The sequence below is a fragment of the Melanostigma gelatinosum genome (genome assembly GCF_949748355.1).
Source record: "Melanostigma gelatinosum genome assembly, chromosome: 12".
Classification (NCBI taxonomy): domain Eukaryota; kingdom Metazoa; phylum Chordata; class Actinopteri; order Perciformes; family Zoarcidae; genus Melanostigma; species Melanostigma gelatinosum.
This window is the reverse complement of record NC_136645.1, coordinates 2,772,593-2,844,289: the sequence shown is the minus strand read 5'-3', so window position 1 is coordinate 2,844,289 and position 71,697 is coordinate 2,772,593. Positions and strand designations below refer to the sequence as shown.

At 41.4% G+C, this 71,697-nt stretch overlaps 4 protein-coding genes across 13 annotated transcripts; 3 read left to right on the top strand and 1 right to left on the bottom strand.

Annotated features, from left to right (window-relative positions):
* Positions 1-24,093: 24,093 nt before the first annotated feature.
* Positions 24,094-32,607, top strand: chrna1 (cholinergic receptor, nicotinic, alpha 1 (muscle)). The gene is made up of 10 exons (XM_079280904.1): positions 24,094-24,189; positions 25,660-25,802; positions 28,666-28,710; positions 29,287-29,396; positions 29,502-29,697; positions 29,915-30,152; positions 30,476-30,699; positions 30,773-30,887; positions 31,045-31,169; positions 32,341-32,607. Exons 1-10 carry the CDS (start codon positions 24,135-24,137, stop codon positions 32,467-32,469), a joined length of 1,380 nt encoding a protein of 459 aa, XP_079137030.1. The 5' UTR covers positions 24,094-24,134; the 3' UTR covers positions 32,470-32,607.
* Positions 32,608-33,845: 1,238 nt separating this feature from the next.
* On the bottom strand, positions 33,846-44,356 carry lnpk (lunapark, ER junction formation factor). 4 transcript variants are annotated; one of them, XR_013772403.1, is made up of 16 exons: positions 44,295-44,356; positions 42,263-42,323; positions 41,429-41,470; positions 41,006-41,056; positions 40,788-40,924; positions 40,574-40,632; positions 40,359-40,399; positions 39,935-40,018; positions 39,785-39,836; positions 39,492-39,608; positions 39,316-39,408; positions 39,010-39,115; positions 38,612-38,682; positions 38,327-38,497; positions 36,137-36,353; positions 33,846-35,049 (listed from the first exon to the last, which is right to left on the bottom strand). XR_013772403.1 is itself a non-coding variant. In XM_079279720.1 (15 exons), exons 2-15 carry the CDS (start codon positions 42,287-42,289, stop codon positions 36,193-36,195), a joined length of 1,212 nt encoding a protein of 403 aa, XP_079135846.1. In that variant the 5' UTR covers positions 42,290-42,323; positions 44,295-44,356; the 3' UTR covers positions 33,846-36,192. The 4 variants fall into 4 exon arrangements, 3 of the variants coding, with proteins under 3 accessions (XP_079135846.1, XP_079135847.1, XP_079135848.1); XM_079279720.1 differs by having other exon boundaries at positions 33,846-36,353; XM_079279721.1 differs by having other exon boundaries at positions 33,846-36,353; positions 44,224-44,315.
* A 6,019-nt stretch (positions 44,357-50,375) lies between these two features.
* On the top strand, positions 50,376-54,583 carry LOC306785945 (homeobox protein Hox-D11b-like). 5 transcript variants are annotated; one of them, XM_079280531.1, is made up of 4 exons: positions 50,376-51,367; positions 52,384-52,525; positions 52,848-52,954; positions 54,319-54,583. In XM_079280531.1, the coding sequence occupies exons 1-3, from the start codon at positions 50,674-50,676 to the stop codon at positions 52,933-52,935; spliced, it is 924 nt and encodes a 307-aa protein (XP_079136657.1). In that variant the 5' UTR covers positions 50,376-50,673; the 3' UTR covers positions 52,936-52,954; positions 54,319-54,583. The 5 variants fall into 5 exon arrangements, with proteins under 5 accessions (XP_079136657.1, XP_079136658.1, XP_079136660.1 ...); XM_079280532.1 differs by lacking the exon at positions 54,319-54,583 and having other exon boundaries at positions 52,387-52,525; positions 52,848-53,723; XM_079280534.1 differs by lacking the exon at positions 54,319-54,583 and having other exon boundaries at positions 52,852-53,723.
* Positions 54,584-57,702: 3,119 nt separating this feature from the next.
* LOC306785365 (homeobox protein Hox-D9b-like) lies at positions 57,703-62,313 on the top strand. Of its 3 annotated transcripts, none has more exons than XM_079279718.1 (3): positions 57,703-58,444; positions 60,184-60,462; positions 62,157-62,313. In XM_079279718.1, exons 1-2 carry the CDS (start codon positions 57,721-57,723, stop codon positions 60,426-60,428), a joined length of 969 nt encoding a protein of 322 aa, XP_079135844.1. In that variant the 5' UTR covers positions 57,703-57,720; the 3' UTR covers positions 60,429-60,462; positions 62,157-62,313. The 3 variants fall into 3 exon arrangements, with proteins under 3 accessions (XP_079135844.1, XP_079135845.1, XP_079135843.1); XM_079279719.1 differs by lacking the exon at positions 62,157-62,313 and having other exon boundaries at positions 60,184-60,350; positions 60,456-60,551; XM_079279717.1 differs by lacking the exon at positions 62,157-62,313 and having other exon boundaries at positions 60,184-60,586.
* Positions 62,314-71,697: the final 9,384 nt, after the last annotated feature.

Genomic DNA, 71,697 nt, shown 5'->3' with positions numbered 1-71,697 from the left:
ATCCATCGATCACAGCCGGCATATGCAAGATTAACGTCAGAAATGTGTGTGTGAACGAGTGTGTGTGTGTGTGAACGAGTGTGTGTGTGTGTTAATGAATGTCCTCAGGATTTGTGCTTAGGGAAGTGTAAGTGACTGAGAAAGAAGAAACATTTATCCATTACCAGCATCCCCCACATTTTCTAATCAATCACTTTGTTTGGCCATTAGTTGTTGTGCTGCCTTTACACTGCTGGTTGTGTTTTTATATTATATATATATTGGTTAGATTAATGTTTTTTACTGGGGCCTATCACAGCCAGCACAAAGTTTAAAAAAAAGCTGGTTTGTGAACTGGCAAGGCTGAATTGTTATCTTTTTACCTCCGGTTCTGATCTGCACTCTCTCTACTGACCAGCGACTCCTTTGGTTGTATAGAAGTCTATGAGAAAATGACTACTTCTCACTTGATTTATTCCCTCAGTAAACATTGTAAACATGAGTTTATGGTCTCAATCTCTAGTTTCAAGTCTTCTTCAATACAGCATGATGTTCATTTAGTACATTATGGTCCATTTAGAGTCACACAGACCATAAAGCAGGGGATGCTTTAGGGCGGGGCTACACAGTGATTGACAGGTCGCTACCAGAGACGTATACGGCGTCTTTACATCACTCCTCCTCATCTGATGCTAAAAGCCAAGAGGGTGACGGCCGTATTCCAAGATGGCGAAGACGAAAATCGAGGCTTTAAAACATCAGTCCTCGATGACTACGTCCACTTCTATATACAGTCGATGGTTTGGACACATATCACTTCAAGGAGGCTGTACAACTGATGATTGACAGCTCTGTCCTTCACTCAGACATCCTCACACTGTAAATCCTGCCTGTAGGATGAAAACACCACATTCTTTGCTCCTCACTCTCAAAATGGAAAAGCGTGGCTGCTGTTAAATTTCCCATCAACAGTCCACCCAAAAATCGGTTTCGGAGTAAATTTCAAATAAAGTTAAGGTCATGCAGTAGCAGAGCAAACCCTCAGTTTACATCTGTCGAAGTTCTGGTCTTTTCATATCCCTGGGCAAATTTCAAACACTTCTACAACACCAGACTTATTTAATGTCAAGAGCCTGGAGCCAGGACGACCTGCAGTGTGAGTCTGTCTGCTTCGGGTGGAAGCGGAAATGAACAAACAGACCGTTTTCACTCTAATGCTCTAAGTCAGGGGTCTTCAACGTTTTTCAGGCCAAGGACCCCCAAACTGATAGAGCGATGGAGCAGGGACCCCCAACTATATATATATTGTATAAAATTGTGTTTTATATTAAATGGGCCTAGTACCGTGTATACCTCTTTACTGTGCATTCAATACTAAGCTATTCAAATAATACACAGGATGAAAACATGAAAATATGAACCATATTTTCATGTTTTCATTTTAAACATGTGCAAGGTACAGTGAGTAGGGTGGCCGTGCCACTGCCATTTATAAACACACCTTGTCAGCTGATAACAATACCAATGTCAACATTGTCTGTCAATTGCATGATAATCATGCAAACAAGCGATTCAAACTGACGTTTTTATTTTAAACATAAATGTGGAAACCAGTGGTGTATAGTAACGAAGTAGAAATACTTCATTACTGTACTTAAGTAGTTTTTTTGGGTATCTGTACTTTACTTTACTACTTATATTTCTGTTGACTTTTACTTCACTACATTTTGCAAAGAAAACTGATACTTTTACTCCGATACATTTCCCCTGAAACCTTCGTTACTCGCTACAAAACCAAATCTATCTTTAGAAACAAAATGAATGATGAGAGCAGCGTCGGGGACTGTGGTGGAACAGACTGCAAGCAAGCAGGTTTGGTGAATCAGTCGTCCTAGCTTGCAAGTTAAATCATTGGTTGATCACGTTAATACGCAATTGCAAACAAGTGCTCTCAAAGCCGCGGTGTTTTGATTCCCAGTGATGCCCAGGATGCTACATGCTATAGCTAGCGAGCGACAACATGAGTAGAATTCCACAGGACGGGTGGGATGAGGAGAGGTGGATGGGTCAAACTAACACTGTGTTTCCTCCAGGAGGCCTCAGTTTGTGCCGTGTGTGAAACGAGAAGCCAATGTTGATTTATTTGTGACGTGACTTCCGTACTTAAACAACGCCACTTCTGTCGATATTTTAACGCAAACCACGATCTTTTCCTAAACCTAACTAAGTAGTTTCATCGCCTAAACCTTAGTTGTTTCCTGTGAAGATGGAAGTTTATTTTGAAAAGACAGTATGCATGTAACAAGCCAAAACAGACTCATGTTGCTGGACTTTTGCAGTAAAAACACACGAAAAATGAGAAGTAACTTTTCGTAAGATATCAATAACACGGGGATGAATTTATATCATTGTATAAAGAGAGTGACATGAGAAGATCAATCTCATGTCTGTAAGTTAAATCAGCTGTAATCACTCTTTTAAAGTGATTAGTGACTCGTCTAAAACATTTAAAAAAGGAATAACTTCAATAGAATCATTCTTTACATTCTAATGCATGTAAAGAAGTTACATTCTAATACAATGTAACTTCTTTACATTCTAATACAATGTAGCTTCTTTACATTCTAATAGAATTGTCTTCTGAAGATGAACAGGACATTTTTCAGTTTCAAGTAATGACTGGGTTGTTACTTTCGGTGTTGCTTTAGTATTGATCATGTTTTGATATTTGAGTCATGTTGTGGATGATCAGATGGAGTTATGATGGTAGCAGTCGCCCAATTGCAGATTCAGCTTGAGCAAAACCTTTGTCTATTGTGTTCAAATCAGGCCCATAGGAGTTTACAAAACATTTTAATTGTCTAATCAACCAAAATATTTTGCGGACCCCCTTTTGAAGACCTCTGCTCTAAGTACAAACAGGCAGCATGTCAGTAGAAACAATAATCCCCCTTCAGTCACAATTGTTCTGAAACCAAAAAGTAATTTGAGTTGCAGTTTCTTCGTATTGTTACAGAACTTTCCATCACGTTGTTGCATTGAGATTCCGACTGCTTGTCGTGTTGATTTGTTTCTGTTTGCTTCATTTATTCATATTTACATATTATATTTAATGTATTAATTATTATTATTAACTTTTTATCTTGGGTAGAGAATAATGAGAGTAAATATAAAATGATAGCCTCTACGAAAAATAAATCTGGTTTGAATTGAAATCAAACACTATCACTAAGCTTGTTTACAAGATATTCGCTCAACGCTGATCTAAAAGCCTCTTAAATATTCATGTGGTGTTGTTTTTGCATCTGTTGGGACTTCAATACTTGAATTTACCTGTTTTGATCACAACATATAAAAAACAATTGTGGGTAGTGTCTGGTTAAGTTTATTTGTTCACGTTCCCAAATTAACACCAAATTAATTGTCTTTTTAATGAACAATCCGTTGGAATGAAAAGCTTTTAAATTGCAACTGAAACCGATAACTGCTTGAATTAGTATCGAGTGTATTGACAGTATATTGACCAAACTTGGCATTTTCATCTCCTGTCTCTCACACCAACATCCTCTCCTCTCCCATGCGCCATTTCTTTCCCTCGATAAACCTTCCGACCAATCGTTGAACAGCCGCAGACAAACTCCCCCCATCACAGCAGAGATTACCTCGCTAAGAGAAAACAAAAAGCTCAAAGTCTTCTCCGTCAGCCGTACAATCCGACCATGGATCGAGGGATTACTCACTGAGGGACGGACCGTGTGGCAGATAGACACGTGGAGAGAAAATAAGATGTCGGGACAAAGAGAGAGTGCAAATGGTACACAGAAAAGTTTAAAAAAGGAAGCCATAGAGAGTAAAGGACACATGGAGGGAGAGAGATAGAGTAAGAGAACAGAGGAAATCTATAGAGGTAATCCCTAAGATTCAAAGCTTTGTACACTCCATCATGGATGCATGGACGGGAGTCCGGACACAGGTCAAAGGCTGAAAGGAGGATAAAGTAATGGATGAGTAGAGGGAGAGAAGGACTCATAAAGGAAGGTAGGGGTGTAAAGGCAGGCAGAGAGGCAGGGGAATAAAGTGAAAAATGGATGGATAGATATAGGTGGACAGAGGGGGTATTAAACAGTGCTTTAGAGAAGTGGATTGGGGCCAAAGGACCACTAACAGCCTTTGGTTCTCTTAGAGGATCACTCTGATGGCTCACAGTCCGCTAATTCGGCTTTTCTAGAAGCTTTTCAAGCAACTGGGAAAGCATGAGTGACCGTTCTGCAATGCTGGATTCCTGCCAGAACTCTCAGCATCCAAATAAACAGCAAACCAACATACTAACAAAGCTCATGCAGGTATAATCCCTCGGCCCCACAGACCACGCAGAATGACATTCTTTACAGTTTAGACATAAGATCAACATTTGCAACTTGTGTTTCTAGAAGCCTGAATATTGGGATATTTCATGTATTTTTCATATAAAAGGTAGTAGGTGGTAGCATTAGCCACAGGTGGGCCCTGATTCGTCCAATGTCAGTGTTATATCAGAGCCGCTGGCCTCCGGAGCTTCCGTAGAAATCCAAAAGGAGTCAACCTTAAAATAAAGTTTCCGTAGTTTAAAATTGAGACATTTAGCTCCTGTATAATAAGCTACATTACGCTAGTGGTGCATGTAACCCTGAACCGTTTCCAAAAGTGTTCAGCTCATGAACACAGGCAGCTTTTCCCGACCATTGTTTACTAAGAGAGACAACCTCCAACATGGCCACACACGGCTGAGTTCTACTGCCCCGAAAATCATCCGTTTGATTTCTTGAAATCGAATCTGGGTCCTGATGAATTGTGGCAGCAACAAAAACAGCACAACTCTTCCCTGCCGCCCCCCCCCCCCCCCCTTTAACCTGTATGGACAGCCATGAAAAGACCCGATTTGAGCCACAAAGAGAGAAAAAAAACAAAAACATTGCTTTTCTCTCCCAAATGCAAATCCGGCAAAGTGCTTTATTCTCTATTGGACGCCGTTGCCTGTGATTGTGATGAGCGATACTCGACGTCCTCTTTCTTGTCGGCGGGTTAAAATGATTTGTCCGCTGGCAGATTTTTTCGCTCATTTACTTTCATTGGAAGTCGTCCATCTGTGGCTAATTAGACGGCCTCTCGGTTTGGCTGCTGCTGGAATTCCCATCAGAAGGAAAATCCCCACATAATAGGAGAGGGGGGACGCCAAAGGGGGGGGGGGGGGGATTGCCGGAGGAGGAGAGGTTGTGTACGCTGTGTGTGAACACAGAGGTACTCTAGTTTTGCGAAGACAACAGCAGCATGAGAGAGGACTGAGGGACAGACTGATAGGGAGACACATCTTTGCTCCTTGTTGCCATTTAAATGCAATAATATAACAATACATGCATTACCTTAATCCCTAAAGAGTAAAGTGTGTGTGTAGCAGGTGGAGGAGAAGGTTGGTGTAACACTCGAGTTAAAAAGTGGATAATTGGAACAAGGTTCCTGCAGAAAAGCGGCAAACATCCCCCAAGAAGACATTTATTTAGCTGTTGACCTTGGGGATACAGCGACGGCTTGAAGAGGCGGAAACAACATGAGAGCTTTTTATTCAGATAAGCCTCCCTCTTGCTCCCTGTCTTTTTTTCCTACTCTGCATAATGTTGTAAAGTGCTACTAGGTGATTTTTCAGCACTCCAAATGGAATAATAATGCCGCCTGCCTTTTTTGGGTGAAAAACACCCCTAATTACCGCCAACCTTGCAGCGCGAGAAAAAGGGCAGACTACTTACTCTGCCTACTCTCGCATTGAACAGCTCTCGAGACGTACAGACTCATGCATGAATCTGCATCCTTATTTGCTTGTAATGTATTGATTTGTCAGTTTATTGTTAAAAAAGGAGGCGCAGCTTCTCCTTTCATTTTTAATCTGTAACATTCTGCAAAACAGTATTTTGCAAGTCAAAGACCTCGGATTTGAACCATTATGTCAAATTGTGAAGTTTCCTTTTTTACTAAACACAGTATGTTGATTGAATGATTCATTTCTCTATTAATGTCACATAGCAGTCCTTTTATCAACAAGATCACGCTGTTTTTATTTGTTACACAAAGATCACAGAATAGAGGTTTTGTTCCATTTGGTGACACTTAGCTGACTGATCCTACAAAAGACGTGACGAGACTAAACGTCGCTGTAGTCATGGACACACTTGGCATCTTTGCACCCTGGTGTCCAAGTGAAGTTCCCGTCGGACCGCAGGACTTTTGTGAAGCCACAACTCACGTCAGAAAACGTTCTGGTGTTGGATTTCTTTTTTCTTTAAATTAAGAGTAATTTCTCATTAATGCTGATCCTCCACCGCTGCATGACCGCTGAAGAAACTCTGTTCTTTTGGAGTGCAGAGCTATTCATCACTTCAGAGACCGTTGTTGCAGACCCGGTCTTTCCCTCCCTCCGTTTCTCTCTCTCTCTCCTACTTATCTTCTCAATGCTGACTGGGATCATCACGCTCCACTGGTGCTAAATGGCTCTCAGGCCTACCCTGTGTTTTCCTTTGTCTGAACCACAGTAAAGTTTACATTGTTGTTCACACTGACCAACACAAAGCAAGCTCGTAAACAAAGTAAACATTCAGTTAGTTTCTGGTTCTGGATTTGCCGTTATTCTGTTCTTTGGTCTTCCATCAGACAAGAACACACATAAATCATTAAACTAACATTAGCAGCACTTTCTATCTAGTATCTTTCTTCACTGTGTAACTTGGTTGAAACAGAAGCCGCTTTGATGCAATTTTTCTGTGATGATTACACGTTAAAACTGCATTTCGCTCATTCGCTAAAGTGAGTCGAACTAACTGCTTCCGATAATCTGCTCCAAACATGCCACCCACTGGCTTGCTTCCACTTCCTCCTCCTCTCTCTCTCTCTCGCAGCGTGTCTCAACATCCATCTTCTCTCTCCGCTCGCTGTCTCTCTGGATAATAATAACCTAGCACACTGGGCTCATTACGGCATCAAAGAGGGTCTCTGTGAAAACTGATCACTGCGTTGGGGAGCGGAGCACTCGGCTTTGATTCCCTCTAACACCCCGCATGAAAAGAAACAGCTGAGGAAAAACAAGAAAGAAAGCTGTTCTTTAGCGGGAAATTTGCGCCGTCTTTGAACGTGATAAACACGCGACAAAGACGCCCGACCAATTTGCCAATCTGAATGGAAGCAGCTGTTTCTCAGGGTTGTTTATGATCTTTCCCCTCCGTCCTTCAGAAACATTTTGCTACATTCTCCATGCGCCGTCATTACCGTCTCTGCTATTCCAAGAGGTCAACAGTATTTGAATAATAAGACATCGTTCAAGTGTCCGATAGCTGTTCTTTGAAAATGCTTTTTTTCTTGGCAAGGACACATTCTAGAGGATGACTACGTGAAGCGCATTGAGAGAATACTGATAGAAGTCTTCTTTTCTTTAAGCTACAGCAAAACATCTTGCATTGTGACCATTTCCAAATCTCTATGTTGCATGCACATAGTGACATCTGTGACTCACCGCAGTCAGATGTTTAGAGCAGCCTCGAGAAAAGAGTGTGGTAGAGAAACAGAAACACTGAACCACAAAGGGTCCGAGTGCTGACGTCTGCTGGAGGGCAAAAACGGAGACAATAAAAGCCAGAAGGAAGGACAGGAAACTGAGGGAGAAAGAGCCGGATTAGTTAGAGGCCTAAAAGACTTGGGAGACTGGGAGAGCGGACATACTGATTAAGGAGCAGAGTGGCCGACTTATGAGGAGACGAGTATTTCAACTGAGTGGAAGATCTCTGGAAGGACCCGGATAAACTCAGAGCCGGGGGATGGAATCAGCACCTGCCGCCTGCCAAATACAGGCAGGTAAATAATGACAGGGCACCTACCACCATCGCAGACATTCAGTACATTAAGAAATATTACTTTAAAGAAATAGTATAATAGTTATAATAACTTTGAGTATTTCATTTTTTGCTCTCTCTTCAGGACATTACTTGACTGATATAATCTATGATTAGATATCTGCATATGAATGCAGAGGCACCATATGTTGGCGCTGGAAGCCTTCTGGTTTCCGTTCGTGGTGTATTGACCCATCATGTTTGAGACACATTTGGTTGCATGCAGGTGAAGAGTCTGTGGAGAGCAAGAAGAGCCGGAACGAAGCGACCAGAAAGCAATCTCAGAACCCATCGGTTATGGTCGGACAACAATTTTGCGAGCTCAAAATTTGCTTGTAAACTGGCTACTCTGGAAACAATCGGGTCGTATAGACGTCGTCTCTCAACTACAACTACAATCTTGGACATGAACTCCTCATGATTGCAAGATTCGTCCAAGGAGAACTTTTATTCACCTTTTATTTTCTTTGAAGAATGATTGACCTAACCTTCTCCCTCAAAACAACGAGCTTTGATAAATCCCCACAGCAGTGGACTCTGACAAGAGAGGGAGACTGAAAGAGGACAGACGATGATCGTCTCTCCTCTTTGTGCCCTTCTCTCTCAGCTCGTCATATGGAAGACCTTGATGTTAAAGAGCAGCTATATTGAAATTCAGGGCAGACAAGTGGAAATCAGTCGGAGTCTGAGGGTCGCAATTATCACACTGAAATGGCTCTCAGGGAAAGCGCTCACACACACACACACAGGCAGACGCTCATACACAAAGAAAAACTGATTGGCATCAGAACATAAAATCATAACACCCAGACGAACACACAGGAATGCGTCTGCTCTGATAAACAGACTCGCATATCTGCTCACATCTAATAGAAGCTCAAAGACAACCCATATACACTCATTTTAACCCGCACACAAAGACGACAGCTATACAGAGACGAGGAGAATCAAGTTGAAGGAGCTCTTCCTCCACATGTCTGGCCTCCAGTTACATAAAGCACAGAGTTCACGGCCACCGGTAATGGCTTCCCAACCATCAGAGAGGCTGACCTGTGAGCTCATGGCTTGTTTCTTCTTAGCCCCTGTGCTGTACGTCCCTGTGGGGCCAGCCGTCAGTCAAATACAGAGCGGAGGAAGGCCGTCAACGTTCTCATACATGTATTTTAATCATAGACTGCATACAAGAAGTGGACATAGTCGTCGTGACCTCACCCACTGCTTTGTGGACAGACGTTATGAAGCCTCGCAACTGATGAACAGAAGTGACCATATTTGAAATGCGTCGGTATGCATTGTGTGTGCGTTGTGTCGGTAACTCCTCTTGCTACTCCACCAATGAGCTGTTGCTTGTCCACTGCAGGCTTTCAAAGCGAGCGACAGGAACAAATAGACACATGGCGTCTGACAAAAGTTCAGCTCAAAGTGAAACGCTACAAGCCCGTTAGGACACGGTGTCAAGGACGTAATTCGCAAATAATATTCCGATGTGCAATAGCGGAGAAATCTGCTTTTGTTTCTGGTTTGCTCTTAAAGATAATTTGATTCCTTTCAGCATTTCTTCCACACAGCTGTGAAGTGACATCCTGAGCTATCACTTCTTACGAAACACCCACAGCTGACTGTGGGGAAAGTGAAGCATGAAGGAGTTACTGATCAACTTTGGAGGTGCAGAGTTTAAAAAGGCCAGTTTGTTTCCGACTCTTTTCAGCCCGTGTCCTTACTGTAAGCAGCTCCGGATAACGGAATCAGTTAAAGAGCTGAAACGTCAAATGGAAATGTCTGCAGCAAATAACCGATTGCCCGGGCGACTTGCTATCTCCGTGTCTGCGTTATTATTACACCGCAGCACCATTCTATTATGCATGAGAGTGATTATGCGTTTGTAGATTACAAGCTGACCCCATTGCCTTTGCGTTACCTGAAGTGTAATTTGGAGCCGGGAGAGACAATCAATCTCTCTGATGTCGGGGGATTGAATGCAGCAGAAGAGAATAGAATGGGTAAGGCCCTTAATGACGTCCTGATATCACTTTAAAACAGAATGGGACAACATGATGAAAATGCTTATTCCCCTCGCTGACAACAAAACCAGTACAAATGGTTGCACACACACAATGTTTCCAGTGGAAATGGAGTCAGCATGTGTGCACACGCTGCAGTATGATGTATGTCGAAGCTGATGTTAATGGAATGGATTCCGACTGAGAGAGTGCCAATTGGATAAGGCTGGGTGACAATGACCTAGCTCTCTCGAAGCAGTCTAATATTTCTGGGCCTCGGTTCTCTCAGTGCCTCTGAAACAGAAAAATAGACTTCCCCTCACTGAAGAAGGAACGCTTTCGGCACAAGGTTGCTGGTTTGAATCTCTTTTCATGGGTGTTTTTGCCAAAATTGTTCATCTGTATTTTTGGCTTGTACAGAATTGAATAGTCTGTAGTTGGCCGACTAGCTGGAATACACAAATCTCACTTAAATACGGTACTTTGTGGTGTTCTGTATTTCTCAGATTACCTTTCCTCTCCCTGGTTCCATATTGCCTCGATTCCTTTTTATTTCTATTTCTAAAAGCATGGTCCACCGTGGGTTTTTTTTCTCCCTAATTTGCACTTTTGCCACTTAAAAATATTTGAAGCACCAGTTTCAATCATCTGCTCACACGGTAGCCTACGCACACGACTCCCTCTTCAGCCAAGGTGAGGATCAAAAGGCCAGTTTCTACCTGTCCCTTTCCTCTCTCAAGTGTGTCTCTTTAATGTAGAGGAGCCACAGCACAAACACACACACACACACACACACACACACACACACACACACACACACACACACACGGGAGAGCAGATCAAAGGTCTGATGTCCAGCCTGCTCTCTTTGTCTGATCCAGCTTCAAACGGTCACATGATGACAGAACCAGGCTGGGTTAGAATGTTAAATCAGATACTAAAGGACGGCAACGCTTAAAACAACTTATTGAACAATTAAATGCAAACATGTGCTTCTACTTCGAAAAACTTGTGTATTATGCATCTGAAAGTGCGATTGTATACGGAAGGTTGTTTGTCATATCCATTGTTGTGTTAAAGAAACGGGAAAGATGGCCGTAGTCCTCGTGATGCGATTGGTTTGTGGACTGTCGTTTTGAAGCCTTAAATTCGCCGTCGCCATCTTGGATTACGGCCATCGGCGTGTTTTTTTTTTGCAGCCAAGGAATGGAAGATAAAGTCATGTTTACTGATAATAAATCAAGTGAGAAGTAGTCATTTTCTCATAGACGTCTATACAACCAGAGGAGTCGACCCCAGGTTAGGGGTGAATGCAAGAGAGAAGAGCAAGTTTTAAGAAAATTCCGCATCGGCAGAACCGGAGGTTGCCGCCTGGTTTTGTTCAGACTGTAGAACGCCACACAGACCTTTATCGGCTTAATGAATGAACTAATTAATGAATTATCTTCAGCTTCTTGCAGCAGAGCCTTCTTTGAGACGCATTGCAAACACACTAAAACAGGCAATGTGTTCAAAGGAACACGTCATAGGAAGATGTAGGCTGTGCTAAATGTTATTAAACACTTTTGTTTTTTGTTGTTGACCAATTGTGAAAACTAGTGTCAGACGTCCCAGATGTTAAAATAAACCATGATGTAATGTAATGATCATGACAGGTATGTTGCTGGGGGGTGGCTGCTACTCCATATCCTTGTGGAAAGCGCTGCTTACTTCCTATTACCAGTAAACTCATCTTCATGAGTAAAATCAGAGTGCCTTTTTAAAATGGAGGCCAAGCTGCTTAAGATGAAGCACAGCATGTTACCGACATGCTGGAAATGATCCATCCTTTAAAGTAGTTTCATTAGGTTTGGTTTCAGTACCAGTACTTTAAAGAGAAATTCAAATTAATCCTCAAAGGTAAACTCAAAGATAGATGCATGGAAGCAAAATGATTCTAGTGAAAATGGAAAAAGAATCAATAAAAACATAATGCGGAAAATCGAAACACAAAATGAGAACTCATTTGTGCGGGTGACATAAAAGAAAAGCTGAAAGGCGAATAAAAACATCTCATATCAGAGCTGTGTGCTGATTACTTGTTTTCTCTCAGAGAATTGATGATAAAAGGTTACGAGCAGCGCTGGCAGAACAAGACTGGGACGGAATGGAAATCAAAAGTGGGGAAGCAACAGATGTAACGGGATTACAAGAATCCAAAACCACATCAAATGACAACAGTGCTTTGGAATGATTGGTTTTAGAGATGTTACGAACCCTTAAAAAAAGACAGACAGAGTTTTCTATAATACACATTAATTTAGGAAAACCCTGCGGAGTGTTATGACATACATTCAAAAATACACGTGTGCATTTTATGCAAACACAAAGACATTTGTGTCAAATTGTCAAAATTAGCGTTTTCAACTCTTGAGTTGTGACCTTTGACCGGTCGAATTTAAACAATTCATTGTTGACTCAGAGTGAATGTTTCTGCAAAATTTTAAGAACTTCCTGAAAGGCGTTCCTGAGATATGACGTTCTCAAGAACAGAAAAATACATTGTATATTTATATTATTATTTTTAGAGAACTGAGGAAGAAACTGCAATCATGTTTAACCAATAAAGGTTTATTTGCAAAATTCCCTGCTGTGGGACTAATTAAGGATTATCTGATCTTATAATGTGTGCAATGTGTGCAGCTCAACCAAAACGACAGACAAACGGACCGATTTACAACCGTCCAGCTGACATTGCTATCTGTGTGTGTGTGTGCTTTCACGGGCTGTGGTAAAATATTTCCTGATATGCTACTTCAACGTAGCCGTTAACACGCCAAACTGTCCTTATAATTGTCTTTCCTGGGGGTCAGCGCAACAGAGGAGACATATGGACGTTTGTGGAAAGGCCCCGTCCCTCTAGGTCCTCTGTGTGAGTGTCTGGCCCGGCGCCAGTCGTCAGGATGGCCAACGCTGTCCCCCAGCTAATTGTCAGGGACAGCCTGGTAATTCGGCAGGTAATAGCGGAGCAGCCCTCTGCTAATGTGCCCAGGAAATGAGACACACACACAGAGAGAGAGCGAGAGGCAAACAGAATGTGAGAGGAAAAGAAAACAAAAAAACATGAGCACAAGATGAGATGAGATGAGAGAAGAGAGGCCTGGCGCTAAAGTTCAGATCTAAAAGTGTGATTCCCAAGAGAGGAACTGCTCAGAAAACATTAACACAATAAAATTAAACAAACTGTTTTCAGCTAAGATTAAGACATTTGATCAGGAGATAATGCAAAAAAAAAAATAAGTGAATAATAAAGTCTGAAGGGATGCCAGTCTCAATAATACAGAGGACTTTGACGGGAGAGGTGGAGCAGAGGGTTGTAAGAAGAAAACAAAGTTTTGTAATGGCTGACATCTTTAAATGTGGATAATATATCGCTCAATGTGTTCACTCACCACTGAAAAATATATGGACAAAAATGTTTACTTACTAACGCCCATGCCACTTCAATTATACATGTTATTCTAATAAATAACACTTCATCTTTAGACAGCCTTAGTTGTTGATGCTTTAAATCAGCCTGATTTCTGGTGCCGGCTTGTTCTACCTTTAAAAAGACGTTGCTCTGCAGCTCATACTCTCTCTCCCGCTAATGAGGCACTTGTTTGGAACCGGTAGTCATTCCACTTTCATAAGAGGCTTTGAGCAAACATGTTTATTCCTTCTTAATCTCTGCACTGACAGTCCCCGAGAAGCTAAATGCCATTCAGAGAGTTTTACTCCAGCCTACAAAGGTGAAGGCTATTAATGCTCCGCCATCATTTGACAGCATGGAGAAATCATCTCAGAGGAACAACCCCGAGTTTAAAGAATCAACACATTGTTCTTACGTCCTCAGTACGTTCAGACTATGTAGTTTAATGTGAGACAGACATTATAGTGACATCACAACAGCAAAAGTATCTCAGAATTTTACTTTAGTTCCGTTTTATGCAACTTTATACGTCGACTCCACGCAAACATTAATGCATCACTGATTAGAATCCAGTAACAGGAAGTAAAAATATACATATCATTCTCAAAAGAGCCATTCTGCAAAATAAGCACATTGCTTTAAGTACTTTGAGTACATTTTGATGCTTTGAGTAAGATTTTGAGTGCAGCACTGTTGCCGATGTTTGCACCGTTAGCACCGTCACCTGCTCAGCAGTCTCCATGTTGAGAGCTGTGTAGAGACAACGTATGCTTTGAATTCTGTGATTAGCATCTCTACCTAAAGGATCTGAATACTTCTTACGACACTGCACGCAACTTTATCCATGCCAAAACAAAAGCAGTGTTTTCTTGATTGTGGTAGAGTGACAGTACCAGTCACTCCAAAGTGGAGGTGAAGTCTGGGATTAAAAAACAAGTTTGAAGGATCGTTTAAAAAGCCTCAATTCATGTTGCCGTCTTCAGATTTAGTGGCAGGGAATGACACCGTTGACTACTTTTCCCCTTTCTATACCGTCGTAGGATAATCATGTTGGAAGTGTTTTTTCCACCTGTCCTACTGTGTTGTGTAAGAAGAACATCACTGTTTCCCACTAAAAGCCCAGCACACAGCGTAACGACGTCACAGAGGATGAACAGAAACATGTCCCATATTTTTACATCAGTCCTCCTTGCTTTTCATAATCCTACAAACACCTCAATAATAATAACACGGTAATGTTTCACTGATGTCAACAGGCCTTTGAAGATGATTGCATTTGATGTCAGTTCGAATGATGAAGCAGGAGTCCCTCTTTGCTACTGGGAGGTATTTTCCACCGGGGCATGAAGAAAAATAAGGGGGGATTTTCTGGGGATTGCTTCGGTGATCTTTTCAGAGGGCGAACACCATTACTGCCGGGACATCATCATTACAGCAACACGACAAGGGTCGACTTGGGTGAGTCCGTTGTAACCGTGATTGGGGCCTGATTGCTTTCTTCACTGCAGCAAAAGAAAATGACAGCGAGAAGCAGCTGTGCATCTTACAGAGAAGGTTAGAAATAGATGCTTCCAGATGAAATCCTCCTTCCACAAAAGGTTGGTTTAGGGGAATTTCAAATACAAACATGATCACGCTCAGATTGACCATCATCTCCTGGGTAAGCTGGATTTGTTTTGCCAATTTAACAGCCTTCACAAACCCAGAAAATAATCATTTTCTTTTTTTAATCAAGCATTTGGAACGTGCATCTGAACGGTCCGCTCTGGGCTCATAATGTTCCCTCTCTTTACTCCTTTCCTGCACCTCTTACTTTCCCTCCTTTTCCCCGGCTTTGTCAGCAGTCTTTCCTACTCGCTCCTTCTTTTTGCAGAATACAGAGAAGTGAATCACAGATGAGACGTCAACTTTGACAGAAAACCAGAGGCTGAACAAAACAGAAAACAGTGAAACAACACTCCTCTCGTTTCTCTTTCCACCTTTGAAGCTCAGATGAATTTGAGTTCTCTTCACTGTCGTGGTTTCTGTTGCTGTCCGACTGGTTGTTTTTATCCCTCACTCCGTTTTGTCAGTACTCATCCGTCTCCCTTATTTCTCTCTCTTCCCTCCTTCATGCATTCGCCTTTTCCCTTGTTCCACCGAGATGACAGGATGTGTTGTTTGTTTCCCTGCTCGTCAGATGGTTGTCTTTCTCCTCTTTTTCCTTCATGTGCTTTCCACTCGTTTTTTTGTTGTTTTTTTTTGCTCTCCCTCGCTCTTTTAGTTTTTCCGTGCCGAGATGAAAAGATCACTCTGGTCTGCCGTTTGTTGTCTTTGCTCAGAGTTTTTTCCCGCCGGTTTGCCACATGCTGCTAGTCTGACGGCTCGGGTCAAACGAACTGACCCGCCGCGCATTGCTAATGGTTGCGCAGCATTTAGCCCTACAGCTTCCAGCTGTTTACAGAAGATGAGGCATGTTTGCCAAGTTGACATGCACATGTCATGCGGTTTTGCCTGCGTTGGCCATGAGACCGACTGGGGGTCAACATTACAGTCGACGGGCTGCATGAGACTGCAGCGGTCTCAGGGAAGATACGAGACGACGGTTTGTACTGCTGCACTGCCACGGACATCTAAAGGGGGTTTATTTTTAACACAACACATGATGTCAGTGTTATGTCTCTGGTCTAGGTCTGACACAGCTCAGCATGTCTGCATTTCTACAGCCTGGTTTTGCTGCAAATTATGCATTTCCTATTTTACTACTCCTTCCTTTTATTATGCACCCTAGAGGACCAAGACTAAAGAGATATATATATAGAAATGTGCATAAATAATACGACCATGTATGAAACTGTATACTTCATCCTAATTCCGCGTTATTAAATCAATGACGTGTCAACAAAGCTTCATGGCAGAAAATGCCAATGCTTTGATGAGGTCATCGATCAATGCCCATGAATCAGGCAACTCTTGGGCCACTTGCTGAGATTTCTGACTGTGTAAACCTCACCTTCCAGAAACACAGACGACAAGAAGACAGAACAGAAATAGATCAACAGACCGACAGAGGAGAGCAGACATGCGAAGCCCGAGGGAGATGTTGGGTCTCGGTGAGGTTTTACAATGTGGAACATCACAACACATCCATATCAAACATCAAGAGGAAGGATTCTACAACTCTCTTGTCCCCCCCCCTCTCTCTCTAAAATCTTTCTGCAGCCAGTCCTTGCCTGCCACCTTTTGTTTTGCCGTCACTCCTGCTCTCTTTTACCCGAGGTGGAGGGAGACAGATGACTGCTTTTCTATACATACTGACGTAGAGGTGCAGTTACAAACACTGACCTAAAAATCGCCAAGTAAAAGTCACACGATTTTGTGAAAAGCCCGCCACGCACCATACCATTTTCCCAGACTCTCCTCATACCTATAATAAAGCTCAACTTAGCGGAGCCCTGCGACCAGATGGCAGAGAGGACCTTTCCCACTCCTCACTTCCTGGCACTAAAGGGCTTTTTAAATTGTAAAGAATGAATGCTGCTTAAGTAACTGCAGAGTACAGTTTATGGCACGAGTACAGCATGTCTCTCTTCTTGTCCTCTATGCCTCCCATCTCTCCTTTGACAGCATGTTAATGCCTCCGCCAAGGTAAGGCCAAGGACGAAACAAAAACACACACAAGACCGGGAGGGGTAAATAGACAGATCCAGAGATAAAGATGTGTATGTATGGTCCAGAAAAGAAGACAAAGATAGACCGGGTCAGCGGAAAGGCATCAAAGAGAAATATGGAAATCTTATGGGGGAGAAAGTGATATCACACTGTGGAAGAACTTTTCTATCCAGGCTCTGAGTGCCATATTAACGAAAGAGAAAGATATCGCATCATTTGACTTGCAGATTTTTTTTGTTTGCCTGTGTGTGTTTTCATGCTGAGGAGTCCGACTCTTCGCTTTAGAAGTCACCTCCACCACAGGCGGACAGACGAGGATGAGTGAAACGCAAGGATGTTTCAGCAGAATGCACGATGTAGCCTGGAGTCTGACTGTCCCCTCCGATAAGGACAGACAAACTTTAAAGAGTTCAGGTGGGGAATTATCTGTCACCTTCTTTTCTGTAAAACTTTGGCTGTTTCAGGCTGTATGGTCCTCTCTTACAGACGGCAACGATTGATTTGCCCTTCTCTCTCTCAAATCGCATCAGGCAGCACTGATAAACAGTCTCTCACACACACACACACACACACACACACACACACACACACACACACACACACACACACACACACACACACACACACACACACACACACACACACACACACACACACACACACACACACACACACACACACACACACACACACACACACACACACACACACACACACACACGGTGTTTCTCATCCCCAGAAGACTGCTGGTCTGTGAACTATACCCTGTGTATGATAGCCTATATGTGTTCTTCCATACGTTTGTTATTTGTTGTCGTGTGCTAAAGGGTGAAGCTGTCAGGTGTACTTAGCTCAGAGCCCAGTGATGAGTTCTCCACAGTGGCTGGAGGGGTCACGACCCCATTATACACAGGTTACACACATCGACCTTTTAGTGTGGGGGTTTATGGGAGTGAAAGCCCTGGTGTGGTCAGATTGTGCACTTTATGGATAATATATTGTGTGTGTGTGTGTGTGTGTGTGTGTGTGTGTGTAAAGAAAAAGAAAGGGAGACAGATAAATTAGTTTCATATAAAACGCACATAGAAAGTATTGCTTTTTTCTCTTAGAATTTACAACACAGGTAAAAGAGCAAATAAACAATAGTGGCTGAACAGCTTCTGATTAACTCATGAACTGTTTTCACGAGTGTATTCCTTCCAAACGGAGTAAATGTCGTCTCTTTGACTCGGTCCCAGACACATTAAAACTCTTAATGGACTTGCCATGTAGAGAATCGAACAGAATATTTAGTTTTACACCACAGTCAAGACACTTATACACCTGGTAAATATCTTCTTTTTTTCTGACCAGGAATGAGGTACATGATCTAAAACAAATGCAGACTGTAATAGTTTTGTAATGAGGTCTTAAGGCGGTATTAATTGATTTTTTTTGGGGGGCTTATGGAGGACACAACAAGGCAAAAACTACACACATCAGGTGTATTTATTTAACTAACTCCTGAGAAAAAAAAACATCTGGCTCCAACAGCTGCTAGATGTTGGACTTTCTTCACCAGCTAGTTGCTAACTTTGTCAACATTGAAGGCACTGAGAAGTAATCGGTTGGTTTATTTGGTGTCACTATAAAAAAATATGAATTAGTACAGCTTTAAATAGAGGTAAGTCAATTCAATTTTTTCATTTTGTCACCTCCTGTGCTTTATAAATTAAACAGAAATCCCATTCATAAGAATGAACGGTCTCTTGTTGCAGGTCATTAGACCCTCGTCATCGAGGTCGCTCTCTCCACTCGTGTTGCTGCACTTGTGACGACTGAACTTTTAGCTTCTGAAATGATGAATGAAGTTACGCTGCGGTCCTTCCTGCGTAAATGCGCACGGCGTCTCTCTCAGCTGTCTGCTCCCTGCTAGGTTCACATTTTAGAAAATGTCATTGATATTTCCCTCATTAACAAGATCTTATTTCACCCACCAGCAACCCATCTGTTGTTAATAAAGAGTAAGATGTGATGCATTTCTGCCCTCCCAATGCACAAACACTAATCCATAACAAACAACACAACCATCAGGCAAATGTTGCAGTGTTTCCTCAGTCATACTACCTCTTTAGGGTTGTCACAATACACGTATTGAACCGCTCGGTACGAGGCTCACGGTTCGGTACACATTACGAACCGAACAATACGTTTGAATAATACTATTTCATTTGGAACATGCAATGTTCTCTCGGTGGAGGCACTGCGCTCAACATGGCAACCCACCCGACGTGTCACGTGGTGGTGTGGCGGACCCAGACGCAGACACCAACAAGGTTAAATAAAGCGAAAAGGTTTATTTTACACGGGATAATGGGTGGTGATCCTGGGCAGAGCGAGGCAGGGAGACCGGGGCGTAAGCGTGCCAGGGAATGGATGGCGTTGTCGAGGCATGCAGGCTGGGGAACCGGAGAGGATGCTCCACTGTGGGCACAGTAAGACAGGGTAAGTTCAGGAAAACAATAAGACGAGGAAATAAACTCAAAATGAACAATACCGAGTGGCCAAGAACGACAAACTAACACTGTGAATGAAACTATGATCTGGCGATGAGTGGATGTGGAACCGGGGTAGAAATACTGCTGGGTGATGAGTAGATGCACACACACACACACACACACACACACACACACACAGGAAACACAGAGACACAGGATACACAGCCTAACAGTGACACTACTTATTCACGAGCACATTTCTCCAGACCATAATTCCTGCTTTGTAAAAGAAAACAAAAGCCCAAACAGAGAATCAAATGTCCGACGCTCCCGCTGTTCCTCTGACAACAGACGGCCGGACGTCACGGATTACACAACGCTACCCGACACCTGACTCACGACACAAATGGGCCCATGTCATTAATCGAGCGTCTCAGAAAGCAACGGCACTCTCGCCTCCTCCAAAGATCAGAGAGTTGCTGCAGCTTCCTGTACACAAATTAATCCACGATTGTTCAAAGTAAACTAAATAAATAAAAAATCTGCTTTTTTGGTGTGTTGAACCGGGCCGTACCGAGCCGAGGCACCACTGTATCCTATTGAACCGTTACACCCCTATACCTCTTGTCCATCAGGGACAGAAACTTAGTAAATGTAGGTAAATTAAAAACACATCAGTGCTCTCCTCTTACGAGGACTTAATGTGAGTAAATATAGCATAGAGAATCCAGGCTAATTAAAAAAATACTAGGACTCTCATCATTTGGGGACTTGTCCTCAGTAATCATGTCTCACCTGGGGGCCTGTTCAAGGGGACGTTTGTGTTTTCAATTCCCGTCTTTTAGACTTCAGACTTTTTGCTACTTCAGTGAATCATCGCCACTGAGCTCAAAGAAGGAGGATGGGTGGGGGGGTGCCCTCAAACAACAAATTAAATTAAATCACTGAGTGAACGACTGAGGAGGTCAATCGCCCACTCACTCAGTCGTCACTCGGTCAGCCGGTCACTCAGTCAGTCACATATCAGACCGAAGGCCTTGAAATAGATTAGATTCTGAAAGTCTCTGGCTGTACAATCGCCCTGAAGGCTTATTGTGGTTTAGGATATACAACACGTCTGACCTCTCTCTTTACTTTGTTATTAACGTTCCATATGCATGCGATGACCTTCCTTCACATGGAGCGATACGGCCAACAACTTCACATCAAGTGCCTGAAACGGTTTGAACATGAAACATCGTTCAGCCAGCTGGAGAACTCTGCTCCTCTTTGAAGTGAAATGATTTCAGAGCTCATCTCCAAGCATCCAGTGTTACAACTAAGCCACCCATCGTGTAAAACAATAAATATGTTTCAAAAGACGTCTTCATAACGGCTTTGCTTTGACCCGATAAACTGTACATTCTGCCTCTCACATCAAAAGTAAGATAATCCATTGTGATACACGAACACCAACTTTGAAACTTAAAATCTTTACAGCGATAGCGCCGCGTCCGCCTCTAAGCACATCTTAAACTGCTCTGTTCATTTGTAAGTAGAGGTTTAGGATAAACACCGAATAGATTAAGTGTAACCTCTGAACGGTCTCTACAGTGAATGAGAAAACGCTTCCTTCTTCAACGGAATAACCTTTTCATCAACAAGGAAAGTAGGTTTCATTCTAAAATCAGATATCTGCCATTTCAAAGAGGAGACACTTCCTGTGAAGAAATTGACTAATCGAAGAAATGGAGATTTTAAAAGGGTATTTGGGAATGCAAGAGTGTGATTGACAGCACCCTGATGCACTAAATTACTTTCAATAAATCATAGATATACAGATGAACTTTGAGTCATGATTTTCTGAATGTCATTAAATGAGGTATGACATGTCGATAAGACACTGACAGGAAGCTTACATTACTCATCTCAAAGTGCTCTTTCATATCACCTCTCTAAATTCAGTCTCAATTTTCCCCTCCATGTATGAGGGAGGACGGAGGAAAAACAGAGGTGAGAGTGCCTCACAAACAGAACCGAGACAGGGAGACGGAGAGAAAGAGAAACCAATTGTACAGACGGCCAGAGAGTGCCAGACAGACGGAAACACACCGATGCAGACTAAGCACACAAGTATATTTGTAGTCCATAGCATCATCAAGCCGAGTGCCGTGTGCTGTAGTTTCTCAGTCTTGTACTGCCATCTAGTGGCGAGTACAAAATAACCATGTCAAATATCAGTGTCCTAGGTTCTCGGACACATTTGTTCTTTATCAGGAGAACTATAATAAAGAACGAGACACCCATTGAGCTAACATTCATGTAAGATAACGAGGAAACATTGCCGTCGCCCTATGGTGGTTTGTGATAGCAGCTGAGGGAGCGGACACCGAAGTCACAACTAGAGTTTGTTGGTGCGTTTACTCGCGTGTCTGTTTCAGAGACAATGGTGAAGCAAATGAAGTCGCTCGACTGTGGGGTGAGAAGTTCGACGAACCCGTTAACATCATCGACAAATGTGCGAATTAATTCAACTGACAAAGAACTAAATGAGTATTGGGAGGTGCAGTATCCCTGCATGAGCTGGACGGGAACATTATACCATAAATAGCAACCATTCTTGTTTCAGCAAATAAAAGCTGCTAACTGCCAGTGTTGAGCCCTGACTCCATGGCTCGTCGGCACTCTTGGAATCTCTTGCCGGGCAAGGCCTGGCACAGAGACAGAGACACGGAATCGAGACGGAAAGACAGAGACAGACGGACGGAAAGACAGAAACGAGACGGAAAGACAGACTGACGGAAAGACAGAAACATGGAATCGAGACGGACAGACAGGAGAGAGAGAAATAGAGGAGAGAGAGAAGGGGGGAGGAGAGAGAGGGGGGGAGGAGAGAGGGAGGGGGGAGGAGAGAAAAGGAGGTGAGAGAAAAGGAGAGCGAGATGAGAGAGGGGGAGGAGAGAGAGAGGTTGAGGGGGGAGGAGAGAGGAGAGAAGGGGGATGAGAGAGAGAGAGAGAGATGAGAGAGGGGATGATAGAGAGAGAGGGGATGAGAGAGAGGGGAGAGATGAGAGAGAGGGGGGGAGGAAAGAGAGAGATGAGAGAGGCGAGAGAGAGAAGGAGAGGGGGAGGATAGAGAGAGGGGAGGGGTGAGAGGGAGGGAGGGGGGGATGAGAGAGAGAGAGGAGAGGGGCGGGAGAGAGAGAAGGGGGATGAGAGAGAGAGAGAGGGAGGAGAGAGAGTGAGCGAGGGGGAGGAGAGAGGGGGGATGAGAGCGAGAGAGCGAGAGAAACAGACGGAGAGAGACAGAGAGAGAAACAGAGACGGAATGAGACCGAGACAGAGAGAGAGAGACACACACCTCAGTAGTGTGTGAGAGTGTGTGTGTATCGTGCGGTAGCAGCATGTGTGGACATGCTTGTCATTCCATCAGTGACAGCTCTCAGCCGTCCTCCTGTCTGCCTCCATATCCCTGTCTCCGTCCCCCTACACCGTCCATCTGTCCGTCTTTCCGCCGCGGTACACGTCTGTCGTCAACCCTCTCGCTGCCCTCTGCTTCTCCATCACGCTGATATAAGAAGCTATACTGGAGTCATGACCAAGGCAAGGCAAGTTTATTTGTATAGCACATTTCAACAACAAGGTAATTCAAAGTGCTTCACATAAAACCATTAAAAGCATCAAAACATAGGGCAAAAGAAAAGGAGATTTCAAAAACAATTAAAAAACAGTGTAAGAAATAAAATGCAGTAGTAAAATGCAGAAATGCAGGAAATTGATTAATATATGAATTGAATGTGGTTCAATTAAAGGCAGTAGCAAACAGAAAAGTCTTCAATCTTGATTGAAATGAGCTGAGGGTCTCAGCAGACCTGCAGCTTTCTGGGACTTTGTTCCAGATATGTGGAGCAGAGAAACTGAACGCTGCTTCTCCATGTTTAGTTCTGACTCTGGGAACAGAAAGTAGACCGGTCCCAGACGGCCTGAGGGGTCGGGATGGTTCATAAGGTAGCAGCAGATCAGAGATGTATTTTGGCCCTAAACCATTCAGTGCTTTGGAAACCAACAGCAGGATTTTAAAGTCAATTCTTTGTTGGACAGGAAGCCAGTGCAAAGACCTCAGAACTGGAGTGATGTGATCCACCCTCCTGGTCTTAGTGAGGACTCGAGCTGCTTTCCGACACTCTTGTTTCTCTATTATATGATGAGACACCTCAGCCTTGACAGAGCTGACTGTGTTCAACAGATCAATAAAGTCTCGCTTCAGAACTTCAGACTGTTTCACGATATCACAGCTTCCTGTATGCACCATGATGTTATTCGCTGTGGGATAGTCCAAGAAAAACTTCCACATGTGAGAAATGATGATGGTGTTGATTTGTGAATGTTCAACACACACACACACACACACACACACACAGCTGTCTCCCGTGCCTTGAAGTGTGCCGAGAGGTTGGGCTGTTGTTGGGTGGGGGAGGAGGAGAAACCAGAGCACACTTACTGGGCGATCCACCTTCCCACCACCACTCACTTTAACTGCAAAGAGACTCTGCTCCAGCTTCAGTGCACATGTCTGCTTCTGTGTAGAGTCAGTTAGCTTGAGGTTAGCTTGTAACCTGCTAACAACGCGGTATTCAACGGCTGCTGGAGATTTCAGGGCTATTTGACTTAAACGTCTGGTGGAAGTATGAATCTCTCCAAGGTCCAGTTCTTGCTGGCATGGATTCTTGGTGTACTTGCTGGTAAGTTTTCCTGTGTGTGTGCGTGTGTGCGTGCGTGCATGTACACGTGCACGTGCTCAAAGCTCTTTGAACAATACTGCTAACTATAATCAAAAATGTTTTTCAGCTCAAAGAGGGATGAGCCTGTCGTTGCCACAAGTCAAAATTAAATCTCACCAACTTCAATTTAGAGAACAACCTCCCAGCTGTCTTCTTATAAAATCCATTACCTGTTCAGTTATAATCTCCACACTTCTGTCACTTTCCAGCTAGAACGTGTCAGCAAACACAAAAGAGTCTTAGCACCTTGTATTGTGCACTGGTGGTTCGGTATCCTGCGTAAATTGGGAGTTTAAAGTGGGCAATGATTGACAGCTCCAAGTGGCTCCTCCGTCCCGCCTTCCCTCCCATCTATTTCTGTCTGTGGCCGGATCAAAGCGCGCTCGCAGGACAACAGACAGGCAGCAGCCATCGCAATGAAACAAGATCCTACAGCTCAGTTCCCTATAAACATGCAAAGGATGTAACTTTAGCATTACGTTAATTTGCCGAGTCATATTATAACAAACCTACGAGGCGCGTTTACGGCGATTACATGAACAAAGGTGATGCGATACTGTACTGTGTGCTACAAGTGGACAAACTAAAAATCAAGAGAAACTAGAAAGTAAATACTTTTCATCATAATAGATCGTTTGACATGAATGTACTCAAGTCTGAGAGAGTCTCGTTTAACAGCAGACAGGATGGTATACGTTTATGTTGCGTATCTCATTGGCATATCATAATTTATAGGCTCATAAAGGCATGGTTAATAAAAAGGAACTGTAAGTCTGTTAGCTGGAAACACCTTTTGTATGAAGGTGTTAAATGCAGGTTAAATGTTCTGAACTCTAACTGATCATGACTTGATGTCAAGAGGATCGGCCAGGGATGGTTTTCCCCACACCGCCTCTTAGCACTCAGATTAGGTTCTGCTCCGAGGATTTACACAGACACACACACTTGATCGCAGTGCTTAGACAGCTCCAGAGGCACTCAGCGCCGAGGCTCTCTCTCTCATCGGACATATTTCCCGTAACTTCCCGTCTGCCTCTTTTCCAATGCATTCTCTCGCCCACTGGAGGGTTTCGGGTTGCTAGTTGTAAGCCTGGGAAATGTTTGCAGTGTGAATCACAGTTAAAAGCAATCTGCTGGCCTGCCTCTCGCTTCAGCTGTGATTTTGGTTCCAGCGTGAAAACATTTGTGGGGACACGGGCGTCAGCTGGACATGTCGACATGTCATCCTGTGTATCTCAGTCAAAGTGAGCACAAAAGGAACTGGATAAACCAGTTGGCCTCCAGCATAAAGCTCACATTACTTTCAAGTAAAGTTGAATTCCTCTGCCCTCCCTGTGCAATATGTTCAGAAGATGCCACTCGTCAGTCGGCGGTGTGTACCAGAACAACGCGTGACTGAAGTGTTTGCGTACATGTCTGTGTGTCCTATAGGTTCAGTGTTCTGCTCGGAGGTCGAGACGCGTCTGGTGAAAACGCTGTTCACTGGTTACAACAAGGTGGTTCGCCCCGTCGACCACTTCAGTGAAGCCGTAGTGGTCACCGTGGGACTACAGCTGATACAGCTCATCAGTGTGGTAAGACAGCGGGACGGAGGTGGCAACACCAGGAGCAAAATGTACAAAACATAACTACTCAATTTCAGTGGCATGACACTACGCTCACATCATTTACACTTGAGGCTTTCGGGTTTACTCAAAACACTAATGAGAGTGAAGAGCGTCCGGTTTCTGCATTTTACTTAAAATAAATCATTATGCAACTAAACAGCTCTTTGCACCTTCTGAGAAAACACGATTGACATCAGTCATTTCTTTCCATCGTGCCATTTCATGGAGTCTTTCACAGATTTTTCAATTATCATCGGGAGTTATTAACATGCAGATAATTTAAGCAAAAAGTGCACCATATTCTGGAGCCTCCATGTAAAACGGTGAAGTACAACCCAACGCGACGTCGGCCACTATTGGAACCCAGTTCCACCGATAGTTTGTAAAATGTCCTATAAGCACCATTTAATGGCCGACCTCTACTCCCATACCCGAGTTAAGAGCAGACGTCATGACAGTTTCACTTCACGATTGATGTTAACTTAATGTTATGCTACTTGAAGTTAAATGTAGGATGGATAATATTCATTTATAGCAAATTACATCAAGAAACAGGCAAACAGGCCCATTCATCTGAGAAGAAGTCACAGCAATCTTATCCATGGTACCAGAACAACGAGGCAGGTCTGAAAAACTTCTCAGTCAATATTTAATTTTACGCAACGGCCAAACTATGTGAAATAAAAAAAACCAGACAATATTCCGCAATGCATTTAAATAGCTTCTCTTTTGCGATTGCCATACCAACACGCTCGCATGCAGACAGCAAGTCACAAGCATTTACAACATGTGATGGCACAGCAGCCAACATAGTGCAAACATCACGCAAAACAAACAAGAATTTGGGCCAAAGACCAAAACTATACTCGCATGAATCCAGCCAGAATGTTTATGAGAAAAAGATGCAACAAGATGAAAGAGCGCTAATGACCAGAGGCTACCTTTACACTGTAGCACCAGGGTCATAACCAACATGTCTGCTCTGTGATGGCACGGCGGCCACTAAACACAAGCACAATGCATGTTAAAAATAAACAGCTCTTACTGTTCGTAGCTCTCCTTCTGCGTTCAGGCCGCAGCGAGGACGTCCATGGCACTTCACAATGCATGAGGTGAAGAGGATTTGAAGTCTTCAATGTTTCACTCCTGCTGCAGAACAAAAATATCGAGTCCTTGATGGCACGGCGGCCAAAAAAGAACACAAACAGTACAACACGAGCACAATGCAAATAAACAGTAAGATGGCACAGCGGCCAGATAACACAAGCAGCACTACACAACCAGTCTTTAGCTCGTTCAACCAGTCTGTGAAGATGAAGACGATGGCACAAATGGAAATTAAACAACTGACTTTAGCTTTATCGACACATCGGTCGACCAAATGATGAAGATTTCCAGTTTTCACATCATGTGTCATCAATAACTCCAGTCCCTTCTATGTAAAATCTTTTGGGGGGGGGGGGTGGCTAACCAGACTATAGGACCACGGTCACATCAAACATATCGCCTCAGAGAGGACACAAGCAACACAAGCAGTCTGTAGCTAGTTCAACCAGCCCGACGATGAAGACCATGGCACTTCACACAATGCAAGTTAATAGGAATCCTCTTATGGAAATAAAACATAACTCATCTTCATCAGCACAACAGTGGACCAATTTAACTAAAGTATTACAATTTTCACCCCCCCAATGGGAACATCTGAGCACCTTCAACGAATGTAAAATCTTTGAGGGGTAAACCACCCAGACCATAGGACCAGAGACACACCAGCGAGGACACAAGCAACACAAGCAGTCTTTAAAGATCAACACCATGCAGCACAAATAGAAAGTAACGTGGGGATCCAGTCAGTGTTATGCTAATGTTTGGCTAATAAAGTTAGCAAATAACACCAGTCACAACAAACATATCGGCTTAGAGATGACACAAAGCAGCACAACACAACCACAACGCAAACATAAGTAGTGATGTCAGCTCTTACTGTTGTAAAAAACGGTGAATTACAGCCCAACGTGACGTCGGCCACCATTGGAACCCAGTTCCACCGATAACAATAGTTTATAAAATGCACGGCGGCCACTAAACACAAGCACAATGCACATTAAAATAAATCTTACTGTTCGTAGCTCTCCTTCTGCGTTCAGGCCACAGCGAGGACGTCCATGGCACTTCACAATGCATGAGGTGAAGAGGATTTGAAGTCTTCAATGTTTCACTCCTGCTGCAGAACAAAAATATCGAGGGCTGACCAGAACAAGCAACACAAGCAACCTTTAGCTAGTCAGTCTGTGTTATGCTAATGTTTGGCTAATAAAGTTAGCAAATGACACTTCATTTTTCTACATAACACCAGTCACAACAAACAAACATAGAGATGACACAAAGCAGCACAACGCAAACATAAGTAGTGATGTGAGCTCTTACTGTTGGAGCTCTCCTTCTGGGTCCTCGGCGGGCTTCGGGAGTCTGAAGACCGGATGAAAACCGGCTGAAATGAGACCAATTAATTAGCTAACTAGCCTTAGCCTCCACAACTAAATCTCCTCAGCTGGTGAGCGCGAGTGTGTTCCCTCTTCAAGTCCTGCAGAAGCACGATATGTGGTGTCAAAATGTTGAATTCACATTACAGATTGCCTCGACCATTAATATAATAGGATGTTTGCCTCTGAATGTGCTTTTTTATTGTTAAAATGCCACAGATTGTCCATAAAAACACGAAATAAATGGTTACAAGCGTGCAGGTTATATTTTCTCCTGGAATCTCTCATGTCTGTCTTACTTGCCTCTGACTGGTTTTGTTTATTCTGTCTTTTTCTGCTTCTCTCAGGATGAAGTTAACCAGATTGTGACCAGCAATGTTCGTGTCAAACAGGTAAACGTGACTGTTGAATTCAGGAAAACCAAAAAGATATGCCATCTACACATTTAGAAAATTCCAATGACAATGCTCAGAGGGTTCGCCACATTGCCACAAAGTATGTCGATTTAACAGGATATGGACTAATGGTTCATGAATAAATTAGTATTAATTTCCCTAGAAATTAATGCTGTTAAAGTTTTTACCATGTGACACCCAAAATACAGTTACTCAAACATTATAAATCATATATTTTAACAATGAATCTGCTGTTTAATTTACATACTTCGATGTAGTTGCAACTGGTAGCCCATTATCGTGTATTTATATGCTTTTTATTGGTGAATATATACACAAATAGTATCACAAATGAATGATATTTGTTGTTTTAATGAGTTGAAATAGAAAGAATGGAGGATTTATGACATGGTGACTGCTGGATGCTATTTGTATTTCCTGTGCTGTGATATATACAGTACATGACAACTTGTATTTTCACAATGTATTAATTCTGGGAATAAAAACAACTAAACTTGGCTTCATCAGTACATTAGACAAAATGATCTCCAGTTTCCCTGATTTTCACCCCAGCAATGGCTCGATGTGAACCTGAATTGGAATCCAGATGAGTACGGAGGCATCAGGAAGATCAAAGTGCCTTCACCCGACATATGGAAACCAGACCTGGTGCTGTACAACAAGTAAACACACACTACTCAAACTCTCACACACACACACCTATACGTCCAAATGCCTCGCATGCTTCTCTCACACTCTCCCTTTGTCCCCGTCTTCCTCTTCCTCAGCGCTGACGGCAACTTTGCCATCATCCACGAAACCAAAGTCCTGTTGGAGCACACCGGGATGATAACGTGGAACCCTCCGGCCATCTTTAAGAGCTACTGCGAGATCGTCGTCCTCCATTTCCCGTTCGACCTGCAGAACTGCAGCATGAAGCTGGGCACCTGGAGCTACGACGGACTGCTGGTCATCATCAACCCAGTGAGTGTGACTTATATATAACATATAATGTATATATTCACAGGGTTATGTTGACAGATTAGTGTGAAGCTGTGGTTTCAAATACTACCGATTTATTTACCATCCTATGACTCCTGTCATCAAACTGTAGTTTACAGCATGTAACCCCTGAATACCTTCACCTTTAAGGCCCTTTTCTACTGCGGTGCATTACCTCCTCTACTCCTTTGTCTTCTAGGACAATGATCGGCCTGACCTCAGCAACTTCATGGAGTCTGGTGAATGGGTGCTAAAGGACTACCAGAGCTGGAAACACTGGGTTTACTACACCTGCTGCCCCGACACGCCATACCTCGACATCACCTACCACTTCCTGATGCTGCGTCTGCCTCTCTACTTCATCGTCAACGTCATCATTCCCTGCATGCTGTTCTCCTTCCTCACCGGCCTGGTCTTCTACCTGCCCACCGACTCCGGTACGTAGACGGCGTGACTGAATGAAGTAGGTTGTGAGCGTTTGTAAGTGGCACATATTGCACACACGTGTGGCACATATCAGGTAATGTGGAAGCACATGAACTCAGATATTTTCACACCATTTTTGGGACACTTTCATACGTGGAAAACACATGAAATCCACGACATCAGCTTGCTATTCTGTAACATGAGAGCATAAATAAAACACAAGTTAGTTCATCCGTTTGCCTGTAGAGCCGTAACTTGCCACCATTTCGACTATAAGAGCTGTTTAAAAGTAGCCTGAATGTCTGCCTCTGTGTCCGTCTCCGTGTCTCTCTAGGTGAAAAGATGACTCTCTCCATCTCTGTCCTGCTGTCTCTGACCGTCTTCCTGCTGGTCATCGTGGAGCTGATCCCCTCCACCTCCAGCGCCGTGCCTCTCATCGGGAAGTACATGCTCTTCACGATGGTGTTCGTCATCGCCTCCATCATCATCACCGTCATCGTCATCAACACGCACCACCGCTCGCCCAGCACGCACACCATGCCCGCCTGGATACGCAAGGTTCATACCCGTGATGGTTTCAGAAAGTGTTGTGTGTGACTGAATGAAAAGAATGCATCTGTTTGTGCCTCAGGTCTTCATCGACACCATTCCCAACATGATGTTCTTCTCGACGATGAAGCGTCCCAGTCAGGAGATCCGGCAGAAGAGGTTGTTCCCCACCGACATGGACATCTCCGACATCTCAGGCAAGGCTGCAAATAAATGAACGACACATCAGCTTTATTAGTAAAACGCTAAATACACTTAAAGGTTACCAGGATGCCGTTTCTCTACGCATTGTACTGTTATCATGTTTATAATTAATACGTATTACCACAAGTATGCCCTGTCTCTCCCCTGCAGGTAACCCCACCCCCACCAGTGTCACCTACCAGTCTCCCATCGCCAAAATCCCGGATGTTCGCAGCGCCATTGAAGGGGTGAAGTACATCGCTGAGACCATGAAGTCAGACGAGGACTCGAACAATGTAAGACAATGGACACAAGTGGTTACACAACTCTATAAATAAATAATTATATATATGTGTGTGCATGTGTTTTATATTATTGTGAATATTATTATATGATATATATATTATTATATGATATACATTATTATATTACAGTGAATATTATTATATGATATATATATTATTATATTATTATATGATATACATTATTATATTACAGTGAATATTATTATATGATATATATATATATTATTATATGATATACATTATTATATTATAGTTAATATTATTATGATATACATTATTATGTTATGATATGATATATATATATTATTATATGATATACATTGTTATATTATAGTGAATATTATTATATGATATACATTATTATATTACAGTGAATATTATTATATGATAGATATATATATTATTATATGATATACAGTATTATATTATAGTTAATATTATTATGATATACATTATTATGTTATATGATATATATATTATTATATGATATACATTGTTATATTATAGTGAATATTATTATATGATATATATTATTATATATATATTATATGATATACATTATTATATTATAGTGAATATTATTATATGATATATATTATTATATTATTATATGATATATATATTATTATATGATATACATTATTATATTACAGTGAATATTATTATATGATATACATTATTATGTTATGATATGATATATATATTATTATATGATATACATTGTTATATTATAGTGAATATTATTATATGATATATATTATTATATGATATATATATTATATGATATACATTATTATATTACAGTGAATATTATTATATGATATATATTATTATATTATTATATGATATATATATTATTATATTACACTGAATTCTCTGAGGGTGACTAAAATACGATGTCCTGATGTGTTTATGAAAGTGTTATTTACTGCTTTTTTCATGTTGGAATAAAGGTTAACTATTTCACTGCAAAGTATAATACGTGTTTGATACCTTCATTTTTTTGCATTAAATCATTTTGGGATGTTTGCTGAAATTGATTGGATGTGGCACAGCCCTACAGAGAACATGTTCCACCAGCCGCCACTGATAAATACCCAAATACCGTTGACTCATAGTCAGAGCACTTCAAACACGACTCTCTCTCTCCCTCCCTCCTCAGGCAGCAGAGGAGTGGAAGTTCGTGGCCATGGTTCTGGACCACATCCTGCTCTGTGTGTTCATGGCCGTGTGCGTCATCGGGACGCTCGCCGTCTTCGCCGGGAGACTCATCGAGCTCAACACGCTGTAGAGGACCCCGACCCATGAGGGGGTTCGGTGTGTTCTCAGGGCAGACGTCAGCGTTCACACACACACACACACACACACACACACACACACACACACACACACACACACACACACACACACACACACACACACACACACACACTCTTTCAGTTGACCTTTGAGGAGAACGCAGTTAAATAGAAATCCATGCATCTGCAGATCTACATGCGTCATACTTGAAGCTACTCTCGTCTGTTATTTCAGGTGTTTTTGTACAGTGTTGTATTGCTGCCGTTCACTGGAGTACATGTTACTACTCTTATGTAAAAGACATAAGTCATTTGTTTTTGGCCACTTGATTTAAGGTTTGAGTCAGAGGATTTCCTTAAATGTTAAAACAGACCTTTTAACACGAGAACGTTTCCCATGAGAATCAACTGAGGATGGATGCTACATATCATGAGCAAATACTGTCTGTTGATGATGAACCCCGACTCACGACTGTAGGTCAGCCGGTTCAATTTGATGTAGAAGATGTGTTTTAATTGTATTTAAACTTCATTGCCAGTTGTATAGCCTGAATCTGGTTGAGGACACAGTCTTGGTCTTTGAGTGCAGACGAGATTTATTCCTGTCTGGAAGTTTTATTGTTTTGTTTCGTCCGACACTCACTTGACTTCTAAACGTGTCATCTATAGTCATTGTGTAAATATTCATGAATTAGTGGCAAGGGTTGCTCTTGAATCTGCTGTACAGTTTGTTATGAGCTCACTCGTTTTTATTTTTGGATAAATGGGTTTCAACCACACTGAAGGATTGTGGTTGAAACCCAGTTTAAAGTGATTTGCGGTTGACGGTGTTCTTTCTGGCGGTATTGAGGTTCATGACGTTAGACGTCCGTTAGGTACACGAACTGTTGTTCCTTTGGGGAACATGCGGTTAATGCCGATAATAATCGTGTGTGTTGTGCAGCTTTAATTGTGCCACAGCAAATAAAATGAACTGACGTCACAAAAAGAAGCCACATCAGCTGCAGTGCTGCTGCCTGAAGGCAACTTGATTTATTTTGCAGCTGTGACAAAATAAATTAGTTTGGTTTATTGATACAATAACGTTCTGCTGTCATATTGACTTGATCAGTGATTTATATAATCACAGATGTGAAAGAGTGACGAATAAAATGCATTATTCATATATTTTCTACCATTCTGTCTATGTTGTTGTATTATAAATAAGTGGCTTATTACTTCATCGAGAAAATATCTCGTCATGACTGTAAACTTAATATCACAACGATCGAAATGTTCTCACCAGTGAGATTCTGCAGCCGGTTTCACTGTGCAGCGGACATGCAGAGCGTTCAAGAACCACAGCGATTGGCTTCCTATTGTTGTTGAAAAACTTTATTAGGCGTGCCATGCGCTCACGTAATGACAACCAGCGTCGGCAGAAAGGTAACCGATAAATCTAGCAGCGCAAAACTAAACTACAAAGTGAACCGGTATGAAGAGATTCTGTGAGACAAAGCAGAATCTGAGACGCTTTTAAATATAAGTGACAGCTCCATATGTAGAACGTTCACCATGTTTTCATCAACAGCAGGGACACAAAGCTTGTAAACACTTCTTGTACCATCAAAGATCAAAATGCGGTCACGGTGTGGAGTCTTTAAATTCATCACATGGTTTCTCTTCAACGTTCAACAAACCTTTTGTCCAAAAGCACTTTAGGTGCGACGTTCCGATTCAAACGTTGTCAAATAGTTCTGGGTTGTTGTGAGTTTTTGAGGAGTTCAACAACTAACGAGAAACACACACACACACACAATTAGTGCGAAAATCCTAAATTATACATTAAAAATACATATTAAAAAGAACATAATGTGCTGTTGGTGTACCTCTTTCAGCACATTTAGCCTGTGAGTGTTTCTAGTTCCAGACCTGTACAACGCAGGTGACACCACATATTTTCATTTGCATAGACACTCATTATTCATTCTGGTTCTATTTAATAACAAAAGAAGAACTTGTTGTCAAAAACACGCCGCGCTGGTGCCGGCCAATGACCCTCCTTAATAATTCTTCTGTTGCTGCAGCAGCTCGACATCGTGCAGAACACACGGCTAACTCATGAAAACAGCCGAGCGAGTTACTGTCTGTGAGTGTGAGTGCACACATTTAAAACAATGAAAGAAACAAGAAAACATCAAAAAGAATTATCAAAATCCCGCCGAGCACCAAGCAGGCCGACACTTCTAAATAGTGATTCCTCGTCTAAATGTTTAAAACCAAACAGTGCAGCAATACTTCAAAAGATTAAAACACAATACGGTCAAATAAATAGAAAGAAACTCAGTGCAAGTGACTTCAGGACATACGGGTAAAACAGTGCATGTGGCACGAACGATGATTTATAGTAATCCCACGGAGGACTGAGGTTGGCAATAACCAGAAAGATTAGCTCAGTCGGTTTGTTCAGAGACTCCTTCACCAACACGGACGATGAACTCAAGATGCTAAAGTAGCTTGGGTTGACACGGCCCGCTGTAAAGAGACGACATCTCACTGAGGAGGTTCACTTCTCCTGCGCTGTAAATAAACTGCTGGTGAAGAGAAATGATAAGACATAAGAGCGCAGATGAAGCAGCAGTTTAAAACACAATAAAACATGCTCCTCACACACGTTCTGAGCTATCAGAGTTCAGTGTTTAAGTGCTGCACACCGTCTAAAGTGGGAACTTTTAACATAAGTGAAGATAATTTGCAGCTGATAAAAGTTGGCCAATGAAAAAGTTAGACTGCATCTAACTTTCTAACCAGAAAAGAGGCAACAAAGGCATCAATGTAGAGACTTGCAGCAGCTGCTCTCTGAGTTTCATCGATTCAGCTGCAGATCTGAGAGCAGCCGACGAGCTCGTATGGGGGATTAAAAGACGAGATGAAGAAAAACCAAAGCAGTACCTTGAGGTCCTGAGTCACAACAGGAGTGTCTTAAGATGCTTTGTGTTTGATTTCATGCGTTTCTCACAACCCAACAAATCAATAAACAACATCTATGTGCCATACTTCAGTTTGCGTCGTAATAATAACCTGTGATATTCAGCTAAATACTCAAACGCCAGCTAAATGATGCAGGAATTAAGATTTAAACACGTTTGTGCTGCAACCAGCAGTTCTACCTAAACTCACAACTCGTCATTAACAAATCAAACAGCAGCCGACCGACTGCGTCAAACCTAAAGGAACCTTAAAGGATAGAATACTGGGAAGTGAACGAGGTTAGTCACCACATACAGAGCAGTGCAAGCAGCCAGCTGCTCTATGGAGCGACAGCTGCAGAACTACAATCATCGATCCGACACCTTCCCGTGAACCCATCCAACTGGCAGGACGTCATATGTCGGCGTCATTTCAGGCAATATCGTTGGACAATTCATTAATTCATTTAGAACACACACCATTTTCTGAGCACATCCTCAGAATCTCCTCCGTGTTCTTAGGATGACGGTCTGTTGACGGTGAAAAAAGGGCCGTTGACTTTAGACCCCCCCCCCCCCAATAAAAGCAAACAAACAAGTGAGACTGATGTAGTTTTTGGTTGCAAGGAAGAACAATATCATTAAACTGTTGATGCTTGTCCGCCTATGTTGCATTAAAATGCCACCTGTCTATCATGGCCAGAACCAACACCTGTTGTTTGGACCGGATGAGCCGACGTCCCCGGTCCTCTTCTGGACTCTCTGCAACTACGAAGGCTGAGACTCGGTGTCAGGGGGGGCGCTGTGACTCTGCTCTGATTCCACCGCTTCCTCCTCCTGAACCACTTCCTCCTTCTCCTGCTCCTCCGACTGGCTCTCACTCGCTACTTCTTTAGTGGGTCCTTCGTCTTCCCCCAACTCTCTCTCATCTGAGGAGAAGATATGCAAGTAAGACGTGCACAACACCATCAAACGAACAGACAGAATAGTGAAGAGTCAGAGAAAGAGTCGCAGGTAATGTGAATAGTTTGCAATGCAGCACGTGATTGGTTGTTGGGGGTTAAAATCAGTGGTGAAATCAAGGACAGCATTCCCTTTGTTAGTGTTGGGAGGAGTGGAGAGCGTGAGAGGCGTCAGGAACGTCTCTTAAAATCTCCCTCCTCTTATCCAACACAGCTTTCAAGAAGATCATGAAAACAGAGAAATGTCTCTGTTCAAATCAAACAAAAGCCCTGATTCATCATCAACACCAGAATCATTGGTTCTTAATGTCAAGCAGAGTACGTTTCACTGTGGATCAACGCACCACCATCTGCACACTTTAGGACTCAGTCAGAAGTCAGGAGGCGGCTTCTCACACATGAGAATGTTCTGGCGGAGATTCACACGACACTGAACTGAAATTAACTGGAACTGCAGGTCTGAATGTGTAAAAACTCAGATACGTACTTCAAAATACAAGGTACAGATGGGCCCTAAAGTACAGGATGAACTACATGTACACAATAGGAAGGTGTTAGGAACTCTAATTACAACTGATTGGGTAAAAATGATCCGACGGTCGGATTGAAACCACTAATGAGAGCTTTTATATTAAAATGTGCCGAGCTACCCTAAACCAATACATCTCGTCTGAATGGGGGTTAAACTAACGGACACAATATAAAACCTTATGCACAAAATACTTCCATGAAGTGACCGGGCACAAACTCTGATCCCTTTAAGATTAAAGGTGTAGATTAGAAAGCAAATCAATCCATTAAGGAATCATCTGAATGTGTTGTGCACTCAGTGAAGACCAGATCTGGGTCAAACAAGTGTATGTTCATATTTTAACAAATGTTCAGGATTCAGACGACAACAGATCAGTTATTCCGTTTCTGTGATTTTCTAAACTTTGCCAGATTGATTGTAATTCTGTGATTAAGATCAACAGTATTAGTAAACGGTGCTGGACCCAGGTCTGGTGAAAACATCCCATTCGTCCTTCACCCCGGAGATCTTTTGAGTGTGATTAGAGGCAGCAGATTGGGACCAGCATTGGGCTGCGTTCTACCAGGTTATGGACTCTACAGCAGAGGAAACGGACCCATTCTGGGGTAATCAGTCTAGATTAAGCCGCATCAGACAGTGCAGAGAGAGGAGGGGAACCTGGACTCTGCAGAGGTCGGTTCTGAGGGGTCTTTGGACTCTGCTGGATCCGGAAACTGTGGACCAAATTCCACGGAGCCGGACCCTTGGCTAGAGGCAAAGTCACACCGATACACCCACTGGTCACTAGAACGCAACACGGTTAGTGCGCTCACAGCGCTGACAAAGGAAGCGTGCTGAGGAACGGCGACGTCGTTCACCGCGTGTACAAACGACACGAACTAGCATTTGGGTAAGACGCACACTGTTTAACTGGTATGCCACTCTGACAGCTACTTCTCTCTGCTTACTAGTTTGTGTTGCACCACCATGACAACAAACGATTGCCTGCACCTAGAAGGAACCTATTCAATTGTGTCAACTGACTTCATCTGGTAAAAAATATGAACTGAAGATATTGAGAGATTACCTCATGTTGTATTTCTCAACTCTAACGTTACAGTTTCTTAAACACTCTGTTGCTTTGTGCAGCACAGAGGATGGTGGTATTTGAAGGTGGTGGTGGTGTCTCACCTCTGCTGGCTCCTTGCTCACTAACAACAACATGAAGGGCAGACGATGACATCGTTAATGTTGGGAAAAGAATCAAACACAAACCAATGAGAAAAGGTCAACTGGAGCACTGCACTAGAAGCCTTTAACACGAGCGGTTAGGACATGGAGTCAGTGACATTAGGATGCACAGAACGGGGGGGGGAGGCCTTCCCTTGCTGGCTGCTTGTCTGTGCATCGGTGTGTTTTTTCCCAGTACCTCCAGAGGGGGGCGCACTCTCCTCCGTGTCTGTCCCAGAACGAGGCGTCGGTCCAGGGGAACGCGATTCTGCTCGCAGCCTCCTCTCGTAGCTGAACTCTGGAAGCCTGGGAGCCTGAGGGCGGGTCTTCCTGGCCGGATTCAGGAAGTAGCAGTATGCACAGCGGAAGGCTGAGGGGGTGGGAGATAGAAAACAAGAAAGAGAGAGAGAGAGAGAGATTAGAAGGAGAGATTGTGAATGGAGAGTCCTTCTCATTACATGTAATGGTGCATTTCTGTTCTTACCGAGATATTCAAACTCTTCTTTCAGAGCCATGCCGTTGTGAGAAAAACACTGCTGGCAGACCAAAGCGTATCTATAGGACGGAAGGCGGGACAGAGGCAGATGCTGCTTGATAAAATACTTCTGCAATGTTCATTTCATTCAAGGAGTTATTTAGTCAAAGTTCATTTCCATTCATCTTCCTCGTCTAAGTCCTGAAGGCAGGAGAAGTATATGCATCATTCTGCTGCTATAGATTCCCAATCCTATAGGTGTGTGAGGGCAGAGGAGGTCTGACAATGACTGAGCACCACTCCCTTGTGGGGAATCTGCAGACTGCTAAATGCTACTATGAGTTTGGGTGAAAGTTACAAGCTACTTCCACAAGAGGGGGTTTTAGGTCCAACCGAAGGGTCTTCACCTGTTCTGTGGTCCGTCCCCGACCAGGTATTCAATGACTCGGTCCACGGCTCCCCTGTCTTTGGGCAGGATGGGTCTTGCTAATGGAGGACCCGGTGGGTGCATGCCTTTAAGAAAACAGATGGGAATGAATACACACACACACACAGAATGCATCGATGTTTTTAAATTGAGAAATGTTACATTTCATACAGATTCAAGGCTTTACATTTGAGTTCACAGACTTGCTGATCTCTGTTGGCCTCAATACAATGTGCACTCATAGAAGCATTTATGACAAGATGCAATCAAAGGCTTTTCAACATACCTACTCCTGGTATCGGAGAGCAGGGGGTCCTGGGTATTGCCCCCTGGAGGACGGAGGCAGACAGAGCAGATCTCTCCGGCGGTCCTCCTGGAGCTGAGAGAGAGACACGTTCTGTAAGGAGAGCAACACGGGACAAAGACACAGTTGATGTCGAGTGTCTCTGTGTGCCCCCTTACCCACAGGTGTGCCCCCTGGTCCCAACATGGTCCGCCCTCCAGGTGGGGGAGTCATTGCCATTGCACCCGGGGTGCCCATCGGCATGGGTCTCATTGGCATCCCTCTCTGTCGAATCTCTGCATAGAGGACGGGAATAATCACAGAATTTGGTCTTTTTCAGATGCAATTTATTGTTTTTCGTACTTTTTGTAGCTGTCGTCGCTGCACAGCTCTGGCCTGAGCTCCCTCAATAACACTAAACAAACTTTAAACAATGCTTTATCTTTCCCTTGTGTACTGATGCGTGTCATACCTTGTCCTGGCCTGGGAGTCATCTGAGGACGCAGCGGAGTCGACTCCAGCTCCTACAACATAACAGCAAACAGAACCAACTAAAGTCAACCCAAACAACAAAAACAAACACGAAAAGATAAAACGAGAATAAAAAGACAACGGCACTCACAGCTTTCTTCTTAGCGTCGGGATCAAAGCGCTCCAGGATGAGTTTGGCGTTTTTGTAGGTCTCCGTTTCCATCACTTCCTCCAGCTGGAAACACAAACGAGGGAAACGGTCATTTTAACACTGAATTATGATCCGTTAGTTAAACACAGATGAGCCCTGGAGATAAACTCAGCCGGAATCATTTTGTAACGAGCAAAACCTAAATGATGAGAAGGGAAACTACATTAGGAGGCCGCTGCAATGAACACGGAACAATTGTTGTGGCAAGAAATATTACTTTGCATATTGTTAAAAAAAAACATAATTTTGCACATTAACGTTTTGCACAGTCACACTCCCTCACCTCATGACATCCAAACTCTCTTTAAACAAGTCAGTAAAAGCCACATGTATTAATGTTGAGTGTGAAAAATGTGGCACTTACAATCTTTTTTTTGGAAACCTTCAAATCTTCCAATTTATCATCTAAAAAAGGAGACAATAACAACAGTGTGGTGAGTTTAAGTCTGCAACAAGAACAAGAGGTTATAAAACCTCTCAAAAAATGCTGAGTCAGAGTGTCATTCTGTAAGTCATAAAATGAACCTAACTCTGAAACAGTTCTTTTGTGTTGGCTGGATGGACAGACGGACAACTTACTGTTTCTCTCCGTGCGTTTGGAAAAGAGAAAGACCAACAACTTCCTGATCAGCCACACCCTGAGGACGAGGGAGAGGAAGAGAAGCAGATGTTCTTAATAATCAACTTCAGAGTGACTTTTCAACGAACATTAAGTCACTTTGCACACTGTAGTTTCTCAAAGAAAACACCATGCACACAAGGAACAGGGTGCTAAAGGAACACGAGCACTCACAGCACAGGGTAGATGAAGAAAGGCAGGGCCATGGCTATTCTCTGGAACCATTGTTCAGGCAGGTAGAGCCAGTACACGACCAGCGAGGTCATCAGGTACAGGACTGACGAGTAGAAGAGCAACCCGCCGACCCACAGCTGCACACACACACACACAAACGCCACGGTGAGAGAAAAAACTGCAATTCAAGCACATCTGGAATGTTTTGCTGACTCTACCTTTTGCAGACGATGGTTTTTGGCTCTGAACTCCTCCAGCTCTTTAATCTCCTGCAAGGGAAACGTGGAGGTTTAAAGGTTATTTAAACAGTGTGCAAAGAAGCTCAAATAATTATGACGTTGAGGTTAGAGTTCACCCATTGGGAGTTTGCAGGAATCTATTTTCCGTAACTTTAAGTTCTATTTGGGATGGTCAAATATGAGTTTCAGGTTGTGGACGTTCCTGCACCATGTTCAGTGTGATCATCCCGTAATTCAATCATCCTGCTTTTGACAAAGGCCCCACGATATATTCTATAACATATGTAACAACAGTGCATATTCACTGTGAGAAACTGAAATGCAAACTGGGCATGATAGAAAAACACAGAGAGACAGAGTGACTAAGAAAGACAAAAACCAGATCCAGTGTTTAGTCGGTACCTTGTCAATGTTCTCCAGCTGCTCGACTGTGGTTGGCTTGGTCTGGATTGAGGATAAAGATCAGAACGTCATCATCATCGGGTTCATCAGACAAAAGTATCAGGTTGCTCACAGTCAACAGATTAACAACTGATTGGTGTGTCAGTAATCAATCAACCCCGTCACTGTAAACACATGTGACCAATCGAGGGCCAGTTCCTGGTTCAACTAAATATCTTGGCTGACTGTCAACTAAATAAAATGTAACTTCACATTTCTCTACATCTGTGTATTCCTCACATTATACTTTTTACTCTCTCTGAGAATTAAAGATTTCTAAAATCAAGGGTTGCACTTTGTATTACTCTGTCTGTCTGTCTGCCCGTCTGTCTGCCTCTCTCTCTGTCTGCCTCTCTGTCCCTTTGACTTCTCTAGTATGTCTAAAAATAGCAGATGAATTTCATCAAGCTCGGGTGCAGGGTTCACTGTGTCGACAGTTAACACAACCAAATCGTCTCAAACACTCAAAAATCGACTAAGATTCAGTGTCTTCTGTCTCACTTTTTAAGGCTCGTGAAGTAACATAATTCTGTTGCAGAGGGTCAGTCTTATTGATTTCTGTCCATTTGTAATTGTTGCTTGTATATTTTGGAACTGATTTTAAGATTTTATGAACACTAGCTGACGTACTGCATAACTTGGCCCCATGCTAGATTTCAGTCATCCTAAATCTTTGTAATGAAAGACAACTCCATTCACGTCGGTCACAGCTCTCTCTGTTTATATTGTGCCATGTTAACTCCTTGATTTCACTTCAACCTGAAGTGTTTTTTGGTTTTTAAGATGTCTTCTTACCCTCCATCGGGATATCAGGGCCCCCATATCTGTAGATTACAGTCGTCTCCTCTTTGGTTCACTGCGGAAAAGAAAGTCTCTGTTAAAACACAATCCTGGCTCCAGTTAAACAGTTCATGCTGCTGATGATGAACACCACATTTAAGCCCTGCTTTGACATTAAACACTTACGTCATCACAGGATTGAGCAAGCTGCTGAGAGAGAAACTGTTCACAGTGGCTGCTATTGTTGTTGTGGATTTACTAAAGAAATCTTTGCCCTCATATAACTTATTATAGAACGCAACATATTCTGTCAAGACCTCGCATATGATAACTTATAGCTGTTTTCAGGCAAATGCGTTATTTAGCATTGTCCTTTCACATGAGACAATTAGGCTAAACTATAACCTTAAGTAAAGAAATGGTTAGTTAATACCCAGCTTTGTCAGCACTAGAATGTAACCTTACTGTCCTCAATCTGTCCGTGCTGAACATCCCTCTGTCTGTCTGTCTTGAAATTACCGGTCGACCCTCATCTACGTGCATGCATGTCTTTTGTTGTTGTTTAGCTGTGTCTGACTGACATATATATATATCACATACTCTGCATGCTTTTATGTTTTGTGCCTCTGACATGGATGTTTTTTAGTGTCTAACAATGCAGCATAACCTTGTCTTTAGTCCATGTTTCTATTTAACATAGTTATCCCTCATTTTATTTGCTTTGTGTGTGTTGAATTGGAAAGTATGAGTCTCCTGAATGATGACTACTGATGACTACTGATATTAATATTCTCACTTCTTTCATATATATATATATAAATATATTTAAAACATATTTTCGTTATATTCTGTTTTTAGGTTTACTAAAAATCTGTCCCGGGACTACAGATGAAAAATAGCCTCTTGACTAACTCTGGCGCAGTTACAGCAATGTTTGTTATTAAAGTGCACTGTCCCTTATCAAATAAACCCATAAAGCTAGCGTGAATGCTAACGTTGATGGAGCTATAGCTAACGGTAGCTGCTCTATCGAAACATTATACAATACGTTATACAGTCACCTCTGTGCCAGGCAGAGAGGCCGGTAGACTTTACAAATGTCTTTGGTGTGAGGCAAACAGAATCGCACCTAAAGTGTAGCTTAGCTTTAGCTAAGTTAGCATATGTTAACGTCACTGATAGCTTAGCAACAACAACAATAACAGATTAACATCGTCACGAGCAACACGCTGTCGTTTAAGGTTATTCGTCTTAATTAGGGCCTTTAATTTAAATACATAACGTAACGATGGCCTGCCTCGGTCGGCGCTAGCTGCTATAGGCCTGTCTCGAACGATTCCGTCGTGACGCCCTTTCCGGTCATTACGCTGTCATTTTCTTCGGCGATCGCCAAGCATACGTAAATAATATTAATTCATACATATCAAATAATCTATGTGTCAAATTTCATGAATATATATGGACGTTTATATGTCTAAATACTATAGGAAAGTGACTTTGATGAGAGAAAGCAGAAAGAACGCTCGGGCGACGCTAAAACAGCTCAAACGGAAATTAAGGAGCTTTTATTGCATCATTTGGAGTTGTTGAAGCGTGATATCTTATTGTGAAGGACAGAACTACGGTCCCGGATGTGTTGACAGCATTGATGGTCATTTTTGCGACCCTCGAACAAGCGAATATCCCCGAAAAACCAGCAGCAGCCAGTGTTTACAACGTGTTTGTACGGATTAGGCCAAGAGCAGTGCACGGCTAATTCACCGGTGTTAGCATCGTTTTAACGACTCTGGTAAAGGCAAAGCTAACTGTAATAATTAAAACAATATTTCGTTTGAAAGGTACGAAGTTTAACTTCAGTTTAACACCATTAAATCAACTGAAAACATTACACGATCATTTTTATCAACATTGTAAGTGAATTGTATTGAAACATTAGCTAAAAACTGTCCGGTTTGGGGTACAACTCCGTTACTTACATAAATTGGTGTTTATGCTAGCCGGCTATTTAGCCAAGTTGGTGCAGAAACTACAACACTTTCGCTGTTACCTGAACTGACATATCTTCTTCTTCTTCTTCTTTCTTTTCGGCGTCTTCTTCTTCTTCTTCTTCTTTTGCTCTTTATCGCGGTTGCCAAACAGATCTCGGGTTCATTACCGCCACCAACTGGTATGGAGTGTGGAATACGGAGACCCTCTCTAATAAAGAAAGCCAAACGAAAACAAAAAATATAATATATATGTATATAAAATTAAATAATTAAATAATTAAATAAATAAATAAATAAATAAATAAATAAATAAATAAATAAATAAATAAAATAAAATAAAATAAAATAAAATAAAATAAATAAATAAAAACAAAAATAAAAAAAATGTGCAAGCACAAATAAATCATCACTGAGTCTTTTCTCACACTCCACATTGAACTCTGGGATTTGCTGCTGGTCTACCAGTTTTAGGGTCTTTAGATCCATCTGTATAAATATGTAAGTAATTGTAGTAATTCCTCCTGACCTGATGACTTGAAGATCTTACAGTTTCATCCATGTTCATCTCTCATCAGTTCAAGGAGGCCAAGATCCATTTCAGGCTGTGGCAGTAACCAAAGAGGAATAGCTGGCAGAACCACAGTAAAAAAAACCAGTCAACCTAATTCACTGGCCTTTGGCCTTTTTTCATGTTCCCAGCATGGCTCAATAGCACTTACTGTTGGATGGTTATGTCCTTGTAAACTGACCCAATATGTCACCATGATCTGTATTCTTCTCAACTCCAATGGTATTTCTACCTGCAATGCCGGCACATGTAGTTGTAAAGGCCCCACAACATATCCTTAATGCTTGTATAACATCCAGTTTTCCCAACAAGGTTTCAGACGGCGACCTACTGCCACACAGCCAGAACTGATCTGATCCAACAACAATTTACTGAGCATGTACATCATCAAATATTAAATATTCACAGCAAATAATGAAAAGTCTGGCTCAAATTAAACACAGCCTCTTGCTTTTTTACTCTAATTTTAAGATGCAAGTCACGTTTTTCACCACTAGATGTCGCACACATTATATTATGGCACGTGGGCTTTCATTATTCAATGCATCGCTCAATGTGAGCTGATCAGTGGGGCAGAGAATAACATGTTTTAGTTAGTCAGGTTTATCACTATAAGCTGTCATGATATCACATCGTAAATGAAACAATTAATATTCATTGTAATCTTGTCATTGTTATGCATGTCACAATGTACATTTAATTTAATAAAATCATCTCCAAAATATCTGCAATGTAATAATTCAACATTACATTTCCTTTAAACAGCAACAAGTGTTGAATGTAGTTGTTGTTTTTTTAATGTTTTAATGAATGTTCTTAATTGTTTTTAAATCTCCTTTTCCTTTGCCTTGTGTTTTGATGCTTTTAATGGTTTTATGTGAAGCACTTTGAATTACCTTGTTGTTGAAATGTGCTATACAAATAAACTTGCCTTGCCTTATGAGTTATTCTGACAACAATGCCTTTCTGAAATGTGCAGCGTTTTATGACCACACAGCACATGCAAAACCACATATTTATGGTAATCATTTTGTTTTTCCTTTTTGTAAAAATGATTTATTCTACAAAATAAATGTAAACTGCTGAATGTCACACACCAAAGCAAATGAAGGCCCAGCTCAGCTCCGTAAACACGCACGTGTTAGTGTTTCCACTGCACTGGACATGTTGTGGAATCTCTCGAATATTCAGCAGCATTTTCTCAACTCCCAGCTGAGCTCTTTCGAAATAGGCTGCAGTGTGCAGAGATTTGGCCTTCAGCTTGAATGCTCACAGTTTCCGCTGGAGACCGAAGAGTTATGAGCCTAATAAAACTCTCTCTCTCTCTCTCTCTCTCTCTCTCTCTCTCTCTCTCTCCCTCTCTCTCTCCCCAGCTCCCCCTTTCTCTTTCTCTCTCTCTCACACACCCAACAAAACACAAACACCGTATGTGTATTATATCCGATGAGTAATCGTGATGCTGATGTTATTTCCGTTTCATTAATCTGTAATAAATTAAATGCTAAGATAAAAATGAAATGTGGGGACCTTTTGTAATCTTTATACAACTCTTCCAAAAAAGTAGGCCATAATGTGTGTGTGTGTGTGTGTGTGTGTGTGTGTGTGTGTGTGTGTGTGTGTGTGTGTGTGTGTGTGTGTGTGTGTGTGTGTGTGTGTGTGTGTGTGTGCGTGTGTGTGTAAGTAGTGGCCTGGGACAAATGTATTTTGCAAAGTCACACTAAACAGTAATCACATCATCTTTGATTAAGGCAAGATAATTAACAGATTTATAGATATGTATCTTATTTTGAAAAGCCTTGCGATTATAAGAAAGCTCGGATGAATTTGTTGATTTGCACATGAGACGCAGACTGTCCGGAGCATAAGTCTAAAATACGTAGAACTGTGATATCAGCAGGTTTAATTAAAATCATAGTGTGGTATCGTGTAATAAATGAAGCACAGCAGGAAACCTGTGTTGTTTTAATATCGCAGCTGTGATCTTAATTATTTCCCCATGTTTGATTTAACATTGTGTTGCCTCCCACTGAGTCTTCCCGTAGGATGACAGAGGTCCCGCATTGCCACCATTTGCTGTCTGCTGACTGGACGGCACACGGTTGAAAGACACTTCACTTTGGGGGCTTTAGACCCTTTTATTGGACCGGTCGGTCAGTGTGTTGTCTGCAGAGAGAAGGAGACACCTGCTTGAGGACAAACGTTGACGCGGACGCACGACTCGCTGCTGCTGCTCGGCCTCTCATCCACAACAAGGTAAGCCTTCACTTCTGCGGCTTCTTTTTGCACATCCCGCTGCTCAGTAATTCACCTTCAATCACCGCTGAAAACACGTGTTTGTTCATGTGTTTCTGTCCTTGGCTTCCTTTGCTCTCTTTCGTTTCTTTTTGTTTACATTTCAACGCATTAATTGTGATACTCGCTGTGCTGCACTTTCAATGCAACTGCATTGCATTTTAATGCACAACACATTTACTTTAAATGGAGTAAAAAGAAAACAGGTGAGCTATAAAATGTTATAACAAGCATGTGATGCGTTTTAGAAGCAAGCCCTAAACAAGGGTTATTAAGAGAACAAAGAAACAAATCAGGAAACTAAATACTTCTGATTTTTGGCCTATTTACATTAGTTGAATTATTTCCACATGATGTATTTATTTACAGCGCGCAGAGATGAGAGTTAACTGATGTTAATTTGATAATTAACATGTTTACACGTGAAAATAGGGAAACGTGCAGGACTTAAATAACGTGCATGCTGCCGCTGTGAGATTCATGGTGTCCTTTAGAAACCTGGCAGCCTTCTCGAGTTTATTTAACATATTTCTGCTTTCTGTTTCGGCATTTCAGGTGTTTTAAAGCCCAATGAGACCACACTATATATCAGCACAATATCTTTGTGAATCGATTCAGATCCACTGAAATGACTCCAGCTCATTCTGGCAGCACACGTGATTTCACGATGAGCTTCGTTCATTATTTCTGTTCTGGTTATCGTCTGTGACCCAAATGTTGCGTAACCAAACATAAAGCACAGCTCGCTTAAGATAATTTGTTCGTTTTTTTCTCCTCATATTATTGTGTTTACTTTTATTTCGCGGTTGCGCATTAAATAGCAAAAATATTTTAATTAGACATAACTATTTATCATGCATTTTAATCTCCACACACCTTTAAGGTTTTTATATTGCTTTTCAGTTTTAGCCTATTTGTGATGACTTAAAGCAATAATGCACAGTTTGGACTACATTAGTTTCTTCAAAATGACTTAAATGTTCACAGAAAAGTTCTGATTTACTGCAGGTTATAAGTCACATCGTCCAAATGTATGGGATGTAACCAGACAGAAAACCACTGAGTATCTGTTGGTGTAAACAATGCACATATACTGCAGTAACTCTTCAATGCATGGCACAGCCCTCATGGTCAGAGAGGCATCTGAACACCTGTAGAGAAACATTAAACATTTAATGTCTGGATGTGATATAAGTACCTTTTTTAAGATGTTGCACGTGCAAAGAAAGGAGTATTTGTTCTGCTTTTGACACGCAACAAAATAGATGTAAAAGTGTTTTCTGTTTTCTGTTCTTTCAACAGTCACACTGACAGAAAGGCAGCCAGCCAGACGCCTCTCTGGTAGCGGTCCCTCTGTCTTCTGTCTCCAGAGCCGAATGAAGTGATGAACCTGAGCCGGCTACAGACTACAAGATGGAGAGGGGAGAGCGCACGATTTAGGTTTTGAGCTGTTTTCAGGTTTTGGTGTATTTAAAGTTGCTGTGGTCTCTGAAGGTCTGGGTTCACAGGCTGAGTTTGTTGGTTGGCCTTTGCCATCCTTCTGTTTCCCTGGATTGTAAGTTTAAATCTTGTTTATCAATAAATATATATTTTTGTGGCATCTAATGGTCTTTACTTGAGCTTATGTGAATGTGTGTGTTAAGAAGTATTGAGAAATGATTTTCCGTCACATGCATGTTCAGCAGCACTTTGATGTGATCAGCTGCGTGTCAGAATCCAACGTATTACATCATATGCTCGTATACAGTAAAACCCAGAAGATCAGAAGAAAAGAACAGACGTGACGGTGGGCGTTTAAGCTTCAGCGAGCTCTCTTCAGAACAACACACTGATGCGTCCCATGAGACGTCCTCGTGACGAGTCGATGCATGAAATAGGAAACATCTTTTGATTAGACACATACATTTACTGAGCGACACATTACAAGGGTTTCTTTTTACAGAGCTCTGACTTCATAAGGACACGACACGACTGCTCGACTAATACTGTTAACTGCTGCAACCACTGGTTTATAGTGCTGGCACTACTTCTAAAACAACCAGTACTCTTATAGGCAGTAATTATCGATGGAGGGTGATGGGTCACCATTAATGTCCTGCTGTTAATGTATCTGCTGCTATGTTACGATACAACTAACTGCTATTCCACACCACCGGTTGCTATTGTTGCTTATTTTGCAAACAAGATATATTGATGATATTTCCCTTGATATGTTTTCATGAATCAGATTTATGTGAGACTAAAGTCTGAAGTTGTAGAGTTGGAAAGCTGCATATATTAAAAAGGAAAATGAACAATAAGTTGTTGGCTATGATGATGCAAAAGCACCAATAAAGTAAAAAGGTATTAACTTTAAGAAGAAAACTAATCTGTTAGAGTTGAAGTAATCGTTTGCAAAATACTGAGCTGATAATGTAAATGCATATTAGTTTTATACAAGTTTTTAAATCAAAATTGCAACATTTCTTGCAAGGATGAAAATCCTTTTAATGTTTCGGCAAATGCACAAATTTAAAAGATGTTCAACGCTGTCATAAAACACAGCGGTCAGCAAAATGTCAGATTTATTGAACCTTAAATATCTTGTGAGTAAAATGAACATTTCCCTGCACTGTACCGCGATGTTGTTGTTACCAACACTGTAGAATACCTGACTTCATTCTTTAAATAAAATGAGGGATTGATGCTTCATATGTGCAATAATGTGTATCCAACCACTCAATCTGATTATATTGTATTTTCAGCTTTTGTTGTTTTTGTCCTTTACTGTCTGACTATTTATCCTTGTTTCTTTCTTTGTTTTGTCTGATGTCTCTCGACTTTGCTGCTCTAATCTTGCAAATGTCCCCGCTGTGGACATATAAAAGATCTAGGATAAGACCTTATCTTCACCAATCAGCATCCCCGTTTAGTGTGAATGCTTCTTTTGTCTCAGTCTGGACCTCACGAGACAGGATGGGCATAAAAGAAAAACATTTAAAGGGCTCTGAAGTGAGCCTCCTAAATGTCCAAAATGGGCTTTGAAGTACAGCTGCTAAGAATTGTCTGTGCTCCATATTCGAAGAAAACTTGCTCTGAACATCGGGGTGGGGTTTTACAAGTTGAAGAATATCCAAGAGGTCTCATGACAATGAATGCATGCCAAAGCAGATCCAGTCAAGGTCAAAGACTAGATCCTCCTCACTTTGCAGAAGGGTTGAGAGGGTATTGAGAGGGTATTGAGAGGGTATTGAGAGGGTATTGAGAGGGTATTGAGAGGGTATTGAGAGGGTATTGAGAGGGTATTGAGAGGGTATTGAGAGGGTATTGAGATATGCGTCAGTGGGCGGGAATGGAGATATGTGGAAAAAGGCTTTTTTATTTTTTACAACATTCCAGTTTCTTTGTTTTAACCTCCAGGGCTTGGGTCACGATGCAGAGATATGAATTGATTATAATTACAGATTTGAAACAACTCATTTGCCCCCATGTGGATTGAGAGAAGGGGGTAACTATTATTACCCTGTATGTGTAGGTTTAGGTAATTCTCAGGCCAAACCACACCCTGTTGGAGTTTTTTTAAGTATTTGAAATTGTCCATGTATTTACCAAGCTGCACCTATCCATCACAGTCGGACTTTGGCTCCATCACTTCGCCGTTTTTAACGGAGAGCGGCGCCGCTCTGCTGGACCAGAGCACCGCTTCGGCGAGACGACTGTCCGACTGCCGGGGCTGCTGTCACCACGAGCCGCGGCAGCAGTATCCTCCTCCGTGGAAATGGACTCTCCACCGGGCGGAGCGTCCCATCACCTCTGCGCTGCCGTCCTGCGTCCGTTTGCCGGGGGATGCCGTTCATCACGAGTACCGGGGACTACGATCCTCGCCTGAGACGATGCTCAACCCCGGTCAAGACTTTCTGTACGGTGGAGCTGTTTACGGGGCCTCCGGTGCACGTTTTGACGCACCGGCGTTTCCTGGAGACCCGCGGGGTTTTCCCGGCGGATCCGCGGCGTTCAATCCGGACTCAGAGCTTCTCTTCCCGGCAGGACGCACCAGAGTCCTGCCGCCGGATTTCGACCAGTTTTTGGAGCACGCGGAGGAGAGAGTGGACCCGAGAGCGAAGATTACACCCGGGAGCCAACGGCAGAAAGAGACGAATCGGGCCCCGCGGACGAGCTGTCACACCGGGGGGAGCAGCAAGCTGAGGGCGGGGTCAGAGTCACCACGGGCCGGGAAGGACGACGAGGAGGATGCGCCGTCATCCAGCGGCAGTGGAGGAGACTATTCCCCGGGTAAGTGGAAGTCATACAAGGCGATGATTTCAAGAATAAAAATAGAGAGAAAGTATAATTCCTAACTGAGATTTTTGAAAGTTTTGAAAACCCCCACGTGCAATCACGTATATGCAGACAGGGCCACGAGAGATGTGTGTCCTTCAACTGATAAATAGACGATTTGATATCAAGAACCGGAAAAGGCCCAAACATGGAGCCAAGAAGAGTCATTTCATTATTTACATTTTGTCAGAAAATAGACTATTACTGAATCTTATATTTACGTGTTTGTTTATTTGTTGTGTAGGCTGATAAGATGTGTTTATTAAGTATAATATTAGACCAGGTTCGTCTTTTCAAAATAAAGTTATAAATGTATTAACAACAACACACAAAATGGAGCCTATACTTTGATATTCTACTTTCTTTTTTACGCTACATTTCTAACACCTGAATGTATTTAATGGCCCCAATGTAACAATATCATCAAATAGTTAGAGACTGAATGTTTATACCTTTAAAAATCACATGTTTCATGTGAACTATTATATTATTCAATATTCTCTCCATTTGTTGGCAATTGTTCCATCTCCAGCTGAAGGTTGTTGGTTGTTGAAAGAGCAAACAGTCACGTGGGCTACGAACCGCGCACGTGGGCCTACATTTGCCTGTGACAAACAAGAACAGATCTACAAACGCAAACAGCGTAACTTGTCATGAGAGCTTTAGTTCTAGACTTCATTCCAACATTCTGAAGTTCATGTTAACTTCTTGAACTCACGGTTTTGAGTTAGACCTTGACATTCAACTTTAATTAAAAATGAAAAGTCATTTCAGGAAAATGAATCTCCAACTGATACACATGAAAGTAAAAGTTGTTGCACCATTCACAACAGTGTTGCATTACATTAATGATGTTCCAGACACACTCTAAAATGAGATTACGATGATTTAGTATGTTTTGTTTGTTGTCATATTTCTTTGTCACAGCCCCTTTCCTCCATATCATTCTCCCCCTCTCCCTCTCTCTCCAGCAGAGCTCCCTGTGAGGAGGAAGAAGCGATGTCCTTACTCCAAGCAGCAGATCAGAGAGCTGGAGAGAGAGTTTCTATTCAACGTCTACATCAACAAGGGCAGACGCGCGCAGCTGTCCAGCCTTCTGCGTCTGTCAGAGCGGTGCGTACATGTTGCAGTGTTCCTTTAATTATCATCTATTTTAGTCTGAGCTGATTCACTGACTTACATTTGACAGATCTGCTGGGCCGAGGGACACAACTCAACATCTTTGGGTTTGGACTGTTCATCACACATTTCAAGATGTCTGAGAAGTTTAGATTGGCATTTTTCACTATCTGACGATAAAATCAAGAAAATGTTTGGCAAATGAATTGATATCAATCAAAACAAATGTATGTGATGATCATCCCTATGAATATTCTGCTGAAATACCATCTAGCACAAATACATCAAGCATGTTTCTGTTCCTTTGCCGATCCAGACAGGTAAAGATCTGGTTCCAGAACAGAAGGATCAAAGAGAAGAAGCTGAAGAGTGGGAGGCTGCTGTGCCACTATCACGTGTTCTGATGGAGAGGAGGGAGAAGAAGTAAGAGAGAGTTTTTCTTCTAACGCTGTGCACAACCTGTGTGACAGCTCTGCATTATTCCAACCGGGAGGAGACTGAATGAATCCAAGATATCACCATGAAAATCCCCCATTGAATTCTAACATTAAGACAATTGTTTTTTGTATTACAAGTTTTCTGAAAATGTTAAATGTGCAAATGATCCATTATTTTAGCAAACATGTGCTCATTTGCATCCATTTGATGAGGCCAAGTTCCAAATTCTTGTTTCATTTTGTTGACAGAGTCAAAGGTTTGGAAAGAGGGAGTTTTGGATATCTCTTTGTATCCCTCAATAAATCAGAAAATACTGTCAGCAGCCATTAAAAATCCATTTTGGCCATGTTTTAGTAATACGATGTATATAAATGAGTGTGTGAGTGATGTGTGAACCTTCAGCACACAGAGAGGAATGAACGAGTGAAGTTTGGTGAACATAAGAGCTGCTGAAGTGGAGATTTATCATCAGAGTCTGAGAACAAACTCATTGAGAGGAAACGTCTTAAAGAGACGTTTAGTTCCATTACAGACATTCAGAGACTCTACAGGTGAATAGAGTCACAACATTAATATATATCACCATCAAACTTCACCACTTCATCACTCACATTAAGATGAGTGTTCTTGTTTTACAAGTTTTCTGAAATGTGATGTTTAAATATGCAAATGAGGGATTATGTGATGGTAACTGGTGAATTTAGGAGAAATCTACAGACGCAAACAGCAATAAAGTAAACCCCCTTCATGTGTATTTTGGATGTTTTCTTTCCACTAGTCTTAAAGATCACATGTATGGAATCAAAATGACCCAAAATGAACCGGTGTAGAACAAAAAAAGAAGCAATGTTTTTGTAGTGTCTAAAATCGTCCAAAAATGAAGATAAAATCAAACGAATGAAGCCATAAATAGTTCCTTCCTCTGGAGCACAAACACATCCAGAGCCGTCTCTCTAAAGTCACATGTGTTACTGTGGAGAAATGAACCTTCTCTCTGCCGGTCGGTCCTCGTCCGTTGCAACACGAGGACATACATTCTTTATCCTTTCCCTCAAAAACAACAACAAACAACAAAGATCGGGAAACCTCAAACACTCGTCTGTGGAGCCTCGTGTTTTGGATTTCACATTTTTGATTGTTGTGTGTTTTAATGTTGACCTGCTGACAATCTAATATGTGTTATATTCTGTATCTTTCTATCTGTATTGATTTTTGAATTATAAATCCTCTTAATGTCCATGTGAATTTGTTCATGATTATAATGTAAATAATGACAATATACTTATTCCTCAAAAAACATCGACCGGTAATTGAACCATCTATTTAACATGTAAATATAATCATTTTAGGCCAGCGAAGACAATCTAAAGTCATCGTTCTGATACCGGCTCGCTGTTGTGAGCATTGAAAGTGACTGCATGAAGAAAGCAATATGAGTTCAATCATGTTGTGATGAGTTCAATGTGATGAAGACAATCAAGAGCCTCGACCTTCTGCTTTTGTTCCAAGTGTTTCCTTGCATTTACTGCAACATTTGGATGTCATTATATTCATGTTTTATATATCAATACATGTACACTTGTAATAAAGACAATGTAATAAAAAATGTTTGCTACAACATCTCGATAGAGGAACTGTTTGCTTGTTTTGGAAAAGCTTTGAGGGACTTTTCCAGGAGTGTGTGATCCTTGATTTCATGTCAAAGTTTTAAATGCATTTCTCATTTAAAAAAGGCAAATCAATGCAGTATTCAGAGGTGAGATTTAGTCTGATTGTGAATTATAAACACCACCTCTTACACAAACCAGGCAACGCTTTTCATATTTGCTCTGTAAAATAAACGATCTTATGAAATCAGAGAACAGCGACACAAACTACGAGCTATTTGAAATGCTACAGTGTAAAACCATTCACAGGATGTTGTCTGAATGCTTTTCATACCGCAATAAAATAAACATGTGTGATCACATCTGCACCAAAAAAAGGCATTCCCAGAAACTCAATTAAATGAGGCTCTCAACAACTAAAAAGCAGATTATTCAGCAGGTGCTGCTGTCCCCGGTCCCCTTGATATACAGTTTGAGTGAAACTATCAAAGAAAACTGGTGAAAGTAGTAAATAGCGTCTCTTGTCGTGCATTTCTGGACCCAGACAGCGGATACACACAGTGAGTCCAAGGCTGCAGATGAACCTTGAACCGCAAAACAACCACAACACACCACACCGTCACAACCACCATTTCCTCCACGTAAAGGCTTTTATTGGGGCAATACACACCGTCTCCTGTCCCTCTCGTTCTCTCTTTGTCTCACACATTCACCCAGTCGGTGTGAGAGCGCGGCTGTGTGTGTGTGTGTGTGTGTGTGTGTGTGTGTGACATAAAAAAAGAAAGACAAGGAGATGAAAGGAGAGAGTGTGTTTGGGTTTATTGTAGGTCATTGGTTGAATGCCTTTAGTTCAAACTACTTTTTATTTTTATTTAACCAACACAGGCATGCTTCAAACGGATTCATTCATATATTGCCAAGCATGGAGCCGTTACAATCTTAAAGAAATGGATAATGTGATGACAGTGATCACATACAACTGAAACACAACTTGTAGATTAAGCACAAACAGTTATTGTGGTGCAAAAAGTAGTCGGTGTAGAGTCATCAGCAGTATATGTAGCAGAAGAAGTGGTATTTTAGCAACAATATGGTTGGAAAGAGAAGAAGTGGCAGCATATCGCAGTAGTTGTCTTGAGATTTGTAGCAGTAGTTATATTCCTGCCAACTGAAATAAACAGTTGGCACCACGCACAGAAGTTGTTGTTGCAATAATAACTTGTTTATGAAGCACATTTCATTCCAGATGGAGGAGAAATATGTTGCACAATGCGTCAGCAAACGCAGAAGTTTCAGCCACAGACACTAAGATAAAACATATTAAGCTCAAATTAAAACAGATACATAAATAATACACATATATAAACATATATACACATATATACACATATATGTATATATATCCACACACACACACACACACACACACATATATATATATTTATAGAGATATATATATAGACAGACAGCCAGGCAGACAGACAGACAGGCAGACAGGCAGGCAGGCAGACAGACAGACAGACAGACGGACAGACAGGCGGACAGACAGACGGACATACAGACGGACATATCTCCTCCACCAGAGCAGTTATGCTGTTACTGCCATCTAGAGGAATGTATTGCAGTACTGTCCCTCTGCCCTCAATCCTCAAAGGTCCAGCTAAATGAAATTATAAGCGCTGAGTCATGTGTTTCTTCATTTTATTACTGGGACCAGTTGACAGGGCTTATACCGAATACCACATAATAATAAAAAGGAGGTAAAGTACCCGCCTGTTGAAGTATCTAATCTTGCATTATACAGTTTAGGACTCCCTGCGGTTTGCACGCAGTTTAAACTCATCCAGCCAGCAGATGGCGCTACAGGTGCACACGAGACAGCGATCAAGGTCTATGTTAGAACATGTTGCAGCACTTCCTTTTGCGTCTTTAAACCACGCCCCCACACTGATAATCTAATTTTATAATATGTAGATCTTGAATTGTCCATAACCACTGGTTCATTTGAAAAAAAATATATATATATATTTACATCTATACATAGATATATATCTACATGTATATACTATATGTGTCTTTATAAATGTCAATTATGTATAGGAGAGAAAAACAGCCCTGATTTCACCTGAATAAATATGCATTTTTAATCCAAGATAATCCAACGGGTTGTTAAATTATTTGTACATCTTAAAACGCACGTCATCCTTCCGTTTTTATTTAAAAGTATAACTCGCAAAAAGTGTGGAACAAAACATCCAAAGAAAAATAAATCGCCTAACAAACTCATGTATAAAAATATATATAAAGTCCATGCAGCTTTGCAAAGCGGCCAAAAATAATTGTTGAATTAGGCTGAGTAGGCTGTTAGAGAGTAAGTAAGTAAGTAAGTGAATGAAGAACAAATAGGCCTAACAGCTTTAAAATAATCAGACAACAGGTTGCAGAAATTAGATCCAATTAAAGGCAGCAATTAAAAGAAAGCTCACGTTGCTCCGCCAAACATTCGACGGTAATTTTGCAAGAAATTCACAATATTTTCATTGTAATATCAGAACAATATAAGAAAACCGCTTCTCCAGACAAATCCAAAATCCAAAAGCAACCTGTCCTCTGAATCTCAATACTTAATACTCAATACTCAATACTTTGATGCCACAAAAAACGTGATTTTGTCGCTAATTATAAGCTTTGATTTTGCATTCAGAAAGTGGTTTGGCAGAAGCACCTAAAGTGTTATACCAGACACACACGCACGCACACACGCACACACACGCACACACTTCAAACCGGCTTGTAAAGGACTCAGCTGCTACTTTTTATTCGACTTGTAAAACGCTGTTACAAGTACAGAGATGTAAAAAGCTTGGCCAATGTGTGCTACATTCAGGCCCACTGGCAGGCAGGCTAGAGGCCCTATTATCACGTTCCTGAGCACAAAAGAATGCTAAGATTTATTTCCTATGCTGGGTAAATACAGTCTAACCATGTGATCTGCGGTGTAACCAATGGGCAGCCGAGACGAAGGTACGGGCAAGGGAAAAAAAATACTACCATTTTAGGGGAGGATGTAAGCCACTATACCGGCCCCATCTAACGTTTTACAGTCGCACTTAAGTGTCTTTTTATTGAAATCATAAAATAAACATGTCGCTAACGAATTATTATTCCATGATGGGGCTCCAGACTGAGGAGCCGTACGGGGCACATTTCATCCCGGGAGGCTTGCAGGGTTCGACGACCGGCTGCACGAAGCCAGCCCGGAGAGCGGAGGAGGAGGAGGAGGAGGGGACCCCCGGCTCACACATTCCGGATTTTTCGCATTTTTCCAACAAACAAACGAGCTTAAATGGCTTCTCTCCCTGGGTGAACACCTCGACTTCTCCTTCGCCCTCCTCTCCGCAGCTGCAGTCCACCCCCGGCGCCTCCATCCCCGGCCTTTTCCACCCACACCACCTCCTGAGCCACCAACACCACCACCACCACCACCACCACCACCCATACTACGGCCCGCAGACGCAGACCCATGCCGAGCACCTCGCACCTTCCGCGGTCGCTTCCGACAGCCGGTTCGTCCGCTGCTGGGAGGGGGCGACCCCCACCTCGGAGACCTCGCTGTCACACGCCTCGTCCGGGTTTCCCGGGTGTGTCCCCGCTCAGGGTGACCTCTCCGATCCGAGCCCGAGGTACGAGGCGGTCAAACCCGAGAGTTCGCCTCCGCCACCGCCGTCTTCGCGCGACAGCCCCGCGGATTCCAGCTTCGCCAGCCCGACCGAGGTGGTCCTCGAGCGGCTCGGGACCGTGGAGGAGCTGGGAAGGAAGCCGGAGCCCAAAAAGGAGGACGAGGAGAGAAAAACAAAGATCGACCCGGGTAAAGACAGATACACGCTACCAACCGCAGGAATGTTGATTAGCGTTTAAGAGGTGGCGATACACAGGTGTGTGTGTGTGTGCGCGTGTGTGTGTGTGTGTGTTCGCGTGTTGTTGCGAGTGTGTGGCAGAGAGCGAGAATGTGGCCTAAGTAAGTAAGTGTGTGTGACTTTTATAGCCCTATAAATGTCTTGTAAACGGTCAAATATAAAACTTTATTGTCCATTAAAATAATGAAGGTGCTGTTGCTGTTATTTAACAATTTGTCGCCAAAGAGAAAACAGGTAAAGCTTCCGCTGCGTTTCTCTCTTCAGATTTGTGCAGGAAGTAGAATGATGAGTTATTCTATTTTTCTTGCAATTCATGCACGAGCTTATTTAGCATAACAATAAATACATACACATGTATAGGCCTACTTTAGACTGTATGGTGTCTGAGCATGTCTATCCAAGACCTTCATAATTGATAGGGCCTTTACTGTTTGGCCTGCACGCTTCATAATGCAGCACGCCTCAACCACAAAGAAATAGTTTTGTCATAATAATATTTTTTACTTAAAATGCACACAAGTATTTTTAAAAAGCTTGAATTAAAATAAAATAAAATGACAAAGGAACACAAAAAAAACTTGTCGTTGGGCAAAATAAAATGTCTGGGCCAATAATAATAATAAAGATAATAATAATAATAATAATAATAATAATAATAATAAAGATAATAATAATAATCATAATAATAAAGATAATAACAATGATACATTGTATTACATTTTTACAGTTTCTCTTTGCAAAGTTGTATTTCTGGCATTGCCTTGTAACTTTCTGTACATACAGGCTGTTGGTTTATTGTTCAAATTGATGTAAAAATGAAATATGAACTTCCACTAGCTTGTCAGAAAATTAGGTTTAAAACGTTTTAAATGTCCAGGCTTTAATCTAAGAGTTCTACTTGTTGGTAAATAAAAGTGTTCAGGACATGTGTGTCGAACAAAGTGAGCAAAGATGTCCTCTGTGAGGTGCGAGTGTACGGCTGCCCAAATACTTGTTGCTCTGTGGCTGTCTGTCCGTCTATGGTTGCAGCACTGTCTGGCTGCCTTTACTTCTCTTTTTAAGTGGCCAGTAAATTATTTCGGATCAGTCAAAAGGTTCAAATACCGTTCACCCACTGCAGTTTAACTGAGTTTGGCTTTTTGACCAAAACTCACGCGGAGATTTACAATTGTTTGGGTACTCTGCTGTTTTTATTGCAGCTGTCCTCCCAAAATACATTTTTATCTTTATTTACAGGTTTGCAGCTACATCACAAACTACAAATACATTTTTACATAATGACACGTTATGTTAAATTATTAAAATGAAGGAAAGGTCAAATGAAGGCATAAAACAGCCATGATGCTAGTAAAACTGTTGTAGCTTTGCTAAAAGGACTTTAAAAACAGGAAAATCATCAAACAGTCTGTATTTATGGAGCTGTGTTTGAGCCGCTGAGATTGTTGCTTTTTCTAATGAGCCAAAAGTTGCAGGCTCATAAAAGTTGTTCCTGTGAATATTTTTTTCTTCCGATTTTTATGTCAGTCTTTGAACTCCTTACACACACACACACACACACACACACACACACACACACACACACACACACACACACACACACACACACACACACACACACACAAGCAGCAGCAGCAGCTGGCGTGCGGTTAAAAGTAAAAACATCTCTGCCACCCTGTGTCTTCTTCTGCAGAACACCCAGCAGCTAGCTGGATGTACGCCAAGTCCACCCGGAAGAAGAGGTGTCCGTACACCAAACACCAGACCCTGGAGCTGGAGAAGGAGTTCCTCTTCAACATGTACCTGACCAGGGACCGGCGCCTGGAGGTGGCGGGACTCTTAAATTTGACAGAGAGACAGGTCAAGATCTGGTTCCAGAACAGACGGATGAAGATGAAGAAGCTGATGATCAGAGAGAGGAGGGGTGTGAATGAATGATGGATTTTGTTCTCTCTCTCTCTCCAGGATATAGGTGAGGATGTGGTGAGATTATAGCTGATGAAAGAAAACGCAGTGCACCAAGATGCCCCAACATCTTTTAACAGCTGGCACGAGCAGCTGTTACTAAGCAACGGCTTGTGAAGCCAACATGGCTGCCCTTGGAAAACTGCAGTGGGGGGGATCTGCATGGGGGGGGGGGGGGGGGGGACCAGGATGTGTTGTAACACAAAATATCCCTCACAATAGAACGTTCAAATTTACAGACAGACCCATAAATTGAATATAAAAAACCATCGTTGATATCAAAGAGTTTGCTGTTTTTACGACGCATCTGTTTTTGTTGAGGCTGTATATCTCACATGTCCCAAGAAAACGACTTGACACATACTTGACTCCACAAAAATGGTCTGTGCTTTCTGCCAAAGTACGAATATCGTTTTATGATTTAATGCTGAAACTTTTGTCCTCATAAAAGCTGATTTTCGGTGTGCCAGATGTGACTGTGCTTCATCTGCTGTTGCCTGAAATTGTGTTTAGTTGGAATCAACATGAAGGAAGAGAAAGCTAAAAACCTAAGTATTTTAAAATCAAGAACAGATTCACCTTTAAATTGAAGCTGATCTGCATGTTCAGTGTTATTTTAGGACACAAACCAGGACTTCCTGTCAATGTGCTGCTGGTTCACACAACATATTACATTCCATTACGCATACATCACATTATATTGTGAAATACATGAAAATAACATCACACGTGTGGGAACCACATGAAATCATTACATGTGAAACGTTTTGTGGAATGGTAACTAAGTACATTTACTCAAGTACTGTGTACTTAAGTACAAATCTGAGGTATTGTACTCTACTTGAGTATTTTCATTTTCGGCTACTTCTACTCTGCTACATTTCAGAGGAAAGTATTGTACTTGCTACATGTATTTTAACATTTTAGTTACTTCGCTAATTTAGATGATTGAAACAAAGACAAGTAAAGTAATAAGTATTAATATATTATTATTATTACAGGTTAATATACCCAGCAGCATATAAAGTAATCAAAATGAGCTCTTCCTTTACCAGCTGCGACATTAAGGTGATGAAATATAAACGAAACGAAAAAACACTTTTGACAATTCGTGTCCATAACCTTATGGATTATTACTCAGCTTGTAATTGTAATACAGAAACAACATTTTAACTGTGAAATAAACAAAAAGGCTAATTATTAAATAGATACAATAAAAAACACTGCAACACCAGGAAGGAGGCCTGCACACAGATAGCCGCTGTGTTTGTTCCTGATTGGAGCAATTCTCTGTGTTACAACAAACCAGTCCCCCCTAAAAATAGTCACCCAGAGGGGCTGTTCCACCTTTGCGTCATCAATGAGCTTCCTTGTTCCTTTGTTTTGATAAACTGTGCATGCATATCGCCTTAATGGGGCCTATTTGTTGTTACTGTTGTTGCTGTGTTGTTGCTATATGTATATCTGTTGGTAATGTCTATGTTGCTCTACACACACACACACACACACACACACACACACACACACACACACACACACACACACACACACACACACACACACACAGTGAGACGTTTTACACACAGAAATCACGCACAACCTCCATTTTTGAATGTACGACAACATCAAGTCAAGTTATTATATGAATATTATGGGCTATCAGTATTTTAGAAGTGTTTATTTTTGTTTGTTTTTCACGAGGATGAGACGGACTCAATCAGAAGACATTCTCTCTGGGAGAAAAGGACAAACACGACAGGCTATGTTAGCCTCCAGCGGCGGTGACACGAGCCCCTCATCTGCTCTCATTTAGGCCGAGTGTGCTGCTCGCTTCAGTGGAATAAAAGTCGGATGACATCATCGTTGTTTAATGAAGCGCGTTCTCTGTTTTTATTCTCCTCCTGATGTGACGCAATGGATTGGTCATCTGGGCCACATCGGGTTTCAGGTTTTATTCATATTTACATGAATACTTCAGCTGGTTGTAGATTTATCCGTGCGGTTTACCTGTTCAGAATTACGTGAAAATAGGCTCACAACCTACTACCACGAAACGTAATTATAACAATAAATATTCAGTTCGATTATTATAGATGTAATACAATTACAGTTTAATTGGTAATTACAAATTTTGTATTGTATATTTCGTGTGAAATGGACCAACATAAAATACTACAACTATTAATGATAATAACAATAGTAATCATACTACATTATATACTACATATTATAATATATATATATATATATATATATATTACAATATATATTATATTATGTTTTGTAGCCAATTGTTTGGTTAGATTATCATGATATAATTAGGCTGAAGTTGTCATGTTATCTATATTTTTTGTCTCAAATCTTTATATTTTGTATAAAAACACACAAAATACTACCACTACCACTATATACTACTACTACTACATATTGTTTTGCAACCAATCGTTTGAATAAAATATAAATATAAAAGTATATATTGTATATCGTATATTGTAATGTTTTGTTTAATACAATGTTGATATTTTATATGAAACACACTTAAACACTGCACTAAAACTATACTTGTTAAAGTAAACTTCGTCCTGTTCTCATCGTGTTATCCTCCGTTGTTATGGTCTGATCTCACACGAGGAAAGCAGAGCCAGTTATCTCATGTACTCGACGTTTAATCGGATTACAGACCAATAACATGACGATTATATCATCCCAACGTCAAGGTGTTTGGCTGCTCTCAGGTACGTCGTCTGAGTCCCGGTCCGCAGAGAGACATTTCGGCCTCCTTGTTTCGTCAAAGTCAGTGCAGCGCCTCGCAGCTTCCCTCCTTTATGGCGGCCACATAAAGTCATCCTACTGCAGGGTCATAAACCAACAGCATGCATTTGGAGAATAAACGTGACTTTCTCCCCTCCTCACCCCTCTTCCTCACCCCAACTCAAGACACAGAGAGCGAGCGAGAGGCACCATAAAGTCATTTAGCCCAGACAGCCATCGGGACTATATGCTTTTATTGGGACACCCTTTCCTGCCTTGGAGCCTCAACTGTCCTTCTAAATGTTAAAGTCATTGTCTGCAGATGAGACCCAGACAGCAGCAATCGCATTTCTACACACCGCGAGACCCCCAACAACACAGCACGTTTCATTATGTCTGAGAAGAGAAGAGAGTCTGGATTCCGTTATTTCTTCTTCCAGCAGAACTCCGATTATTGTATCTTCGGTCTCTAATGTAAAACCCGGATTACCGGATAATTAATTCAATGTCTTTTGTCTTTGAACAACATAATAAACTCACACCTCAATAACACGATTTGCTACAATGAATGGACTTTTAATTCATGTTCTGTTTTCTTATTAATTAATATGAAGCCGTACGAAATTACCCCCTCGTCTCATTTTCCAAATTAAAACGCCTGCGTGAGAGTTATTACAGCTTCATACAGTATTCATGATATGAAAGCGGAGGAAGACAAGAAAGCTGGGAAATACTAATGAAGTGTGTATCTGCAAAAACAAAACATTTCTCAGTTCCATTATTTTCCTTTTTGTGCTCCATGGAGTATCAATCAAACTGGTGTTGGTTTATTCATTGTAATGAATAATTGATCTCTTTCTGCAAATGAATCCTTCACATTTCAGTTTACATTTAATAACAACGAAATACGAAATAAATTAAACGCCCAAAACACAGTGAAACGTGGCAAAAAAAAGGTGAATAATGACCGAAACACGCGCTTTAACAGTTATTGTGCTGCAGAAATAAAACAGGACGATAAGTGATGTTGCTCATGATGCATGTTGTTCCCAATAAAACGTCTGCAGTAACTTAACGTGAATTCACAATATAAAATAACTGAAGTGAGTCACCGGTTCAGGCACAATGATCATTTAGAAAAAGGATTCCTGCAGCATGCTTTTGTCGCACATGTGGGAGTTGTAACAGTAAATACTGATATGAACAATCTTCTATTCTTTAAGGCAACGATAAAGCGTCGTTTCGTTTCTCTCCAAATAATGTGGAACTGCTAATTGTGTCTCCAACTGATTTAGGATGAAGCCGTTTACTTTTCATCCGATCAACATATTTAAAGACTAATATAAGAAACAACCAGCATCCCCAAAAACATGATTAGTTATGTGATAAATAGACCAAAAAACAAGTTAGTTAATTTGCAGATTGCATGAAAGAAAATAGTGTCCGTCTCCTTCAGAGAGCTCCTGATAGTGTGGGACTTTAAATCAGCACCCAATGCACATATCTCATCTATTGTGTTTAACTATTTAAACTGCTACTGGCTGCTTTTTCCACGAGCCCATACTATGAGATTTCTTTAAAAAAAAAAAAAACACTAATAACAACAGAAAACAATGTAATTTGGAACAAATGGAATGATAGAATAAAGCACCACATGAGATATGAAAAAAACACCAACCATCTAAAAACGCTGCTGCCTGTTGGTGTAATGACTGACTCTGTCCGCTGGGTGGAGGTGTTGCACCTCTCGAGCCGCAGCGAGTTGCCGCAGTGGTTCTGTGGTGAAAGTGTGAAAAGGAACTCCCTCTGGACTTCAAATCTCAGGAGAAGCGGAACATTTCGGCATGTAACATGACTGAAGGGTGACATGAAGCCACCGGGTCAATTAAATGGAGTCAATTAAGTATTTTCAAATGCATGTACTATTTATACTTCATGACATTCAGCCTATTTTATGGATGTTTATTGCAGATTAAGATTAAACATTAAACATCAGATACTTTCAGAAAAAAATGAGTCTGAAATATCAGCTTTTAAGGAAATAGCCCACAATGCCTTTTATACACTTATAATGATTTTTATCAAATTATTAAAGAAATAAAGCTCCCTCCCTTGGAGACATGGGGTAAAGGGAAAGGGCCATTCTGTTTATTATTAAATAATATTTCCGTGATTGAGAGGTGATGCTCGTTTTTATTAATCCCATTTTAATTTAGACAGCAGAGTAACATGAATGAGAAACACAATGCCAGTAGTTTACGTCACCGCATTACTGCAGTCAGAAGGGTGTGATTCGACTTCCACTTTGCTTTTCAAAATAAAACTCTCTCTGCGGTCACTTAAACCTGCCTCATGCTGATCCCCAACCTTTAAGAGCTGCAAAGAGACAAAGGTAAACTTTTATTCTGTAAAACTAGACAGAAAAAAGCTTCATTGTTGGCCTTTCTTCTCTCATCGTATTTTAAAAAATCAGCCATTTTATTTTATTTCATTGAATTTAGGAGAAATAGGAAATGGCAAATATCTCATAACGAAATGACAAAAGCATGAAAATAATGATCTGAAAATGATTGTAAGACTCGGCTCATGACATAAATCAAATGAGTTTTCAAATACACGGAGGCATTCAAATGTTGTCGACACATCTTTGTGCTCGTGTTGTCAGAGAGTTGCACGGCAATAAAGAGGTAAATCATAGAGGAAATAAAAACAAAGAAGATGTATCACCAGGGTTTTCTTTCTTATTAATCCTTGAAAACATCGAAGGATTCACAAGCTGAGCTCTGAGAATGATCTGCAGCAACGGCGAGAAGAAAGAATTTTACCGTATTTTAGACATTCAAATGGTGGAGAGCGTGTTTCCTCTGGTCAGGGCGACAAATGTCACAAATGTGCCAAATGTGCCAAATGTGCCAAACGCAGAGGGAAGTGTGGCTTCAGGAGAGAAGAGATGCTTCTTGAGTCTGTTTTTTCATATGAGAGGAGACACTGCAGGTGTTTAAAGAAGTGTAACATATCACCATGAAACTGCCCCATTGGTTATTTACATTAAGGCTATTCGTTTTTTTATGTGACAAGTTTTCTGAAAATATTATGTTTAAATATGCAAATTAGGAATGTTCTTGCTAAATATGTGCTAATTTGCATATATTTACAGAAAAGTGAACATTGGATGAAGACACAATTCTTGTTTCATCTTGTTGACATATTAGAGTCAAAGCTTTTTTTACAGTCAACAGCCTTAAAAATCCATTTCCTGAAGAAATTGATTTTTTTCCTCCATGTTTTTATCAATAAATGTATAAATGAGTGTGTGAGTGATGTGTGAACCTTCAGCACACAGAGAGGAATGAACGAGTGAAGTTTGGTGAATGTAAGAGCTGCTGAAGTGGAGATTCATCATCAGAGTCTGAGAACAAACTCATTGAGAGGAAACGTCTTAAAGAGACGTTTAGTTCCATTACAGACATTTAGAGACTCTACAGGTGAATATTCACCACTTCATCACTCACATTAAGAGACTCTACAGGTGAATAGAGTCACAACATTAATATATATCACCATCAAACTTCACCACTTCATCACTCACATTAAGATGAGTATTTATTGTATGACAAGTTCTCTAAAATTGTATGTTTAAATATGCAAATGAGGCATCATGTGATGGTAACTTTTGGTGAATTTAAGAGAAATCTACAGACGCAAATAAAGATATTAAAAACCTCAATTTGTATTGTGGATGTTTTCTTTTTACTAGTCTGAAAGAAGAAAAGTTATGGAAGAACAATCTCAAAACGGAACATGAAAAAACAATGTTATTTTTCTTTGGATGTCTGGTGGGCTCGTAGCCATTGAAACGCACTCCAGATTTTGACCACTCATTTGGGTTTTTTGGGCTACATTTCAGACACAAATGACATTTAAAAAACATTTTATTTTTCTTTGTCACCAGTTAAAAATGCAAACTGGATCGGAGGCCTTTAAAAAAATCTTGAGGTGTTTAGATTGACTTTAGTAGGCCTACACGTGTGTGTGTGTGTGTGTGTGTGTGTCTCTGGAAACAGCTTTCTCTTGAGTGCAGATGCCACAAATTCCTCCTTTTCTGTCTGCACGATCATTTACACGCACTCAGGTCATAAAAACATTTTTTACGAGACGACTCCGCAAGCCATTGGCCGCGATCGGGTTATGTGTGCGCGTGCGCAGTGCGCAGCTTCCTCACGGGCAACCTCCTCTCGCGCGCGCTCTCGGTATAGCCCAGAGCTGCGCCTCGGCACCTGCGCGCCTCCATGGACGGTTTCTCTCTACATTCTTGTTTAATTTGAATCTCTCGGTAATGTTTGTCTGTATATTTGTCTTATATATTCGTTAAAGTAACGTTTAAAACGTGCAGAACAAACGTCCCTTGTTTATCAGATTTAAAATAACGTTTAATACCGAAAGAGAAGAATAAACGGGCGGAAAAAGCTGCGTAGGTAGATTTATTCTGCATGTTTTCTCTCCTGTCTCCTTTGGACAAATTCATCTTCCACTCATTCCATTTTTGGATGCTTTGAGTTTGTTCATTTTGTGTTCTGCTTTTGTTGTGTTGGTGTCAGGATGCTGCGGAGGAAAATGGAGTCCAGCAGGCTGATCACATCAGGTACCGTGATATCCAATCATTGCTCCTATGTGTGTGTGTGTGTGTGTGTGTGTGTGTGTGTGCGTGTGTGTGTGCGTGTGTGTGGACTTGACAGTGTTCTGCTGCGGATTGTTGTGATCTTAATGTCCCGGATGTTGCATATAGCTTTAACTTATTAAGCAGGTTTTTTTTTTTTTTACAATGGACTGCAAAATATTACAGAACATCTGAATTGGTAATGATACAGTATAGACTCTAGCAAAATGTCGTTTTCACCAGCACATCAAACTAAAACTGCATATAATTCCTATATAAATATATATATGAATAGATTGCATATTGGAGACACAAGAATCAGGACTCTTGTTGAACTGTTCCTGTATTTCTCAAACGACTAAAAAAAATTATTAAGTGGACATTTTTAACACAAGAACCGGTCAGACGAGCGGTGAACAGCTGTGTGTGTGCGGCGTCTCTTCCGTCTCTTCCTGCTGCTTCACCTACATTCCCCTGGGTCCTAAGTCCCTCCATGTACAGCTTCTTATCACCCTCTATGTACCAACGTACATTTATAACAAATACCACACATATTACGGTAATCAGCGTTGCATATGTGTCTCACCAAAATACCCCAAAAGGCAAAGATTCATTTTAATTATTTTTTAGTTTTTAAAGTGTTTTTATTTGGAATATGTATAATAAGCATATCATTTAGTTATCGCTACTGAGAATTTAACAAACATAAAACAAGAAGAAAAAAACATGCCGTAGATAGGTTTCAGATTTCAAAGTGTATTTAATTTAAAGGATGTGTCTGTACAAACTAACAGATGTGGTGGAAGCTTTCAGGGAGAATCTAATCGAAATGTTTTAAGGATGCAGACAGTGATATGAGGACCTGGACCCTGAGCCGTCCTCACTAAGACACACTTAAGCTGTGTTCATGTATTTAGCTGTCTTCAAAGATATGCAGGTGTTATATCTTTTGATATATGGTTTGTCACAGAAAGTGGCTTCATGAGTGTACTTCAGCTGAAAAACAAAAAGGAAGAGTCTTATTTTCCCCACTTCAAACAAAAATAACTTTAAAAAGGGCCTGTAGGTTCCACGATGGATCATCCTTCTTAGAAAATGTTTCCCTTTAACACCTTAGCGCTCTCCCTTTCTTCAAAATGTATGTGAAATAGCTCGAGGCCTCCATGAAAGAACCTGAATTGCTCTTCCTCCATAAAACTATTGGACAGATTGACAGAAGGAACCCTTTTCCTCTGTGCTCTTGTTTTCATTCACCTTCTTTTTATGAGGGCAGCCTGAATGTCAGACAGACAAAAGAGATTTTTCTCCCTTTTTTTGGAATTTTACATTTCTCTTTTGCTTCACGAGTGCAGCAGGCGGGGTGTGGAAGATAGAGGGAAACAAAGACAGTATTTCACTGGTGCTGCTCAGTCAAGCTCAGCTGGCACTCAGAATTTACAACCTACTGCAATGCAGCAGGGAGAGTGTGTGTGTGTGTGTGTGTCCATGTGTGTGTGAGAGAGAAACAAAGAGACAAAAGGAGACAGTGACGCAGAGAGTGGAGACAAACATTAAATTAAAGAGGCAGACAGACAGAGACCTACAGAGACCAGTTTGTGTTTTTATGTCAGTGAATTGTAAAACATGTTCTTCTCTCTCCGTCCCTGCAGGATGCTGCAAACGATTTCAGATGCAGCCGCACATTTACTAAGAAGACATCGACCTGCAGGTTTGTCCCTCGACACTGATTTCACTATTTCTACAGCAAACCCCGATAATTGATGCTGATCGTCTGTTACTGACGTTTATCCGCAGACTTTTCACATTTAAGGAAGCTCTTCTTATGCATTTCACTGATCGCATGTTTCTTGTTCGTTATCAGGACTCGCACAGCTTCAGCAGTAAAGTGAAGCAGTTGGCCTCCATCATCTGATTCAGGTAACAAAAGAATGAAAGAAGATATGAGCAAATAAAAAACAAAAGCCACTTGGTTTTTTTTATCAACAATGATTGACTGACAGCCTGTTTCACATCGTGAACCAATTCTCTTTTGGATTAAACACAAAGATTATTACAAATATCCAGAGATATAACACGTATGTTGTGTTGCATGGTTCCATTTTGATTTTGTGACTTTGCATTTGGAGTGGTACTTTGGATAAACTGGTGATGGACATTCAGGTGATTGCATCCTATTTTTAATTTGTTCTTTTCATTTTTAAATGTATTTTAGGCCAAGAGTGCCATTGCTATTCTGAGCCACCAGGGGGCGATAGCCGTAAATTGGAGTGTGCACATAGGGAATCACTCAAAAAGACAAACCTTCTCTCAAAGCTGCACACTTATTATTTAATATTTTCTAAACTGATAAATTATTTATTTCTTAACTTGCATCATAAACGCAGATCTGCAAGAAACTAAATAATTCCAATACAATGGATCAATAAAGAAAAATAACGGATGAAAGCTCCTCATACAATATGCTACATCATCATTGTCGATCAACAACATCTTAATAATTAATAGAAATAAAGAATAAATCATATTTCGATGTGACTGCTGCTGCGTCGGCTGCAGGGCCCCAGCTGGTCTGTAGTGTGTCTGTTTTAACACCAGAGGGCGCTACAGGTTCAAGTCTGACATGTTCTCCACACAGCATCAGTATTCTAGCTTCATCAGCTCCGGTACAACCGTAACGCCACCATCATTTAGTTTAAGGGGGGTCATGAAGAGTCTCTTCTCCCAGTTGCCTTGAATGCACCTCGAACAGGGCGACCTGGTCCGGCTCTGCCGTCCCGGGACATGTTCTGTTTGGTCCGGACGTGATTTTATGCCGCAGCTGCTAGGAGGCGTTATTCGGCAGGATGCCAAGCCGAGGCGCTGTAAATCACAGATCCAAGTGGCTACACTTTGTTTATTAAAAGGAGAAAGATAAAGTGAACGGACTCATACGCTTCTTGAGCATTGAACGTCTTTTACACTGGAGACGGTTCAACCTGTGCGTCATATAAATAACTGGTATACGGTTGCTGAACATTTTGGAGATATACTTCAACATTTCTTTAAAAAAAGAATAAATCAAAACTAAAAGCTGATTGAAAAAAGAGAAAAAAACACTTATTTTTGCTGCACATTAATATGAATATATATATATATATATATATATATATATATTTTTTTTTTTTCTGTATGTGTATGTGCCTGAACTAAACCAAATTCTTATTATTGAAATTATTACAATTGTTATTCATATTATTATTACTGTGCTTCTTATTATCAACTTATCGTAAAGTAATTTAAAGTAGGTGTATTTTCTTATGAAGATGTAGGCCTAACTTTTGGTTGTTTTGACACTAAAGCAGCCGCAGAGCTGCCGAGGACACACCCACCCACCCACACCCACACACACACACACACACACGCACACACCCACGCACACGCACACACACACGCACACACACACACACACACACACACACACACACACACCCGTCTGTTTTCACAGAGCCAGTTTATGGTTTTATGGCTCCCCATTTACGGAAATCAAAGCAGGAAACAAACGCTCCAAACAACATTCCAGAAACATCCGGAAACATGCGAACTGCGTTTAGTCTCTGCTTGTTTTGGAGGAAAGGATCGCAGTGAAAGACCCGCACGGGGGTCTCAACAAGGTGACGGCATGCGGATCCTCTGTTTTTACGCACACGATATACAATGTTTACGCACGGATTTTGCATCGGTCACACAAGTCGAAAACAATTTATTTAAGGAGGATGTGTTGCCTTCAATTATCATTACAAGAAAAAGCATTAATTGTGTCAAAGGGGGGCAATATTTCAATTAAACACACAAATA

Excerpts from the sequence above, each read along its gene's own strand:
- lnpk (XM_079279720.1), bottom strand. The coding sequence starts at position 42,289 with ATGGGGGCCCTGATATCCCGATGGAGG. Across the intron at positions 41,057-41,428 it reads AGCTGGAGAACATTGACAAG|GAGATTAAAGAGCTGGAGGA; the intron begins GTACCGACTAAA and ends TTTCCCTTGCAG. Across the intron at positions 40,019-40,358 it reads AGGTTTCCAAAAAAAAGATT|CTGGAGGAAGTGATGGAAAC; the intron begins GTAAGTGCCACA and ends TTGTGTTTCCAG.
- LOC306785365 (XM_079279718.1), top strand. The coding sequence starts at position 57,721 with ATGTCGCTAACGAATTATTATTCCATGATGGGGCTCCAGACTGAGGAG. Across the intron at positions 58,445-60,183 it reads AAAAACAAAGATCGACCCGG|AACACCCAGCAGCTAGCTGG; the intron begins GTAAAGACAGAT and ends CTTCTTCTGCAG.
- chrna1 (XM_079280904.1), top strand. The coding sequence starts at position 24,135 with ATGAATCTCTCCAAGGTCCAGTTCTTGCTGGCATGGATTCTTGGTGTA. Across the intron at positions 29,397-29,501 it reads GACCTGGTGCTGTACAACAA|CGCTGACGGCAACTTTGCCA; the intron begins GTAAACACACAC and ends CCTCTTCCTCAG. Across the intron at positions 30,153-30,475 it reads CTACCTGCCCACCGACTCCG|GTGAAAAGATGACTCTCTCC; the intron begins GTACGTAGACGG and ends GTGTCTCTCTAG.
- LOC306785945 (XM_079280531.1), top strand. The coding sequence starts at position 50,674 with ATGTATTTACCAAGCTGCACCTATCCATCACAGTCGGACTTTGGCTCC. Across the intron at positions 51,368-52,383 it reads TGGAGGAGACTATTCCCCGG|CAGAGCTCCCTGTGAGGAGG; the intron begins GTAAGTGGAAGT and ends CTCTCTCTCCAG. Across the intron at positions 52,526-52,847 it reads CTTCTGCGTCTGTCAGAGCG|ACAGGTAAAGATCTGGTTCC; the intron begins GTGCGTACATGT and ends TTGCCGATCCAG.